This window comes from Aegilops tauschii, chromosome 5 (assembly GCF_002575655.3).
Source record: "Aegilops tauschii subsp. strangulata cultivar AL8/78 chromosome 5, Aet v6.0, whole genome shotgun sequence".
Taxonomy (NCBI): Eukaryota; Viridiplantae; Streptophyta; class Magnoliopsida; order Poales; family Poaceae; genus Aegilops; species Aegilops tauschii.
The window spans coordinates 575759958-575832046 of record NC_053039.3 but is presented as its reverse complement, the minus strand read 5'-3'; the positions used below and the strand labels follow the sequence as shown (position 1 = coordinate 575832046).

The 72089-nt window shown below is 44.8% G+C and overlaps 1 protein-coding gene across 2 annotated transcripts; it reads right to left on the bottom strand.

Moving 5' to 3' along the window:
* Window positions 1-12170: 12170 nt before the first annotated feature.
* On the bottom strand, window positions 12171-22425 carry LOC109782518 (protein EXPORTIN 1A). Of its 2 annotated transcripts, none has more exons than XM_020341140.4 (31): window positions 22131-22425; window positions 21539-21655; window positions 20198-20290; window positions 20019-20090; window positions 19812-19919; window positions 19656-19738; window positions 19365-19503; window positions 19206-19274; window positions 18948-19025; window positions 18747-18851; window positions 18320-18427; window positions 18150-18248; window positions 17509-17709; window positions 17361-17420; window positions 16930-17040; window positions 16742-16839; window positions 16548-16656; window positions 16153-16218; window positions 15863-15961; window positions 15649-15729; window positions 15472-15561; window positions 14854-14939; window positions 14405-14485; window positions 14146-14328; window positions 13904-13970; window positions 13716-13826; window positions 13499-13606; window positions 13283-13420; window positions 13074-13199; window positions 12892-12996; window positions 12171-12755 (listed from the first exon to the last, which is right to left on the bottom strand). In XM_020341140.4, the coding sequence occupies exons 1-31, from the start codon at window positions 22224-22226 to the stop codon at window positions 12633-12635; spliced, it is 3210 nt and encodes a 1069-aa protein (XP_020196729.1). In that variant the 5' UTR covers window positions 22227-22425; the 3' UTR covers window positions 12171-12632. The 2 variants fall into 2 exon arrangements, with proteins under 2 accessions (XP_020196729.1, XP_020196731.1); XM_020341142.4 differs by having other exon boundaries at window positions 18171-18248.
* Window positions 22426-72089: the final 49664 nt, after the last annotated feature.

Below are 72089 nucleotides of genomic sequence, written 5' to 3'. Positions count from 1 at the left end.
GGCCGTATCATCAATGGGCCTTATACGGGCCATATGATCGATTGGCCAAACATGGGCCAAATAGACCGCATTATGGCCGTAAACGGGCTAGAGTTGGAATCGTCCGTTCATGGGCCGACCATAACGGGCCATCGTTAATAGGCCGTATTTGGTGATGCTATGAAAATGGCCCAACAGACTAACGGTCCACAAAAGGGCCGACTGTAACGACGGGCTGAATTTGGCCCACAAGCAGAAAATGACAGTAACGGGCCGTAAGTAACCGAATGCTGCAAATGAGCCCAAGAATAAATGGGCCCTTAGAAGGCCGAAAGTTAACTTGGGCTGGAAACGGCCCAACGGAATAACGGGCCGTTAATGGGTATAAAGTGATACACTGTTCATTACGGGCCAGTTTCACCACGGGCCGTTAATGGGTGTAAAGTAATACACTATTCATTATGGGCCAGTTTCAGCACAGGCCGCTAATGGGCCAAGAGTTACAAAGGGCCTCATATGGGCCGAAAGACGTCATGGGCTATACATGGGCCAGAAGTGAAAACGGGCTGGAATCATATTGGATGGCCCAGATGACGCTACTGGGCCTAATTCGGATAGGGCGTAACGGGCCTTGGGTTAGCGGGCTGTAAATGGGCTATATGCGAACAGGCCGTTAACAGGCTTTCCATGGGCCGGCCTGCCAGCTTTTGACCAAGTCAAACGGCCTGGCCTTTTCACAGGAATGGGCCACTGTTGGGCCGTGCCACGTGTCGACGTATCATAGGCGCCTTCTGTCCAGTGAGTGGATGACATCTGTCCCAACGATGAGCCGACACGTGTTTCCTCTAGCCAATGATGATTTTACACGTGGAAAATCCCCATTGGTCGGGGCTGTTAACGGGTTATCGGATCCAAAACCCGGCCCGATAGCTGAACGGCGTTCCGTTACAGTGGATGCCACGTGTCGGTCACCCTTGAAGAAAGCACTTCTGTGACGCGCGATTTATCTTCATGGAAGTGGACACTTCCGTGATGATAATTTTGGTAATGTCATGGAACACTTCTACGACAGCACAGGTATGACTATCTTGATTCTGTCATAAATTTGTCATGGATGTACATGCATGACAAAAACGCGACCTACTGTGACAAACACGTATCATCACGGAAGTGTATTTTTTTGTAGTGTAAGTAGAAAAAATTATTGGAGATTTACAAACATAGCATTGGTCAATGATGCAATTCATGAAAGAATTAATAAGGGAAGAGAAGATTCACATGCAAATACACTATCTTAGACATCTTTTATGATTGTGAGCCCCCATCAAAATATTATATGCCAAAATTGTTGATGTTGGACTAGGAAGACAACGTAATGATTTATGTTTGTTCATATTCACATAGAAGTTATATTGTCATAGATCCTTTAACATGTGGTGCTTGCCCCCATCTTTGCTAGCCAAAAATTCCGCACTAAGTAGAGAGATACTACTTGTGCATCCAAAACATTTAACCCAAATCTTGTTTTGAGAGTCCACTATACCTACCTATGGATTGAGTAAGATCCTTCAAGTAAGTTGCCATCGGTGCAATAAGGCAATAAAAATTGCTTCTAAAAGTGCTAGATCATTTAGTGTAAGAGAAAATTGAGCGTTGTACGAACTTGTGATGGCAATATAATAAAGGCGACATACTGCATGATAAAGGTTGCTATCATAAGGGGCAATATAACGTGACGTTCTTTTGCACTAAGAGATTGAGCATACAACCAAAAAGCGCATGGCAACCTCTGCTTCCCTCTGTGAAGGGCCTATCTTTTACTTTTATCTATTTACTTTTATGCAAGAGTCAAAGTATCTCTCTATTCCTTTTTATTTTCTCTTTTGGCAAGCACCATGTGGTGAGGAAAGATCTAGGCACATATACCCAGTTAGATATGGGTGGGCATGAGTAATTATTGTTGACATCACCCTTGAGGTGAATACGTTGGGAGGCGAAACATAGGCCCCTATCTTTCTATGTGTCCGGTTGAAACTTTTTGCTCATGTGTATGCGGTGAGTGTTAGCAATCATAGAAGATTATATGATGGTTGAGTTTGTGGACTTGTCAAAAAGGCTCACGTGACCCTTCCTGAAAAGATGATGAATTGTAGTTGCAAAGTTGACTGAGAACATAGTTTGTTGATTTTCAATAGAGTTTATGCTTTATGCTTCGATGTTGTGATGAATTGTTACTTGTTCATGAGAAGTTTATGATAAAAGTTCTATAATAAAGTTCGTTGTTATAATAACATACATGATGCTTCTATGTCTGTATTTTGTTTTTATCAACACCTCTCTCTCTAAGCATGTGGACATGTTTTTCGATGTCGGTTTTTCGCTTGAGGACAAGCGAGGTCTAAGCTTGGGGGAGTTGATACGTCCATTCTGCATCATGATTACTTACTGTTATTTATAATGTTTTTATGCATAATAATGCTTTCTGGGTAATTGTAATGTCTTTTCTCTCATAATATGCAAGGTTCACACAAAGAGGAGAATACCGGCAGCTGAAATTCTGGACCTGAAAAAGCTACGTCAGGCCACCTATTCTGCACAACTCCAAATGAGCTAAAACTTCACGGAGAATTTTTATGGAATATTTAATAATTATTGGAGCAAATAACTACCAAAGGGGGCCCACCAGGTGGGCACAACCCACCTGTGCGCGCCAGGGAGCCCAGGCGCGCCCTGGTGGGTTGTGCCCTCCTTGGCCCACCTCCGGTGCCCCTCTTCTGGTATATAAGTCATTTTGACCTAGAAAAAATAAGGAGAGGGCTTTCGGGACGAAGCGCCACCATCTCGAGGCGGAACTTGGGCAGGAGATCTTTTGCCCTCCGGCAGAGCGATTCTGCCGGGGGAACTTCCCTCCCGGAGGGGGAAATCATCGTCATCATCATCACCAACAACTCTCCCATCCTGGGGAGGGCAATCTCCACCAACATCTTCAACAGCACCATCTCCTCTCAAACCCTAGTTCATCTCTTGTGTTCAATCTTTGTACCAGAACTTTAGATTGGTGCTTGTGGGTGACTAGTAGTGTTGATTACATCTCGTAGTTGATTACTATATGGTTTATTTGGTGGAAGATTATATGTTCAGATCCATTATGCTATTTAATACCCCTCTGATCTTTTGCATGATTATCATTTGTGAGTAGTTACTTTTGTTCTTGAGGTCACGGGAGAAATCTTGCTGCAGTAATCATGTGAACTTGATATGTGTTCGATATTTTGATGGTATGTATGTTGTGATTCCCTTAGTGGTGTCATGTGAACGTCGACTACATGGCACTTCACCTTATTAGGGCCTAAGGGAATGCATTGTGGAGTAGCTATTAGATGATGGGTTGTGAGAGTGACAGAAGCTTAACCCTAGTTTATGCGCTACTTCGTAAGGGACTGATTTGGACCCAAAAGTATAATTCTATGGTTAGATTTTATCTTAATACTTTTCTCATAGTTGCGGATGCTTGCGAGGGGGTTAATCATAAGTAGGAGGTTTGTTCAAGTAAGAACAGCACCTAAGCACCGGTCCACCCACATATCAAATTATCAAAGTAGTGAACACAAATCAAACCAACATGATGAAAGTGACTAGATGAAATTCCCGTGTACGCTCAAGAACGCTTATCATAAGAGACCGTTTTTGCCTGTCCTTTGTCATAAAAGGTTTGGGCTACCTTACTGCATATGATTTGTTGTTACCATTACTTGTTCGTTACAAATTATCTTGCTATCAAACTACTCGTTACTTACAATTTCAGTGCTTGCAGAGAATACCTTGCTGAAAACCGCTTGTCATTTCCTTCTGCTCCTCGTTGGGTTCGACACTCTTACTTATAGAAAGGACTACGATTGATCCCATATACCTGTGGGTCATCACCGTACCGGCTGCTTGGCAGGGACGCGGGCTTCTCCTTGACCCGGCATCTGATCTGGACATCGCGGTGGTGTGGGGGCGAAACCGACTCCTCCTTCACGGGGCGTCCGATCTAGATGTCGCGCTTGTGCCGGGGCGAGGCCGGCTTCTCCTTCACCGGCAGGAGTGTGGACGCCGACTCGGCCTTGATGCGGTGGCGCGGCGGGGACGGCGGCTCCTCCTTCACGCTTGCCGGCGATGGCGGCGACGACACCATGTAATGGAGTGACCGCTCCGTCATTATCTCGATCTGACGGACAAAACCTTCATCCATTAGAGCGGCCTCCTTGAGGAGTCGGGGCAGCTGCTGCGATGGCTCCTGTGGCTGCGGCGGCGGCGCCTGGTCCTTCTCGTCACCGGAGGAGATGACGATCTCCTCCTTAGCGGAGGAGCCGGCCGCCGTAGACACTGGCAGGCCCGGAGAGCGTATGCGGCGGTGCCAAGAACGGCCGGAGGAGGAGCTTCCGCCTACTTCGCCTGCCGGCACGAAGCACCACGACTTCGGCATTGCCGGAGCTTGGGTCGAAGAGGGGAAGGGAGGGGCTCAGACACAGAGACGGGGTAGGGGAGGGGGCCGGTGCTCAGGAGGGGGTGCGGCTCTGTGCATCTTCGGCGGACGGTCTAAATAGCTGTGGCGAGGCCCAGGCGAAGGGGCGGTCCGCTTCAATGCGGCGTAGCTGCCGGAGTTGGTTCATCGGGAACCTGCGTCCGCATTGAAGCGATGGTTGCCGAGAGGTCGCCTCGGTCAGTGTCGCCCTCCCTCCTTTCGGTCACATTGCGGCATCAATGTCGGCCGCTGCATGCTCCGGGCCGGCATGAATGTGGCGCGATAAGCGGCGTGTGCATCGAAAGGAAAGAGCATGAGGGGCGGGTGATGGTTTTGGGTGGGCTAGGACGGTCAGAAACGGGCTTGGGAGCAGTCCGGACTCCGGCAAAGCCCACCCCCCCCCCCCCCTGTTTTTCTCCGGTTTGTGGGAGAAATCGCGTCCGGGCCGCCCTGCATTAGATGTAGCTGACCGCGTTGAATGACTTCTGCGGTTCGGACAGCGCGGTCCGGACTGTTGAGGTTTGCTGGTCCGCCTTGAAGATGCCCTTAAGGCTCTAATTTTAAAGTTTCATGTACGACCAATGGCAGGCCTCTCCTATATATTTTTAAGGGTCTTTTACATCTGTGTCCCTAACTCGAACCCATTATTCACATTTGCCCCTAATTCGAAAGCCTGCTCAAAAATGCCCCTCCACCATTACGTGCCCTTACAGAAATGCCCTTCTGCGCCATTACCGTCCTGAAAAAAAATAGCAAAAAAATCTAAAAAATCTGAAATTTGGTCGGATCAAAGATACTCAGGTTCACAAGATGCGTGCAAATTTTCGTGCTGTTTGGACATTCCAGGAGGTCATGGCAAAGAAAAAACAGTAAATATATATGCTCGTGGACAGTAAATTCAAAAAAATATGAAAATTTTTGGCATCGAAGAGGCTCGGATCTGCAAGGTGTGTGCAAATTGTTGTTGTGTTTGGACACTGTAGGAGCTCGTGGAGAAAAAACAAATTTTGGCTCGAGAAAAAACTTTGGAAAAAATGACTATTTTGTTTTTTTGCTAGAGCTCCTCGCATGTTATTTGATCACAAAAACTTGCAAGCACCTTGTCCACCCAAGCCTCTTCGATGCCAAAAAGTTTCATATTTTTTTTGAATTTTCTTGCTATTTTATTTCAAATTTACTGTTCACATGAGTACAGATTAACTGTTTTTCCTCGCCACGAGCTCCTGGAATGTCTAAATAGCACGAAAATTTGCACGGACCTTGCGCACATGAGTAATTTCGATCTCATAAAATTTAGATTTTTTTTGCTATTTTCTGTAGGACGGTCAAAGCTCTTTGACTGAACAGTAACGGCGCAGAATGGCATTTCTGTAAGGGCACCTAACGGTGGAGGGGCAAATTTGAGCAGGCTTTTGAATTTGGGGTATATCTGATTAGGTGGTTTGAGTTAGTGACATAAATGCAAATGACCGTATTTTTAAAATGAACTCGATACACGGACAGTGAGGATGAAATTAATAAGCTGCTTCCCCGCAAAAAAAAAGGAAATTAATAAGCTGTTGAGGTTCATTAGTGGAAACAGAGATCTTTCCACCCATGAAATTGAATAGGTCGAACCAATCGGCCACAAGATAGACATGCATTGATCGATGGATCGATCCATATACTTTAATCGGATGTAGCTGAAATTTCCTTGCACGCATGGGAACATGAATATACTCCAGATCAGGTATCGGATCGTCGACATGTATCTTTATTAAAAAAAAATCGAGGGTATGCAAATTGCGTACCTTAGCTTTATAGAAGGAGAGAAATAAGACATACAACAATGTCTACCATTCGCTACGGAGAACGAAGGCGACCAACTCCACACCCCATTCATACAAGGATAACCAAACACAACAACACGGCTACGACACAAAAAGCCTACCCAACACCGAGCCCCTTGCCGCGTCTCGGCCGACACCGAAGAACAGCAACTCCAGCTTCCTTGGAGTAGCCAGCGACGACCGTACATGGCGCCGAAGGAAAAAGATCCGGGTAGCGGTGAACACCGGAGGAGCGCATCATGGGACCTCGAGTCTCCCAGCACAATGCTCCCAACAGAGTAACAACCTCAAAGACGTTGCCATCATGCCGATCCTACGAATCAAGGCTTTCGCCCCGGAGACAGCTGCCGATACGAGGTCGCGAGGAAGATGGCGTTGCACTCGGCAAAGCCCCCGGGAAGGTGAATGACACCCGCAGGTGCCATCAATGCCGGTCCGGCCACAACCGAACAGGATTTTCATCCGTAGCTCTGCACATCTCCAAGTCTCCAAGATCCCGGCCAGTCCCGATCAGATGCCTCGCACCACCGTCACCGCAACAACTTGCCATCGAAGCCCCCCTCACTGCCGAGGGAACACGCCTAAAGCCATCGCCTTCAACATCGACTAGGAGAAGCAGCATCCACCGAGCGGTGCAAAGCCAGTTCCGCCACGGTGGCCTTCACCCACGCCAGGGGACTGCCACCAGAATGGATCCGACCCGCACCTCCGACCACCCTCCGACACCCACACCGCCAAGGCATCGCCGCACGCCTCACACGGCAGCAACCGAACGCCCGCTGCCCGCCAAGACCCTTCCTGGCAAGGCCTCGCAGCGCCGCCGCCACCATGGCTGCGCTCGCACCGCCGCCACCGCCAGTGCCAGTGCACCACCTGCATCCTCCATCCTGCTATGCTCCACGCAAAGATCCAGAGACAACCGCCGCACTCCCTGCAGTGAGCACCTCAGGGACGCCGGCCAGCGCCGAAAACGCACCAGATCCGGCCCGAGATCCTCGGATCCGCACGGATCGGCCCACTCGAACTGGCCAGGCACGAACTCCCTCGCGGCGAGGAGCACCAACCCGCAGCCGGCCTGCGCACTCCACCGCGACGCCCTGCACCACCTCCCGCCAGCGCGCATCTCCGCCGCGTCGGCCACTCGACGCCGGGCTGAGGCCACCGAGATCCGCCGCCAGGCCGAAGAAGTGGTCCCCCGCGACCACCGCTCCAGGTGTGGGCAAGATGAATCCCGCCGCCGCCGGCACCACGCGGGCTTTGCCCGGCGGCGCCCGCCGGCGGCGGTGGCGGGGAGGGGGAGAGGGAGGGAGGCTGGGGTCGGTGGCGGGATTAGGGCACCCGAGTCGCCCGCGGGGGCGACGTGGGGCAGGGGAGGGGGGTTGTTTGGGTGTTATGTATCTTTATTATTGAGGTCAAGTTGAGAGAGCACGTAGCTCCCGAAATGGACGTGCAGGACTTGAGATGGCCTTTCTTGAACTAGTCTTATTTAATAACAGCGGTAGTGGCTCATTTTTTTAGGGAGCTAGCGGAGCTTTAGCGTATCTGGTAGTGTTTGCACTCAAATCAACTTGGCAAAATATCATATGGAAATCAACGTTCGGTGGAAACCGATGAAAACCACGTAAAAATAATGTTTTGAAGTTTCAGAAAAAACAAAAAAATATGGGATGTTAATAGACTGATGTTCTATTGCCTTGCAAAATTTAAAGTTCAAACACGTTACGAGATATGAGCTATGAAAAAAACAAAATCAGCATTGAATAGGCCAAACAATAATGTCATTATTCATTACTGAATCTGTGTTTTCATAGCTCGCATCCCGTGTTTTAACTTGAAATTTGACACGACAATAGAACATCATACTCTTAACATCCCACTTTTTCAGAATTTATTAAATCTTTCAAACATGGTTTTCATGAAGTTTTCTTTGAATGTTGCTTTCCGTGTGATATTCTCCCAAGCAACTTAGGCTAGGTAAATCAATGGTCAATGCAGCACGTACATACATACTCAATTAGGGCAGGGAGTCAATGGGCATATTATATACTGCTCAATTAAGGCATCCCAACACAGACCTCCAAACCGCTTGTATCCGTCCGGAAGCAGTTGTTCGACCCTTGCAAGACATTCAATGACGATCTCCATCGATCCGCAGAGTGGTGTGGGCCGCAATTTTCCGCAATCCGAAACCGAACGAGAGGGGCTTTAAGGAAGTTCGGACATGCGCCATGTAGTATTCCGACATCCCCGGGCTACCCAAAACTAACGCGAAGCACGTGATTTGTAGCTGGCCGCACTGTTTCAGCGGTAAATTCTCCCACTCTCTTCCTCCATCCCGCCGCTCTCCACCCAATTCCTGCACTTTTTTGCCATCGCCGACGTGGAGGTGGCGAACGTGGTGGAGGGCGGAGCCTGAGCCGCGGGGCCCCGCTCTCGCCGCAGACCACACAGACACCGGCATGGCTGGAGCATTACAAGGCTCCGTACTACTACGCTTCCAAGCAGCTCGGTAGGCTGTCCCCGACATCCGCCGCCGGGCAAGTGCCCTTCATTGTGGACGTCAACGCGGCGCCACCGCTTTTTCGGATTGTTCGCCCCCGCAGCTAGTCTGGGCACGGACGCCGGGCATGGAACGGTTGGGTGCCTACACATTGTTCACTGGTATGCCTAAAGCACTCGAGTCGGCGTACGACCACGCGGACAGGGGATGTTTGACATCATCCACGACGGAGGCGGAGGACAAGGTTTCTACGAGGATGGGCAGGTGGATGACTCGGAGCCCACCCAGGCTGGTTCGTACACCCAGTCGGGCTCGTAGCAGGGCTACACCTAGTCCGGCACGTACACCCGGTTGGGCACGCAACCGGCTACACCCAGTCTAGCGCGTACACCTAGCCTGGCACGGACACACAGCAACAGGAATGGGCCGCCGGACAGTAGGAGCAGGAGGAGGACAGAGACGACAATGATTCGGATGAATTTGCTGCCGGTTCAAAAAGAGGGGTAGGGGAGAAAGCTTCAACATGCGGGAGGACGAATTGTTGTGTGATGCATGGTTGGCCACTAGCCTTGATCTGATCCATGGCACGGAGCAAAAGGGTGCAACATTTTGGGCCAACATTCACTCTTGGTTCCATGAATACAAGCATTTCCATCCCTACCCCGACGCGCTCATCCGCAACCGTGGTGCAAGTCTCTCAACCATCAATGGTACATCATCTAAGAGGCCGTTTAGAATTATTGCGACCACTTGAGGCAACTCATCGCACGGTTGCCAAGTGGTGCGCAAATCACCAAGCAAGTAAGTTCATCATTTGGCCGGATATGCATTGTGTTGTAGATCACTTGGACGGACATGTATATCACTTGGCCGAATATGCATTATTTTGTAGATCACTTGTCTGGGTATGCATTGTTTAATGGATCAGTTGGCCGGATATGCTTTGTTCTGTAGATCATTTGGCCAGATATGCACTGTTTTGTAGATCATTTGTCCGGATATGCATTGTTTGTAGATTGTTTGGCCGGATATGCATTATTGACTATGTTTTTTTTTGTAGCCTTCCCATGCGTGTAGTGTATTTTTGAAGTTGGGGAAGAAAAACTTCACCGTCATGCATTGTTCGTTGAAGTTGAGTGAAGAACCCAAGTGAAATCTATACATTGCCAAGATGGCACCAAGGAAGAAACCGGTGATCCAACCGACCCAACAAAAGAACCGCCCAAGAAGGTTAGAAGATGGTTTCATGGAAAGAAGTGGGAGGAATATAGGGTGAATCAAGAGGGGCAGCGGCCAAGATGGCGGGGAGGTTTAAGGACATCTTGTCGAAGAAGGGGCATACGTCAAGCGCTCTGACGTCAAGGAGGAAAAAAAGCAGATAGGTTTAACATGTTGATGGTGGCGGCTGACAAGAAGCTCAAATTCGAAGAGAAGAAGGCCATGCTCGAAGAGAGAAAGGTTGAGATTGCGGCCGCTTCGGAGGACACGAAGATGTTGGCCTTGAAGATGGAGGATTTATATGACGACACAATGATGATCGTGCAAGCCGTCCGTTTCAAGATATTGAGCGGCAAAAGGAAGAGCTAAATGGGCCGAAGAAGAAGGCGGCAGACAAGGAGGTGGCCGAGACGGCGGAGAAGGAGACAGTGGGGGCTACGCAGATTGAGCATGGAGGCTCGCATTGCATGTTTGGCAGGGGAGAAAATCCAATTTTCTGCACGGACTGCCGGACTGATATTGTTTTGTGATCAGAGATGTAAAAACTATACATACCTACCCCTTTTGGGTTATGATCGGGGGCTGATGTTATCCTGCACTGGTGCGATCGGGTGTGCGCTATGTGATCGGATGGATTTGCATTCCAAATTAATCTTACTGACGGACTTTTAGGAGAATAGCGTTCGATGGCTGGCTTGTCCTTTGTCCACGGATGGATGCGGTGTCCAATGTAAAGATCGGCGTTGGAGATGCCCGCCCTTAGTACTACCTGTTGATAGACTTTGGTACTCCATATTTATGCGTTCGATTGTCAGGTCCAGGCATGCCTGCCTGAATGCGTCGCCGTCACGTTTATTTGCATCCTCGGTCACATTCAGGTCAACACATGCGTACGTATGTGTATGTTGCGACAGGCTGCTCAGCCAATCGCGGGCCAACACGTTGGTAGGCTCATGGTGACCGTATGTACGTGGTAGCATGTAGAGTCGGTGGTCTGCATCACCGGCCAATACGTACTTGATTCGTCAACGTGAAGTACATACGGTCCTTGTATCCGGATGAGAATCCGTATTGAGTTATGCACAAAGAAAGTAATGAAGACGGAGTGAACTGACATCTTCTTCCTTCACGGCCACATAACAGGAGACCGCAGATCGACAGCAGCGGCAGCAACGACTCGCTGGGAGTGCATGTGCCCGGCTGGCAACTCGGCAAACCTAAGGCCTGTTGGGAGTTCCACCAGCTCCATGAAATTTCAGGAGCTGTGGAGCCAAAAAATAGCTGCTCGGCAGTTTACAACTGCAACTTTACCAACTCCGGGAGTGAAGTTGTGAAGCGAAGGTGCTCCAAACAAGGCCCTAGTTAGCTATCTCGTATCTGATCACTACGCATAGATTCGATCTTAGATATGATTTACTATTTATTGACGTGTTTTTATGTGAACGTGCTAGTACTGAATGTGTGTAACCTATGAATGCAAAATTCAGACGAGTGCTCATTCTGTTTGTATCCTCTTCATGCTTCATTTTGAAGCAGCAAAATCAATCATTATCGAGAAAAAATAACTATCTCAGGCCCAGGTCCAGTCAACACCCACTAGAAAGATGGAGAGAGATGGTATTGCGACGTGGTCTCTTCTGCAGCAACGGGCGTAGCAAAGCCGCTCACTGCAACTGCACCGCTGCTTTATGGTGAATGGGACTTTCCCCACGCTACGCAGATGATAGATACATGTGAAAGTTGACTAGTCCACATAAAGACCAATTACAAACCGAGGAAAGAGACATGTTTGCTTTGCTCGTGAAAGTCGAGTCTAGACTGCACAGCACCCCTTCCGTCCGTCACCACAGCACAGCACAACCTACAAGGATAGAATATGCTGCTGCTACCACGTAGGATGACATCATTTTACTTGCGTCGCTCGCCCGCCAAGCTGTTGTATGTTGATGCAATATATGCGGATCAACACACAAGATACACAAATTTAAGCGCATCCCCTCGTCAAGAGAGGAGCTCCTTCCTAACTCCATAATTTATACACATCAAAAACAAAACTCCATAATTTGTAACAACTCGAACTAACAAACTTGATGATTTAAAGCACAAATGCAAAACAGATAAAAGAAAGCTCACAAAATTCACAAGAAACATATTTCACATAACAAGAGTAACAAGCCCTAGGGAGGATTATAAGGTTTCCTACCAGCTCAGCCCAGACCAAATTCAGTCACTTGATACATCATCATCATCATAATACAGTCATCAAATCTATAGACTAAACTAACAATTAAGGATCAACATCCATACTATATCATGCTCAGCACACGCACAAAATGTTTCACCGAGCACTAAACACATCCATCTAACCAACCAAACAGCCCGCAAGGCTCACCCGAGCACCTCTTGCGGCAAAATTCTCCCCTATCATCAACTAGCACCACAAATCTTGGAATCGCCGAACCGGAAATAAAATTACAGCCTCCTTTCACCACCACCACCACCACCCTGGAAGAAAACTCAGGCTCCGGGACATGGAGGCCTCTGGAGGCCTAATCGACCATCAAACTGGATTAGCAATGCAGTGCACAATCACAGAGCACTATGAGTCTACCATCTCATCTTGCAATTCGCTTGGGGCAATCAGCCCTGGGATGGCAAGCATCCGTTGCCTTTCCTTTTCTCTTTGTACCGCAGCCTCTTCCGCATACAGATCCTTGTTATCCTAAATAAGCCAGCCACAGTTAAACCATCAGAAGAGGAGCTTGCACAAAGTAACTTGTTACCAAAGCATTATACGGTTTCCAGATAGCTCCATTATGGGGTTATCATCAATCTTATGAGGGCATAACGAAATTTACCTGGGCTGAGAACTCCTTTGATTGCACCAGGAAGTCCCTGATATGGTTTTTGAAGCTTGGGAGGTCATGTCTCGAACCAAGGAGCCCATCAACAAACTTGGTCACCTGCGCAAGAAAATTTTGCCAGGTTCATAATGGCACCAAGTCAATGACAGGATAGCTGTATATTAGGATCATCATACCTCAGCTGCCGTCATGTTAGGAAATGATGCTCCAAGAAGTTTGATTGTGTAGTCCCGTACAAACATGGCATTAGATGGATATGATACCGTGGATGCATCCCATAGAGGTTCAGTTAGACCATCAACCTACATATTATCAAACCTAATCAAACAGATGCACACATACAAACACTAGATGTCATGATATTAATCATGCACAGGAAACATACCACACAAAACAAGTGTTGTAGCACCAAAACATGAAGTTTGAAGCCAGGCTTATGAAATGAATCTGTGAGAACTGCAAAAATCTCCTGCTCTATAGTCAAAAAATATGTTTTGTAGAACTGATTCGTGAATTCTGAAGCCTGCAATGCAGCCGTATCAAAGAGTTAGCTTCCAAAGAATTACATACAGCAAAGAAAGGATGGACCAGATGTTCTTGCCTGAAAATTCTTCAGAATTTCCAACAAAAGACTAAGACCAGTCTCGGCAATGTTTCTCTCTGTATGTCTAAATGCCCAGTTAATCGAATCAATCACAAGCTTCAATTGCTGAAACAAACAGTCCGATAATCAAATTAAAGAGAAGGAATTTGGGTTGCTGTATTAATAGATACCATCACAGGGCTAATAGTAGTAATTAAAAAAAGTTGTCACGAACCTGGCTGGAAAGCTGAATTAAAGCTTTGAAGCAATGGGTGCCGATAGCACGAAGTAGAGAGAAAAACTTGAGGCGGTGCTCAGGATAATCTTCGAAGTTTTTAGTAATCATCTGGCCAGACCGAACAATCAGTGAAATCTCGACGTGTAACTGAGTATGAACAGTAAAAACAAGGTTGTAATTCCTACCTCAAGGGTACACTGGAAAACAGCCTCGAATATACGAGGCACATCATCAAGCATTTCAGCTTTGTACCTTCAGTATAAATACAAAGATTAGAAATGATGGACAATAACAGCGCAGTATCAAATAACTGAATATGAAACCTAATGACTGACAGAAGAATCTTCATACAAGCTACAACTCACTAAGTAGAGGACATTTTAGTTGCCAGCTAGAGAAAAAATGGGTATCAAATTCAAGGCAATACTTGTTTATAATTGTTGCAAACAGGGACAGGACTTCAGATTCCCTTGCATCAGGCACATTTCTAGCATAATCACCAAGAATAGGATCCATCATTGGAGGAACAAACTGCTTCCCAAGGTGCGGTAGGTCTTCAGCTTTGTCCACAAATGTCTCAATCAATTTCAATGTTTCCCTCTTGATAGATCTGTTTGAAGTATTATATTATTATTCAGCAAGACAGATAAATGAAAAGAGAAGGATAGATATCAATGATTAATTACCTTAAGAGTTTTACAAATGACGACTTTGAGGCATAAGGCCCCCCTTCAGCAATAGTGCTTGATACAAGCTCGCTGTACATTCTGATACAAATAAGAGTTCCACAAAGGATGCATTAGATTGTGACACATTGCTCGTAACTTTGCACAACCTCAAACTATGACAACAAAATGGGGAGGCACAATGAGGAGCATTTTGGACTAGTATACAAGCAAATTTCGACTAGGGCTGAACCAGCACAATGTTTTGACAAGATTGGCTTGCCCCAGCTTAAAATTATCATGTACTCCATACTAGGCTGCCCAAGTTTACAGGACCAGGTGACACCAGGAAGGACCAGTCCAACGGAAGAGGTTATTTTTACTTCTCCAAGCCTAGCTCAAAACTTCGGAAGATGCTAACCAGCACCCTATAATACTATAAACATCATGTGGGATGCTAAAGAAAATACCTGTAAACTGTCAGCATGTCAAGGAAGATCAGTGAAATTTGTGGGAAAAAGTGTGGTCCAAGCGAAGTCGCAACACTTGTGTTTGTCTGCAATTGCAGATAGCAACATCATGTTAGTACCAAGAGAGCAATCACAAATAACATTACGTCCATACCACCCAGGGGGCAATTGCAAACATCATTCTCACCTTTAGCAACAAACTACTATTAGCAAATTTGTGAGGGTGTCACTAAGAACAGCATATACCATACTAATGCTAATTCATAGTCTCCATACAGGCTGGTTGGTAAAAATGTCAACTAAAAGCACTATAATTTTCTACGATAAAAACACTCTAGCAAGCCTGTGAGTTCAGGTATCAAGTGTGTTTATGGTGCATTTGGCAAGTCCAGATAACTATTCTGTGCACAAACCAAGTGTTCGGGAGACTGATCTTTTGGAGGAATGACATGCAACTGAGTTTGGTCGTCTAACAAATATCATTTCTTGAAGTATACCAACCACAATCTTATAGTGAATTTATAAACTAAGTAAAGAACTTCAAAGCAATAAACAGCCAACATCATTGTAGTTTACACTTGTAAAGCCACAATGATCAAATACAGCCTCGACTATTACCTGCAAGATGTTAAGAACAGATCTGATAACATCTTGGTTCTTCAGGATATCAATGCTTTGGCCTGCCTGTCCAATTATTTCTGCCCATTTCTGTCAAATCAAATCAGAAGATAACATTGTAAATACTATCCTTGAAAGAAAGCATGAAGAATGCAAAAGTTCATGGTAGAACCAAACCTGATTAGGAAGGCTCATCAATCTCTTCAGGTATTCATCCCTCTTAGTATTATCAGATTCAGCTTGAATCATGTGACCAACCTGAACAGTGAGCACAAAGGCACAAATAATATCAGATTCGACTTGAATCATGTGCTAGCCTGAACATTGAGCACAAAAGGGACAAATGGTAGTACAAGTGATAGCCTATCCTGGCTCAATTTGTTCAACATACCGATTCATAAAACGTATGAATCTGATGCGGCTCAAGATCAAGAATTGTCGTAGCAAGGTTGGTGAGCAGTTCAGAAACAAATGGTTCGTTCTCGCCCACCTGGGAAATAGCAGGAAATACAAAACAAATGGGCACGTAACTGGTGAGTATGGTATAGTATAAATGTGATGATGTGTGTCTAAATTGAGTTACCCACATGCGTTTAAGTAATACATAACTAGAAATAAATCAAAAGTCTATCAATTCACATACAGAATTGAAGACAAAAGCAATGTGATTAATAAATCTACCTGTTGTGTCACAAACTTGCGCTTGCATTTCTGAACAATTTTCAGGAATGTATCACACGCCATATCCTGCAACAAGCAGTGTGTTACATACATTACATACAGTAGGATAGGAAATGTAGCAGTTGAAGAGGTACTTAAAACTTTCTGCAAATGCAGAGGGAAGCACAACTATGCACAGCAACAAAAACAGAAGCAGCGGACTGTAGGCGACCACAAATACTAATAATATACTCCCTACAAGCCATATTACTTGTCGCAGCTTTAGTACAGCATTAGTATGGAGTACTAAATTTGTACTAAAGCTGCAACAATATGGATCGAAGGGAGTATGTGATGCACACTACAAGAATTTTCCTGTTCCAACTGAAGAAACTACATGTAAGTGCGTCACTGACCTGAACTCCAGGATGCATCTCATGCATGAACTCAAATAATTTGTTGACTACTGTCTTCAGAAACTTCCAATGAGCCCTGAGAAATCTTGGGTACTGTCCGACCACATACCTATTAATTCAAACATTGGATCAGCAAAGATATTCTTTTGATAATTGATAATTCCAAACATGAGAGAATTGAAGCAAACACGCACATGATGTTACTCGCAATAACAGCTTTGTTGTCTTTCCCCTTCGTGATTTCACAGAGATTTAGCAAATCACGAATAACCATCACCAAGAATCTGTTCTCCTGCAATGTGAAGTGAAGTTAGTAAAGCGCCAAGTCCTCCACAAGCATTTATCCAAACCAAATAAATGAGGATAATGACAGTGAACAAACCTGTTCCTCCACCATAGAACCAGATATTGATCCAATAGCCCAGCATAGAGTATTGAGGTTATTCCAACTCCAGTCTTCTCCATTCAATTGCTTAGTCAATTTCTTCAACATCTGGAATAACAAAAGTGTCAAGAGTTGTGGCTTAAATTCAAAAGGGCAGTAAATAGAAAACATAAGCAGGGCAACAAATGTATAAACAAAATAGATATTTGCTCCCTAGATACACAGACTGAACAGTCTCAAATGAATAATCGTGTTCATTGTCATTAATTGTATTAGTGTTTTAGCTCGATCTGATGTCATTTCAACATAAAGACAAAGGAGTGCAATTGTACCACATATACTGCAGACCAGCTCACAGTAGTGTATACTATGTGTTGCATAATTTCTGAAACTATAATGAAATAATGCGGAAAACTTGAATAGCATACCTGTTGCTCTGTATCCTCATGATCAAGATGGGACAAGTAGATCAGTGTTTCCCTCATGATCTAGTATTAGAATTAAAAAAGAAGTGTCACATCAGTTTTATGATAGACCTCATAAAGCACCACAGCAGCTTCACAATTTGTTACCAACCTTATATTGGACAAGGACATCATTATCCTTCATTGTTTCCCGTACAATATTGCCATTTTCATCTTCCACAATCAATACCTCTTCAGGCTTTGCCATCCGACAAATCATCAACATTCGTAACTTTGATAGTGGACTTGCATAAAGCTGCCTCCTTTGGTGAACAGCTGTACCAGTACCATCAACTCCAGGAATCATCTGGGCCTACAAGTTAAACATTGGTGTGACCAGAAGGATTTATAACTTGATTACGGAAAGAGTTCACAAAGCAAGAAACAGACATAGAACAAAATGCAGCACATGGATGGAAATATATCACAAGAACATAAGAAAATATCACCTCTGTTCCGAATTATAAACATTTTGGATATTTTAATATGGGGTACATATGGACTAAGATGAGCAAATGAACACACTAAAACACGTCTATATATATATATATATATATATATATATATATATATATATATATATATATATATATATACGATTTAGAAAGAAGTTAGAAGATCTTATAATTCAAAACGGAGGAAGTAGCATACATGATAGTTTTTTGACAAAATGCTTAAACTGAAAGCTGGATATATCTAAATCATTAGAAAATCACATGGACAGCTTTCCTAACAGAAACAAATTAAAAGCACCTGAAGCCCAATCATGCTTACAGCTGGTATTGCAGGCTCCATTTGATTGTGTGCTTCAAAAAGCTCCAAGACAAATACATTCCAGTAATCCAAACACACCTGTAAATAACCATCATGAGAATTACACCATGTTAATGTATATGCATGCTAAATCAAGTCTAATTTATTACCTTGAAAACTTCAGTGTCATCAACATATGATATTCCGATGAGGTACTCGAGACCAACAAGTAATGCAGCTCTATTTTCTGCAGATGCCTCCAGTATGCGTATATGATTCTGCATGCACCAGAAAGAAAGAGATTACCACAAAACAATGGATCACACCAAAGAACAGATTTCCTTCTTTTGTATCATTATTACTTATATTACCAACTAGCATATCTCTGTTTGTAGATCATGAAGTTTGAACGTGCAAAACAATGACAAATATTGTTATAAAAATCCATTTTGTGTTACAGCTGGGAACGTGGTGATAACAGAATTAGGATCCTTACATCATCTAAGAATATTTTATGAAAAAAAAAATCTCTCATCTACATGTCAAAGTTCATCTATACCAATTAATAGGGTACATCCATAATGTGATGGATCTGACCTTGAAGAAGGCAGTGAAGAAGAGTGCCAGATTTTGTATGAATGCTTGTTCTTCATTGGAACCATTAGCATACGCATTGGGAATTGTTCCAGGAGGAAGAATAGCCTAAACATTGGAGAGAGAAATCCATTAATAAGTGTTCAAACGAAAAGCTTTAGAAAGAATAAAAACATAGCTTTTTCCCTGAAATACATCATTCACCTGCAGCTGCAACATGAAAAATGTGTACATCTTCACATACTGCACGTTATAAAAATCACCGAACTGAAGAGCAGCAACCTGCAAAGAAGTCAAAACAATGTTGTGTCAATCTCAGGGTCTCTTTTCTGCCACTATTATGTGACGCAACACAGTGCAGCCTAATAATCAAACTAAAAGACAGAATGTCATTGCATTAATCCAACAGAATAGTTGGAAACAACGCGAAACTATAAATAGCTAACAATATGTTTTCTTTACCTCTGTCAGACACTGAAGTGTAAGGTTCCGATAGGCAGCCATAGGAAAGAACTTCAGCAGCGTCTCCAGCTAATAACCATCAAGGGAAAAATTGAGACGGATTTTCAAAGATAATGCTGAGATAAAAAATCTGGAGGAATGTAGAAAAAAGCAAAGTACCAATGGCGACTCAAAGATGAATCCAACAGGAATCCATGATAAGAAAGCATGAAGCGTAGCCAATGTAGCACGGATCAGCTCAGAACTTTGTGTTGCAGATAGGACATACAAACACAGCTCGTGGATGAGTCGAAATTCACTGTTTCACAAGAAGGAAAATTAGGACAGAAGAGCTAAAATAGTAGTCCAACTAAAGAGTAAAGAAGAGATAAAGAAGTAACGGAGTCTACTTCTACTCTATCAAATAAAAGCTGTTAGGCAGACACAAATGACAGATGGCCACAAACGAACCTGTTGAGTGAGGACTTGAGTTCTTTAATCTTCTGTTGTGTCATTTCACCTCTTGAAAAATCAAAAATTTCTTCACTTAAAAGCTGCAAATTATTTCATGGTTAATAATTGTTCTGATACATCAATTAAGCAGATGTGAATAGAAACACAGCTTGCCTTCAGTATAGCCATGCAGTTTTCACATATGGTTTCACTGCTCTTTGCTGCTGCAACAAGGTCAGGAATGAAGGATGTCCACCTGGCTGGCCACTCATGCTTCAGAACCTATTACGTTGGCCACAATTCAGAAAAAGTGGTTGTCAAATGCATTTATTCAGGTAACCGAAAAAAGTGAACGAGTTAAATGGATCAAGAAGTACTTACCTGCACCAATATAATGTTGAGCTTATTAACATAAAGCCTCTCTTGTCGAAAGGAAACCTCATTACTTGAGAGCTGGTAGAGTGCCAAAAGTGAACAGCGAAAAGAGTGCGTGAATCAGATTTATTTCATGAGAGAAATGACAAAGGTTTGCCATATCTAACAAAGAAGTTAATCCTTGCCTGAACAATCACATCAGATATGTAATTCTTTATGCCGTCACGTTGTTCAACCGGCAATGCGTTCCACCTGTACTTGATAACACTTTCAAGTACCTAAAATATATTTGTAAAATAATCAATACATGACAAGAACTAAACACAATAGCGTATGCAGCAAGCAGCTGCATGCACCTACATAATCATATTATATGGATCCAATAACCTCAACTGCACACAGCAAATGAAAGTCAAACAACAAAATATGGTGATCATTATAATATCTTGTGTTCCCTTAAATGTTCAAAATCATCACTACCCTAAAGGCTCAAAATTATCACTGCTCTAATAGCAAACACTACAACCATATATGTCAATTTTAAATATTTACAGTAGACTACCCGCCATGCACGAAAAGGACACCAACCAACATCACTCCATACAAGGTTTAGCACCAATAGCGTACATTTGTCAGTATTAACAACACGACAGATGGTTAATGTTCCTACTCATTTTGTCCATCTTGTGTGCAGATTTTGTACGGAAACAGAACAGTGCAGGGTAATGTGAACTGAAATGCAAGTAACTAAATCTCATACAAAGATGGCACCCAGAACGATTAGATATAATAGTAGTATACTTTGGCATGACAGGAGAAAAATAAACGCTACTAGCTACATAACTTGCTTATGGACCATCAACATTTATCCTTGCCCATTTCACCCTCTCTAAATCTGCTGTCATGGCGTCATCACCCATGTTTTTTTAGTTCAGTTTCAAGTCAAAATTAAAAATGATGGAAGAATTCCGCAAATATTCGAAGGACAACTATCCTGACCAGGTTTGAAATAAGCCCAAAAGAGGCAGAAGGAAAACAAGAGAAGACATAGTGTCTATCCCAGAAAACAACCTAAAGTATGTTTCTACGCTCGCAGACAAACCAGGTATCTTTTGGATCATTCTAACTTTAGTGTCGTCCAAAATTACACATACGGCAACGGCGCTTGAGCTCACACGCCAAAGCAGAATCCTATTAGACATCCATCTTTTCTACGCCATGGGATTTTCATGAAGCATACTGCATGTTCAAATGTGTTGAACCCTGAAAGCCAAGCGACTAGGCATTTTAACCGCTTAAATCCGGTTACGAGTTCGACAAGGAAAATATTAGCAGCGCCATTTCCTAATATAACCGGTGAACCACAATAGCAAGTGTAATTAATGGCCAGTGCTGGCAGTACTGAATGTAAAACATGCATGATGTAATCCAAGACCAGCTGCAGCCACGGCATCGATCAACCTTCATCCAGTTGTGAACTACCTTCTAAACTATTGAAATAAAAACATTCAGGAGCAGAAGCTTACTTGAAGGGCAAAGAACTTGGTGTTGAGGTTCTGGGAGTTCTGCAGGATGTGGACCACTTGCAGCCACATGTCAGGGTTGTTTTGCAGATCCCGCAGAATCAGATCAGCGGCACTCCTCTGAAACAAAGCAGCCCGTTTCAATCAGCAAAGGTAAAAGCAGGAACATAAACCACAGCGGTAGTAGCATAACCCCAGCGCTGCATCTACGCCTAGCATGCAATCGGTTTCCAGGTTGGAGAACTAGAAATAGTAGAAGATACAACAAACATGCAGCAGCAAGCATCGGCCCCCCTGCGGTGTATCCGGCCATTTCGGGCTGATGATCGCTGCTAATCCTACTCCACCCACCAAACCCTATCTCGCTACGAACCTTACCGCTGAAGTCCACCCCCGAACATCGGGCACATAGAGAACCCCCTGCGCTAGCGAGCGGAGTAACAACTACTAGTATCTATCAGATGGCCGGGAAGCCTGGGCGAACCAAACCCTAGGTCTCGGCTGGGACGCGGGCGGCGCTCGGCCGACCGGAACAGACTAGCAAACGCATGGGCTGGGGGGAGGGGGAGCCGGCGGCGGGGCTGGACGCGGTTACCTCCTCCTTAGATCCGGTGCCGTAGAAGGCGGCGACGGTGGCGTCGAGCACGGGGACGTCTATCGGCTGGCTCAGATCCCTCAGCTTCTCCGCCATGGCGGCGGGCGGGGGGAGCGCACCGGTGTGTCGGGGGTCGGGTGGGGGGCGGAGCGGGGGGAGCCGGGGCGGTCGCGGCGGCGGGAGGGGGCGGGGGGACGGAACCCTAGCGCGTCGGCGGTGGCGAGGGAGCGGCGGCGGCGAGGGGGTAGGGGATGGGGGGGAGGAAAGGGGGGGAGGATTTTTATTTTGGATTTTTGGTTTCGGGGGGTTTAAGAGGGAGCAGGGTTGCTGACAAACCACGCGAACCTCTCCCCTGCCGCGCAGACTGCGCGGTTAGGCCCCTGGGTGCTCTTCTATTTGCGATCGGGTCCCTCCCACCGTTCCTGCGCTGGCCCGATTCAAAAATGGAGGGTGGGGATGGGAACCTCCTCTCCCTCGGTCAGTGCACTCTATCCTTTTCCTTTTTTCCTTTTCTTTTTTTTTTGAAAAATGAGCCTATGGTTTTCTCCTGAAGGAAACCTTCTAGACTCGGTCGAGCACCGAGGCTCGTGTGCTTGGATCATCCCGGCATTGGTTTCGGCGTGTTTTTTAAACTTCGAATTGAGCAAGTCGCGATATAATCGTTGCATGTCGTGTGTGTTTTTTTACGCGAAGGTGCTTGGCTTGCCCCTTCAAAATTTTAAGAAGGGGTTACTTTATCTTGGACTTGGCGTCTAAGTTGGTGGCAACCGTAATAAAACCATGCCTCAAGGCCGAAGACGTTTTTCTATCAGATGTGGTGACAAGTCGGTCTTTTTCTTGGAGTGAGAGATGAGTCATTTGTAAACAGACCTCTCGTCTGCCTAGCCCCGTCCACTCACACTTAGCCCCCTACACTCTTTTCTTTTGATCGAGTCCATCCCTCCATCCATGCGCAAACTCAATTCAAAATGGATGTTGGGGATGAAACCTCCTCACTCAATGATATCCCTTTTCTTTTTTCTTTTTTTCTCTTTCTTTTGAACCTTTGTGTTTATCTCATAAACCTTTTAGGCTCAAGTTTTTAATGCTCGGTCATTCATATGCCAAGATTATCTCGGCATTGATTTCGATATGTTTTTGTGAACTTCTCCTTGGTCGTGTTGCACCAGTTGTGCAAAGTGTGTGTATATTTGCGTGAAAGTGCCTGAACCGCTCGCATTATCTAAGAGTTATCCGGCTTTCACCATACGTAAGAGCAACACGTTGGTTTCAATCATGTTGAAAAAAGTCAGAGTAGCCTCCCAAGCCAGTTAGAGCTGCATTTATCACCCTCCTGCCAAGCCCGGTGACCTACCCCCATAAAAGTTTGAAGGAGATGCTTTGTCATGGACTCAGCGTTCAAGTTAGTGGCAACCATGTCTCGAGGTTGACAACTGTCTTCGTATTAGACATGGATGGCGTGACAAATCGATCTTTTTGTGGAGTGTAAGATGATTCGTATTAAACAAAACAAATGGCGCAAATCGGGTATTTATTTATAAAATATTTGATCATATTAGCCCGTGTTAATTCAGACATTGATCACTTGTCTCGTGTTAGTCTGTAACCGATCATTGCCATGGGCATTCCAGTCTTTCAACATAAACTTAAATTTCAGGCATATTGATGGTCAAAGTCTAAGTCCATATGTAATTAAATTAATGTGGAGTTTAATGACAATTATGTTATAATTTGATCAACCGCGTGTTAGTACACCAACGACGTTCCCATGCCCATTGAGCCCCCACCCCCCACCCCACGTTTTCCCATTTTTCTGTTCGGGTCCCTCCCCATCCTCCCAGCGCAAACAAAATGAAGGGTGAAGATGGAACCTCTTTGGTGTGGAGCACCCCATGGACATCACCATGGATCCTACACCAACACCCTAAGTGGCATGGACCGATGACTAGAGGATGCGCACGTGCCATTGAAACTGAGGTTAATTCTCTCCTCTTTGAACCACCCTTACATTCATATGAGACATGGCTATTGCCTCAAACAAAGAATCCCTGCATACTCATGTAGCAAGGAAGCGACCACAAAGAAGCAAGGGAACAAGACTGAGCCATGGTGGAAGATGAGCAAGGAAAAAGAAGAAGAGAAGGTTGTCCATGCGCTACAGCCGGACATCCGGATTGCTAGATGAATGTCTGGCTAAGCCCAAATGAAATGGCTCCCTTGAGAGTCGACCGCTCTTTGTGTCCGAACTCAAGCCGAACATCTGGCTAGGTAACAGAAGCCTTGGCACTCAAGTCGGACGTCCGACTTGTTGTCCGTGAAGGAAATATGCCCTAGAGGCAATAATAAAGTTGTTATTTTATATTTCCTTATTCATGATAAATGTTCATTATTCATATGCTAGAATTGTATTGATCGGAAACCTTAATACATGTGTGAATACATAGACAAACACTATGTCCCTAGTGAGCCTCTACTTACTAGCTCGTTGATCAAAGATGGTTAAGGTTTCCTGACCATGTACATGAGTTGTCATTTGATAACAGGATCACATCATTAGGAGAATGATGTGATGGACAAGACCCATCCGTTAGCTTAGCATAATGATCGTTCAGTTTTATTGTTATTGCTTTCTTCATGTCAAATACATATTCCTTCGACTATGAGATTATGAAACTCCCGGATACCGGAGGAATGCGTTGTGTGCTATCAAACGTCATAACGTAACTAGGTGATTATAAAAATGCTCTACAGGTATCCCCGAAGGTGTTTGTTGAGTTGGCATAGATCAAGATTAGGATTTGTCATTCCGAGTTTTGGAGAGGTATCTCTGGGCCCTCTCGATAATACACATCATAAGCTTGCAAGCAAATGAGGTGATGTATTATGGAACGAGTAAAGAGACTTGCCGGTAATGAGATTAAACTATGTATGCAGATACCGACGATCGAATCTCGGGCAAGTAACATACCGATAGACAAAGGGAATAACGTATGTTGTCATAACGGTTCGACCGATAAAGATCTTCGTAGAATATATAGGAGCCAATATGAGCGTCCAGGTTCCGCTATTGGTTATTGACCGGAGAGGTGTCTCGGTCATGTCTACATAGTTCTCGAACCCGTAGGGTCCGCACGCTTAACGTTTGATGACGATATTGTATTATATGAGTTATGTGATTTGGTGACCAAATGTTGTTCGGAGTTCTGGATGAGATCACAAACATGAAGAGGAGTCTCGAAATGGTCGAGAGGTAAAGATTGATATATAGGACGATAGTATTCGGACACCGGAAGTGTTCCGGAGTGTATCGGGTAATTATCGGAGTACCGGGGGTTACCGAAACCCCCGGGGGGAAGATATGGGCCATAAGAGGGGAGCACACCAGCCCACAAGGGGTGGCGCCCCCCCCCCTTAGGCAGGAGGCCGAATTGGAGAAGGAAAAAAGGGGTTCAGCCCCTCCTTCTTTTCTCTCTTCCCCCTTCCCTTTCTTCTCCGGTGAAAAAAGGAAAGGGGGGGCGCCACTTGGGGAAACCCCAAGTAGGATTCGGATCCTACTTGGGGCGCCCCCTGGCTGCCTCTCCTCCCCTCCCACCTATATATATGTGGGGAAGGGGGCGCCTAGAACACACAGCATCAATTGTTAGCCGTGTGTGGCGCCCCCCTCCACAGTTTACACCCCCGGTCATACTTTCGTCGTGCTTAGGCGAAGCCCTGCGAGGATCACTACACCATCACCGTCACCACGCCGTCGTGCTGACGGAACTCATCTACTACCTCGACACCTTGCTGGATCAAGAAGGCGAGGGACGTCACCGAGCTGAACGTGTGCAGAACTCGGAGGTGCCGCACGTTCGGTGCTCGATCGGTGGAGCACGAAGAAAGTTCGACTACATCAACCGCATTGTGAAACGCTTCCGCTTACGGTCTACGAGGGTACGTAGACATACTCCCCCCCTTGTTTCTATGCATCTCCATGGACAGATCATTGCGTGTCCGTAGAATTTTTTTTGTTTTCCATGCAACGTTTCCCAGCAGTGGCATCAAAGCCAGGTCTATGCGTAGATGATATGCATGAGTAGAACACAAAGAGTTGTGGGTGGTGATAGTCATATTCTTACCACCAACGTCTTATTTTGATTCGATGGTATTGTGGGATGAAGCGGCACGGACCAACCTTACATGTCCACGCACATGAGACCAGTTCCACCGACGGACACGCAACTAGTTTTGCATAAAGGTGGCTGGCGGGTGTCTGTTTCTCCTACTTTAGTTGAATCGAATTTGACTGCGGCCGGTCCTTGAAGAAGGTTAAAACAGCGAACTTGATGAAACAGCAAACCGAGGCTCGTGTGCTTGGATCATCTCCGACATTGGTTTCACTGTGTTTTTTGAACTTCGCATTGAGTAAGTCGCGTTGTAATCGTTGCATGTCGTGTGTGTGTGTGTGTGTATTTTTACGCGAAGGTGCTCGGATTGCTCGCGTTATCTGAGAGTTGCCCTTTAGCTTTGTCCATGCGTAAGAGCGGGTTGTTGGTCTTTGTTGTGTTTTGAAGGCCGCACAAAACGGCCGCCCGAGCCGGTCAAAAGGTGGATTTATCGCCCTCCCGCCAAATCTGGTGGCTTGCCCCTTCAAAATTTCGAGAAGGCGTTACTTTGTCGTGGACTCGACGCCCAAGTTAGTGGCAACCGTAATAAAACCATGCCTCGAGGTCGAACACGGTTTTGTATCATATATGGACAGTGTTGAGAAGTCGGTCTTTTTTTTAGTGTGAGATGAGTCATTTGTAAACGGACATATCGTCTACCTAGCCCACGCCCACTCACACTTAGGCCGTACGCACTTTCCTATTTCTGATCGAGTCCATCCCTTCATCCATGCGCAAACTTAATTCAAAAGGGATGTTGGGAGTGGAACCTCCTCACTCAATGATATCCCTTTTTCTGTTTCCTTTTTTCTTTCTTTTAAACCTCTGTGTTTATCTCAGAAACCTTTTTAGGCTCAAGTTTTTAATGCTCGGCCGTTCATGTGCTAAGATTATCTCAGCAGTGATTGCGATATGCTTTTGTGAACTTCTCCTTGGTCGTGTTGCACCGTTTGTGCAATGTGCATGTATATGCGTGAAAGTGCCCGAACTGCTCACATTATCTGAGAGTTATTTGGATTTCACCATGCGTAAGAGCAACATGTTGGTTTCAATCGTGTTTAAAAAAAGTCAGAGTAGCCTCCCGAGCCAATCAGGGGGTGCATTTATAACCCTCCCGGCAAGCCCCGTGACCTACCCCCATCAAAGTTTGAAGTGTTGGAAATATGCCCTAGAGGCAATAATAAATTGGTTATTATTATATTTCCTTGTTCATGATAATCGTTTATTATCCATGCTAGAATTGTATTGATAGGAAACTCAGATACATGTGTGGATACATAGACAACACCATGTCCCTAGTAAGCCTCTAGTTGACTAGCTCGTTGATCAATAGATGGTTACGGTTTCCTGACCATGGACATTGGATGTCGTTGATAACGGGATCAGATCATTAGGAGAATGATGTGATGGACAAGACCCAATCCTAAGCCTAGCACAAGATCGTGTAGTTTGTTTGCTAAGAGCTTTTCTAATGTCAAGTATCATTTCCTTAGACCATGAGATTGTGCAACTCCCGGATACCGTAGGAATGCTTTGGGTGTACCAAACGTCACAACGTAACTGGGTGGCTATAAAGGTGCACTACAGGTATCTCCGAAAGTGTCTGTTGGGTTGGCACGAATCGAGACTGGGATTTGTCACTCCGTGTAAACGGAGAGGTATCTCTGGGCCCACTCGGTAGGACATCATCATAATGTGCACAATGTGACCAAGGAGTTGATCACGAGATGATGTGTTACGGAACGAGTAAAGAGACTTGCCGGTAACGAGATTGAACAAGGTATCGGGATACCGACGATCGAATCTTGGGCAAGTAACATACCGATTGACAAAGGGAATTGTATACGGGATTGATTGAATCCTCGACATCGTGGTTCATCCGATGAGATCATCGAGGAGCATGTGGGAGCCAACATGGGTATCCAGATCCCGCTGTTGGTTACTGACCGGAGAGTCGTCTCGGTCATGTCTGCGTGTGTCCCGAACCCGTAGGGTCTACACACTTAAGGTTCGGTGACGCTAGGGTTATAGAGATATTAGTATGCGGTAACCTGAAAGTTGTTCGGAGTCCCGGATGAGATCCCGGACGTCACGAGGAGTTCCGAAATGGTCCGGAGGTAAAGATTTATATATGGGAAGTCTTATTTTGAATTTCTGCTACGTTCCCCAACATGAAGGAGTTGCTTTGTCATGGACTTGGCATTCAAGTTAGTGGCAACCATATATCAAGGTTGAAAATGTTTTTTCGTATCAAACATGGATGGTCTTGACATATCGATCTTTTTGTAGAATCTAAGATGATCCATATTAAACTAAATAAATGGCGCAAATCAGGTATTTATTTACAAAAAATTTGATCATATTAGCTCGTTGTTACTTCAGACATTGATCATGTGTCTCGTGTTAGTCTGTAACTGAGCATATGCCATGGGCATTCCGGTCTTTCCATGTAACCTCAAATTTTGGGCATATTGACTATCAAAGTCTAAGTCCATACATAATTAAATTATTGTGGAGTTTAATGACAATTATGTTATGTACATATTAAATTTGATCAACCGCGTGTTAGTAGACCAACGATGTTCCCATGCCCATTGAGCCCCCCATGTTTTCTCATCTTTCTGTTCGGGTCCCTCCCCACCCTCCCAGTGCAAACAAAATGAAGGGTGAAGATGGTACCTCTTTGGTGGGGAGCACCCATGGACATCACCATGGATCCTACACCAACACCCTAAGTGTCATGGACCAATGACTAGAGGACGTGCACGTGCCGACGAAACAGAGGTTATAACTCACTCCTCTTTGAACTACCCTTACATTCATATGGGACATGGCTATTTCCTCAAATGGAGAACCCGTGCATACTCAGGTAGCAAGGAAGCGACCATAGAGAAGCAAGGGAACAAGACTGAGACATGGTGGAAGATGAGCAAGCAAAAGAAGAAGAGAAGGTTGTCCATGCGCTACAACCGAACATCCGGACTGCTGACGAACATCCAGGCTAAGCTTAGACGAAATGGCTCTCTAGATAGTTGGTCGGCCTTTGTATCCGAACTAAGCCCGGACATCCGTCTAGGAAACAGAAGCCTTGGCACTCAAGCTGGGCATCTGCCACGTTGTACGGACATCCGGCACCCGGAGCACATCCCTATGGAACCCGAGCCCTAGAACCTACCCGAACATCCGGACACCAATCCAGACATCGGACCGTTCAATAGTCGGACGTCCGGCTAGCTATTTGGACACCGGCCTACAAGCTAATTTGAATAAGTGGCGTTGTATCCCCTCTCCCACCTTCTCCTCTAGACTATAAATACTCCTTCCTCACTTCCTCCTAGGGTTAGCAAAGCATAATAGAAATACTTGAGAGGGCTTTGCTCATCTTTCACTATAATGGAGATCAAGGCCTCCTTTGGAGAAGATACATCTTGGATTCAAGACCTCCATCTCTTCTTGAGATTTGGAGAAGACTGCCCCTCAAGACCTCATCTTCCTTTGTGGATTTTGGGAAAAGTACACTAACTAGTTATCTTCCTTTAGAGTGCATGTGTGATTGGGTCTATGTTCTTGAGTATTTCTCTCAATCCACCACCAAATTGTGAAAGATTGGGCAACCTAGGGCTTGGTCATACATCATCTTGGTATCACATGCTTTGGTTGTCACAATTTGGAGGGCCCCTCACCTTTATAGCCTCATTTTGTTTGTTCTTGCCTAAATTCAGAAATTCCCCGCAAAATTAGTCATACCAATTTCTTGCATTTTGTTGGATCCTGTGATATTTTGTTGGCCTTGATCCATATATGTGATGAGTTACTTGTGGATCTAGCCTCCCCTTTGAATTTTGTAACCCTTCTCCACGAATCCCACTGAGGGAGACCTGGACTAGGGGGTCCTCGGGTCACCGGCCTATCTCTCATGGGCCGGACAGTTGGGTCGCACTATATCCGGACCGAAGACCTCTTGGCGTGTACCCCAAGTCAAGATGGAAGATTCAGCGTTCTTGTTCCTTCGGTGTAACCGACTATGTGTAAACCCTAGTACCCCTGGTGTCTATATAAACCAGAGGGTTTAGTCCGTGGAGGCTAAGAGAACATCGATTATCCTACTAGCTTAGGGTTTAGTTCATCTGATCTCGTGGTAGACTGACTCTGTAATCCTCATATACACAAGCCATATAATCAAGCAGGACGTAGGGTTTTACCTCCTAGAGAGGGCCCGAACCTGGGTAAATACTGTGTCCCGCGTCCCTTGTTCCCCATCAATCCAAGATCCACAGTTCGGGACCCCCTACCCGAGATCCACCGGTTTTAACACCGACATTGGTGCTTTCATTGAGAGTTCTGTTGTCGAATTGCCAAAGGATCGATGCCTCGCTTGATCATCGGAGACAACATCAACACCGGAGACATCTTCGTCCCAGTCAACTTTTCGCGTTCGGCAGCATTGTTCTGCACGCCAATTCGGCCGGTCATCTCAACCAGGCTGACAACTTCGCCCCTGAGCATCATATCAAGTTCGGTAACCTAGAATACATCGCCGATGCTCAAGGCAATCTGATCTTCACCAGCTTCTCGGCCTTGCCCGAGACGCCCGACAATCCCGGAGCCTCGGCTTCCAGATCCCCCCTTGGTCCGATCATCGGATCAGCCATCGACGCGCACCAGGATTCGAATCCGGATGAGACCACCTTCGAAGACCCAGAGTTAACTCTGGCCGAGTGCACTCTCCCCGCCTCGGGTCAGGCTTCGAGGCTCAACGCCTACTCGGCACCCATGGACCAAGATACAGTCCCGGCCGGACTCTTCCCACTCGACACTAGTCTGGCTTCTGTTGGAGATATGCCCTAGAGGCAATCATGTATGATGATATTTCCTATGTGTTTATGAATAAAGATAGTCCTTGGACATTATCAATGATGTATATCAGCAAGTACGTGACTTGTTTGTGGGACTATGCATTGTATGATTACTGTCCTAAAAGGTCCCTAGTCGAAAGGGTTGTGTGGACGCGTAGCCAACTAGACTAGCATATGACATGGTCGATGGCTTGGTCTCACTAGCCATGAGCATTGGATGCTAATCGGATAATATGGACTCGGAAGGATCTAGTCGGATTCGAGTCGAGATAAGGTATGAGTCGGACAGACCCAACTATGAGACGCAGCGATATGTCATCCATGAGTCTCTAGTACAACATACGTTCTATGTCCTAAGACCCGAGCTGGCACATGTACTCGGGATGGGGATATACCTGCTTTGGGCCGACCAAATGCTACTCCGTGACTGGGTAGTTAGAAAGGTAGGTTTCGGGCTTGTCCAGACCCATGCTGCAAGACATTGTCAAGCAAGATGGGATTTGTAGGAGATATGCCCTAGAGGCAATAATAAATGTTATTGATTATCTCCCTGTTCATAATTATGTTTATGTTCCATGCTATAACTGCTGTGGTTCCCGAGCCCGTATATCCATAAAGGCTCTGGGGAGAACCCATATGCACGTGTGGAATAATAAACGATAAAATGTATTCCTAGTCATGCCTCTAAGACTAGCTCAAGTGTTGCATGATGATTATGTTTTCCCAATCATGGGCATGTCTATGCCAAGCAACTTTGAGGGCACAATGTCAGGAAGGACATTTGTGTTGAATCGACCCGAATTGATGTTATGCTATGAGATACATTCTTCACAAGTTTATTGGTACATAACATAGAGATGGTTAACGTTTGCATGATTCCTTAGACCATGAGAGTATCGAGTTTCTTCATGCTTGCTTCATGAACTTTGGGGTTTGTTAAACGTCATCCGTAAATGGGTGGCTATTACGGCGGCTTACGGGTTCATGGAAAAGTGTGTCAAGTAACTTGATAGCTCAAGATTGGGATTTGCTCCTCCAACGATGGAGAGATATCTCTGGGCCCTCTCGGTGTTACGGTATCCATCATCGTCTGGCCAGACACTTTGTGATTTGATCACGGGGATGCCGGAACACGATAACGAGAAAAGAGAACAATACCGGTAATGAGGTAACTAGCATAGTGGACAAGTTGTTGATCCACGGGAATGCCAACATGTCTCACCTCGGGTATTTGTAACATATCGCGAAGCAACAGGAATAGCACACGGCAACTGGAGGTTCACTCGAATATTTATTCGTGTGGGTATAGGGGTCAATATGGGTGTCCACGGCTCCGATGTTGATCACTGATCGGAAGGGGTTCCGGGTCATGTCTATACTTCACCGAACCTATAGGGTCACACGCTTAAGGGTCATCTATCTGCTGAATACTAGACAGGGAGTCTGAGAGAAAATCACCGAAAAAGTTTCGGACACCGAAAAGTTTCGGACAGCGGAATCGTACCGCTGAGAGAGGTCATCGGATAAGTTTCGATGATACCGAAAAGTTGTTTCGGGATACACCATTAAGTCAAATTGGTTTCGGCACATGCCTGATAATTCTTGGAGGATGCCAGAATCATTCTGGAAGCTTTTTGGAATTTTCTGAGATAAAAACCGGAAATGTTCCGGAGCTGCCGGAGCCACTTCAGATGCGTTTCGCAGATGAAAATCACTAAAACCGGAATTGTTTCGGAACGCGTTGAAAATCATTTTAGTGGGTATTGGAAATGTTCTTAGCCCACATAAATATTTTCAGTTCGATCAGACGCTGAAAAATGTCGTCGTGAATAGTGAAAATCAGCTTTATGGTTACTTTATGGAAAGCCACCTTTTGGGGCTTTGCTCCAAAAGATCTTGGGGATGACATGGATGGATAGGAGCCATTTTTTGGGCCCCTCATGGGGGTGTGGCCGGCCACATGGGGTATCCCCCCTTGGGGACCCTCTTGTTCCTTGGTTTCACTCCTAGGTCCTTGTGGAAGGACTTCATTCATGTGCATTTTGGGTTTTTTGTGAAACTACCCTACCCCCTTGGGATTTCCTATAAATAGAGGTGGAGGGGCAGCCCTCCACACTCATCCCTTGCTCTCATACACATGCCATGCATTATCTGGCTTCTTCTCTCCCTCCCACGAAAAGAGTTTCGTAGAGCCGTAAGGCTGTCTGGGTTCCGGCAGGAACTAGTTCTGGACGGCGAAGCCCTGCTGGATAGATGACACCGTATGTGTGCAACTCTGTAGAGAGATCGTAGTTTCGGTCTTAGTTCATGAGTGCCTCCCGAAGGGCTGTCCGTGTGACCGTCCGAGTTTCGAAGGTCCTCCCGGAGGGCTGTCCGAGTGACCGTTCGAGTTTCGAAGGTCCTCCCGAAGGGCTGTCTGCGACACCGTCCGGGGGGCTGTTCGACCGCCTCCCGGAGGGCTGTCTGAGGAGCAGATGAGGGTATACATCCTCGCGGTTGGGAGGTTGTAAATCCTAGCTGCGGGGATCTGCACCGCCGATCGTCATCGACTCTACTTCCCGCTGCGCTACGAATCGGTAACGAAAAAGATCAAACCATGTATGCAGTCTCCATAGTGGTCCTGGGCTGGTGCGTAGGTCGGAAATTTTTTGTTTTCTGTCGCGTTCCCCTACAGTGGCATCAAGAGCCGTGCTATGCGTAGATGCAGGTTTCGATCTAGAATACATGGAGATGTATGGGTATTGCATAATATAATTAGGTAGTAGATGAGATCTATTGCTGAAAATTATTTATGCGGGTGACAGATGAAATATGTTACCCGACGTTCTTGTTGCTTCCCTAGAATTTGCGTTTTCTCAATCTCGAGACAGCATGGTGGAATTTGACAAAGTTCTGGCAATCCGTGATCCTGATTGATCATGGAAGTGCTATCAGTTCTTTGGGTTCTGCCGTAGTCAAAAGAAAGATGAAATTCGCAGATGAAAGGGCATTGCAGATATTATCTGCACGGGGGTCATGCGTATGACGAAGTTTAGTATGGGGCTCGATATTTAATTATCTCGTGTTTCATACACCCCGAGATGTTAATCTAGCAACTTGAATAATCATACTTGATGATAAAACGTTGGTAGCTGCGGTTTAAGTCAAAACCTTAGAAGCCACGTAAAATAAAATTTTGCATAAACCGATTAGAGGTGTCTAACTTGGTTTTGCAGGATGTGCATGTGATGTGGTATAGCAGTGCTCATACTAATTCGATTATGTATGATATGACTATATGATGTAATTTGATTAACATGACCTGCGTGTCATGGTTCGGCATGATGGCTGGAGCCATATGATTGCACTTTAATGACCTGCGTGTCAACCTTAAGTAATGCATTAACTTTATACGCTATGGAGATAGCAATATTATCTGGTGCATCGACAAGGTGGTGGCAATCTTCGCGAAGGTGAACACCAACACGAATGCCGAAGACGAAGAAATGAAATACTTCTCCGTCAGAAAGGGCTATACCATATCATGCTATTATGAATTGCCTGAGATGTTTATCCCTTATGTTGCACCCTTCTTGATTGCGCGGTAGTCGCTTTTTATTAGGGTGATCTCTCACAAAAATACCAAGTAGTTAGTGTTCTCCCAAGTGTAGCACCGTCACGGCACCTATCTTTTCGGGGTGCGCCGTGTCACACGGGTACGAACGATTAGAGAAGTGTGAGGCGGGTGAGTTGAGACCTCGCAGCAAGATCACTTGGTTGTCTTGACGTTCAGGCATGACCGTCATGAGCTCGGAACACACGCATCGAAAGATGAACAAGAGTCACATAGAGATGTGATTGGCAAGTTGGCCTACCGGTTGAGATTTTTCATCATCAGTGGTGTTACACCAATGGCGAACAATTGAAATGTGGGTCTTGTATCACTCACAATCAATTTTGAGAGATATTGATTTGAGTGGGAGCGCACTGTTGAATTAACATGTTTAATTCTCGGTGCAATTAATTATGAACACTGTCTAAGTGTTTCTTGCAAAATAGTTGTAGAATAATGGCTCGCGTTTCCACCTTCCCTATTAAAATTGAATAGCTGTTAAATATCTGGTTAAAACTTTACAATTGGTAACGTAATATGAGGATTGTCCTCAAAAGTGCCGAGAAGGACTTTGTCCTATCGCATGCTTTCCGTATCCTCCCGCTAATGCTATGGATCATGTGACTCTCGTCCTTCGATCCAAAAGCTATAATTCCGTTTCTGTCAAGTGCAATATGTTTGTTTCCATGAAATCCAAACTTCGAAAGTTGGGATAGTTATATGATATTCATGGAACTGGAAATTATTTTCAGATACAAACAAAGCAATGTTTGTTTGCAAGTATTAGTAAAAGTGTTTACTATGCATTTGACTGTTGGGAAAGGGATCCAGAAGAACGCCTGTCATATAATGAAAGGTGAATAAAACAACAACTTAAAGAGAAAGGAAGTGTCCAAAGGGTGTTAGTATGACTTACACGCCTAGGAAGTCCGGGGCTAACGCCACTCTTAAGTTGGGTGCTTCTTTTGCGAGTAGGAGAAATACTAAAAGTTAAACTGTTAGAAGTATAAAGGCAGAAAGAAAGATGACTGGAATATCCAGCTCATGTATGAATGTCATACAAGTTTTTGATGTATAGTAGGCTGGTCAAAGATATAGTTCTTGGGAATTATGGTTAAACATGTTAATCACTAATTCTTGGGTATTGTGAGTTAATCACAAAGATACCCGCTCGATTGCATTCAATTGCGAATCACTGTAAAGCTACTATGGCCTAAAAAGACTAGCCAGAAATGAGGTTAAGGTATACACAGGGAACATAGTAAATGTTACTATACCTTCCATTGGTGTATTACCGTCTGTATTTATTTTCATAATTCATTTAGAGTTTTACAAACTCTCGCCCATTGCATAAGGTATCTTGCAAGAAGGTTGTTCATAAGAGAACCTTTTATGTTCGATGTTATGAATAACACAAGGGCCATACTTTCATTATGAATGAGATGTATGTTATGAATATTGATAATAATACAATACCTCTGGGTTTAATTTCATAATTCATTTTAGAGTTTCATACACTCTAGCCCATTGCACAATGTTTGTTGCAAAAGAGTTGTTCATAAAAACAACAATTGTTGTTAAGTATTATGAATAACATGAAGGGCCATGCTTCCATCCAAGATGGGACGTATGTTATGAATATTGAGGGTAATATGATACATCCATAACACTGACGCTAAATGTCGCAAGACTAAAAGAATACCACACAAGTGTGGCACTACATTTGGTCACATTGGAGAAACCCGCATGGAAAATTCCATTATGATGGATTTTGAAGTCTTTTTGATTTTGAATCATCTGACACTTGCAACTTTCCTCCGAAAAGTGAAGTGACTAAAATACCGTTCACAGGCCATAAGGAACGAACAACAAACTTATTAGTGATCATACATTTGATGTGTGTAGTCCGATAAGTGTTGTTAGTGGTGGATTTATTTATCTTCAGAAATGACTCAAGTAGATATATGGATATTTACTTGATGAGACGTAAGTCTGGATCTTTTGAAATCATTCGAAAGGTTTTCAAAAATGAAGTAGAAGTTATTGTAACAAGAAAATTATCTTTCTGCAATTTGATTGCACAAAGGAATATTTGAGTTACATGTTTAGCGAATGTCTGATGAGTTGTGAAAGGGGTTTCATAACTTGCACCTCCCGGAACACCACTGCAAGTGAAAAGTCCGTGGAGATGTAATCTAACCATTTATGACATGGTAAGGTCAAAGATGACATAAATAAATTTGCCATTATCCTTTTTAAAGTGATGCTTTAGAGACTGCGACTTTTACACTGAAAAGAGCTACATCGGGTCTGTTGAAATGAAGCCATGGTATGGTACGCCCAACCATGTTGTATCTTTTCTTAACATTTGGAATATGGGGCTTGTGTAAAAGGTTACAAACCTAGTCCAAATCAGACAAGTGCTACTTTGTAGGTTATCCCAAGTCATTGGGTATTCCTCCCTCACTATACCGAGGCAAATAGGTTTGCCACAAAGAACGGTATGCTTTTAAAGAGAATGGTTCTTTCTAAAAGGTGAGTGGGAGAATAGTGCAACTCGACGAGATAAACAGTATCTTCATCATATCAAAGGAAAGAGACCTTGGAAGTAATTCCAGAGTTTCCTACTGCGACTGATACGGAAGTCTCTACAATAAAATGTATGAACTTCGGTCGAACTTGCAGCTGAACCACGTAGGCAAGGCTCGTGCAAACCTCTCAGGTGCGCAAACGAGATATTGTTGTTAGACAACATTATACCTACGATACACAAGGAAGCGTTGATGGGCCCTGACTCCAGAATTGGCTAAATGCCAATACAACCCGAGTTAGTTTCCATATAAGTGATTCAAGATTAAAACCTTGATACACCTTTCGGAAGACTTAGAGTCTAATGAATATTTATGGAACTTAAAACTGATACGGATAAAAATGTTTTATCCATAAAGCTCGACTTGTTGAAATAACAAGTTCAAGAGTTGACTACGATGAGGTTGTTTTCATCGTAGCGATGCTTAAAGTCGGTTCGGGTTGAACTAGCAATTAATACATATTTCAATCATGAGATATGAAACATGGATGATAAAAGGATTTCCATCTGATGGAAATGAAAGCTAGGACTTGTATATGATACAGTCCAAAGTAATTTGTCGATCCAGAGGATGCTAGTAGGTATGCAAACTTCAGAGTTCCAGCAATGGACAGAAGAGAGCAAAATGGAGTTGGAATCTTCGTGTTTTGATGAAATGGTCAAAGGGGTTTTGACTTCATCAATGAGTAAACGAAGATGCTTGTAATTCAAGAAAGTAAGTGGGAGCGTAATAATATTTCTAAAAACCTTATGTGCTTGGCACATTGGTAATTGGAAATAAATTTCTTGACACAAATTAGGACTTCGTTTGAAAATAGTTTTTCGATGAAGTGCTTAGGCTAAATAGCCTCAATATTAGGCATGATGATCTATGGAGATAGATTTACCTAATGGGGCTAAGCAATGAATACATATTGACAAGATGCTAAAACCTTTTAGCATTTAAAACGCCAAGGAGTGATTCTTGCCAAAGTCACATGGAAAGAGTTTTTGCAAGACTCGGTGTCCCAAAACACTGATGAGTAAAATACATGATGCAGATTCCACACACTTTTGTGTTTGGATTAATCATGTATTCCATGGTATGTAAAACAACCAGATATGTCCGATACTCCCAAGGTGTTGTGAGTATGGATACCAAAGTGATCAAATTACTGATCATGGGACAACAGTGAAAGATGTCACACAGTACTAGAGTAAGTACTGATGACATGGTTTTCTCGCAAGCAGAGATCATGAAGAGTTCGTTGTAAAATGTTACGTCGATACAATCTTCATCTTTTCTCCATGCGATTTTCGATTTAAATTAAGGGTTTTGTGTAACACACAATGTGGTGGCACAGTTAGTTGGAATTTGTTCAAACTAGTTACTGTGGCGAATTCTATAACAAGGGCTAAGTATGTTGATGCTTTAGAAGCGACAAAGAAGATGTTGAATCATATAGTTCATTCATGAACTTAGTATAGTTCCAAGATGGCTTTTGACAATGGGACACTACTGCAGGTAGTTGCTCCATAACTCAGTCTGAGGAATCCAGGTTTGACCTGTCATTCACATACATACAAAGCCAAGTCCACACAAAATATGAATTTTGTGAAAACGCGAGGACATGCAAAGATACACACGGAACTGAAGTCGTCAGATCCATTGGACATCAGGCTATACCACAAGCGAAGCATATTTACACCGGTGTGCCACAGGTGTGAAGTGCATTAGCATAAGCTAGATTATTGTCTCTAGTGCAAGTGGGAGTCTGTAGGAGATATGCCCTAGAGGCAATAATAAATGTTATTGATTATCTCCCTGTTCATAATTATGTTTATGTTCCATGCTATAACTGCTGTGGTTCCTGAGCCCGTATATCCATAAAGGCTCTGGGGAGAACCCATATGCACGTGTGGAATAATAAACGATAAAATGTATTCCTAGTCATGCCTCTAAGACTAGCTCAAGTGTTGCATGATGATTATGTTTTCCCAATCATGGGCATGTCTATGCCAAGCAACTTTGAGGGCACAATGTCAGGAAGGACATTTGTGTTGAATCGACCCGAATTGATGTTATGCTATGAGATACATTCGTCACAAGTTTATTGGTACATAACACAGAGATGGTTAACGTTTGCATGATTCCTTAGACCATGAGAGTATCGAGTTTCTTCATGCTTGCTTCATGAACTTTGGGGTTTGTTAAACGTCATCCGTAAATGGGTGGCTATTACGGCGGCTTACGGGTTCATGGAAAAGTGTGTCAAGTAACTTGATAGCTCAAGATTGGGATTTGCTCCTCCAACGATGGAGAGATATCTCTAGGCCCTCTCGGTGTTACGGTATCCATCATCGTCTGGCCAGACACTTTGTGATTTGATCACGGGGATGTCGGAACACGATAACGAGAAAAGAGAACAATACCGGTAACGAGGTAACTAGCATAGTGGACAAGTTGTTGATCCACGGGAATGCCAACATGTCTCACCTCGGGTATTTGTAACATATCGCGAAGCAACAGGAATAGCACACGGCAACTGGAGGTTCACTCGAATATTTATTCGTGTGGATATAGGGGTCAATATGGGTGTCCACGGCTCCGATGTTGATCACTGATCGGAAGGGGTTCCGGGTCATGTCTATACTTCACCGAACCTATAGGGTCACACGCTTAAGGGTCATCTATCTGCTGAATACTAGACAGGGAGTCTGAGAGAAAATCACCGAAAAAGTTTCGGACACCGAAAAGTTTCGGACACCGAAAAGTTTCGGACAGCGGAATCGTACCGCTGAGAGAGGTCATCGGATAAGTTTTGATGATACCGAAAAGTTGTTTCGGGATACACCATTAAGTCAAATTGGTTTTGGCACATGCCTGATAATTCTTGGAGGATGCCAGAATCATTCTGGAAGCTTTTTGGAATTTTCTGAGATAAAAACCGGAAATGTTCCGGAGCTGCCGGAGCCACTTCAGATGCGTTTCGCAGATGAAAATCACTAAAACCGGAATTGTTTCGGAACGCGTTGAAAATCATTTTAGTGGGTATTGGAAATGTTCTTAGCCCACATAAATATTTTCAGTTCGACCAGACGCTGAAAAATGTCGTCGTGAATAGTGAAAATCAGCTTTATGGTTACTTTATGGAAAGCCACCTTTTGGGGCTTTGCTCCAAAAGATCTTGGGGATGACATGGATGGATAGGAGCCATTTTTTGGGCCCCTCATGGGGGTGTGGCCGGCCACATGGGGTATCCCCCCTTGGGGACCCTCTTGTTCCTTGGTTTCACTCCTAGGTCCTTGTGGAAGGACTTCATTCATGTGCATTTTGGGTTTTTTGTGAAACTACCCTACCCCCTTGGGATTTCCTATAAATAGAGGTGGAGGGGCAGCCCTCCACACTCATCCCTTGCTCTCATACACATGCCATGCATTATCTGGCTTCTTCTCTCCCTCCCACGAAAAGAGTTTCGTAGAGCCGTAAGGCTGTCTGGGTTCCGGCAGGAACTAGTTCTGGACGGCGAAGCCCTGCTGGATAGATGACACCGTATGTGTGCAACTCTGTAGAGAGATCGTAGTTTCGGTCTTAGTTCATGAGTGCCTCCCGAAGGGCTGTCCGTGTGACCGTCCGAGTTTCGAAGGTCCTCCCGGAGGGCTGTCCGAGTGACCGTTCGAGTTTCGAAGGTCCTCCCGAAGGGCTGTCTGCGACACCGTCCGGGGGGCTGTTCGACCGCCTCCCGGAGGGCTGTCTGAGGAGCAGATGAGGGTATACATCCTCGCGGTTGAGAGGTTGTAAATCCTAGCTGCGGGGATCTGCACCGCCGATCGTCATCGACTCTACTTCCCGCTGCGCTACGAGTCGGTAACGAAAAAGATCAAACCATGTATGCAGTCTCCATAGTGGTCCTGGGCTGGTGCGTAGGTCGGAAATTTTTTGTTTTCTGTCGCGTTCCCCTACAGGATTTGCCCCTCCGATCAGGAGAGATATACTCTGGGCCCCTCGTGTGATCTGACCAGGATAAGCATGGCCATGCGACAAGGATTATGAGATAATCCGGTTTCTGGTCGGCATCACTGGAACGAGAAAGAGGTCGGGCTAGCACAAGGATGACAGGCTCGCCTTGAGCCCGACAACATATATTGTGTGGCAAAAGGAATGGAAGTGTGATGTACAGGTTCGCCTAACCAGCTTCATTGTCTACTTGGTGGTTGGCACGCCTTGCTAGAGGCCGCTACCAGCCGAGCAGGTCGGAGGTGATCCGACCTGCGACCAAGCCGACTTGAACCTAAGGGGTCGCGCGCTTAAGGGAAGGAACCTGTGAGGCCGGATCGGACTCCACGAGTCAGATGTGATCCTACTCGGACTCGGATCCCGGCCGAACAAATTTTGGGCTTTAGGGTCCGTGCGAGGCCCAAGTGTTGAGCCCGCGACAGACGCATATATAAAGTGGAGGTGCGGCACACTCATTTGGTTGATCGCTTCGGCGTTGTCACTAGGGTTTGCATGTGTTGCGAATAGCCACCTCCACTCGCCGACGATTGTGTGATCAGACCTAGCAGTCTGCCGCATGGTGTTCCTCCTGCACGCGCGGATACCGTTAGAGGCGGTGCACTTGTGCCGCTCCGGTGAACCTGTACGTGGGAACCGACGATCGGCTGTTCGAGGGAGACCGGACGAGGAGGAGACGATCCACGCGGACGCGCTGCCCCAACTCTTCTTCCGCTGCACGGCACTACGCGTCTAGTGGTAAAGATCTGTGATCCATCTCCCGTAGCATGTTCGTGGTTGTTCTGCGCGTAGGAAAATTTTAGTTTGCAGTCGACGCACCCTACCGTAGAACCTAACAGTGGTATCAGAGCCTTTGCTATAGGATTGGGATTTAGATCGTATGCATATTAGATATGTGGAGGCGGAGATGAGATATGTTGTCGTTTATGAGATTGGCTATGTGCACGGTTGATGAGATCAACTGCACATGGGGATCAATGAGGCTATGTTTTCTGTCAATCGGGATCGATGAGGTCGTGACACAACCTACCCCTACCGGTCGGTATCCGCCATCGGGGTTAACAGTGAAACGTAAATCCAAATCGGATTCGCGATGATCGCTAAGATCGGCCAGATCAGAAAATTCAGCGTGAACGGAGTTCAGATGCGATGTGTGATTTCCGAAAACGTCGAGCGCTGCCCCTTCGAACCCCGCCCGCTAACCGGTTAGCGGGACCGCCGTGTGCATAGCGCCGTGTATTTCGTACACGATCACTCAAACCGGTAGAATGCGATTCTATGCGTAACTTTGTTTTGTAGGTTTGATGTGTGTAATTTATACATGGCCTGCGCGTCATGTTTGTCAGCCGCCAGGAGCCAAAGTGCTATCATTATATTGTATAACGACCTGCGTGTCGACTTATGACTCTATGTAAAATTCATTACTAGTTGTACTAGTTGGATGATAGAGATCAGGTTGGTGGCTTGGCGTCCTGGCATGACAAACAAGATGGAGTTTCTAGATGGTCATCAGAGTCGGAGCCGACCTGGAAGAACGTCCATGAAGGAGCCATACTATTTCACAATATGTGTTTATTTGTGATTGTTATGCATGTTAGAATGATAGAAAGATCCCTCATGAATATCAAGCGAATTGCCATCCCCGATGTTGCACCTTCACACGTCAAGTACGTCTAGTAGTGGGCTCATAAAATTGAGGTGCTGCTAGGTGTCCTTGAACTGGAGAATTCGTGTCGGACGCGGACATGCACTGCATCAGGTTAACTTGACAAGGCTATCAAAACGGTTTTGGGCCTTGTGGCAAAGAAGGTTGGGGTCGGGGTATGAGATACCTTCCCGACCGACAGGAGTCGTATAGAGATACGATTAGCAAGGAGTTGCTTACCGGATAGGCATGTTGTCTAGCAGTGATGCTAAATCTCACTAGTCGCATGTGCTAGTCGGATCCTGAACCACTGAGAGTTTGCGAAGGGATGCTGACTTCAGTGGGAGTATTTCTGTTTAAGGCTAGAATTACTCTACATAAACACATTGCTTAGTGATTGCATATTTTTCTGTTGTAGATCAATGGCACCACCTGCTCAACCCAACTTTGCATTGAAATCAATTCTGGAAAAGGATAAACTGAATGGAACGAACTTTACCACCTGGTATAGAAATTTGAGAATTGTTCTCAAGCATGATAAAAAGGAACATGTTTTAGAGGATCCACTTCCAGAGGAACCTGCCAATGATACTAATACCACAACCAGGAATGCCTACCAGAAACTCGTTGATGAATCTAACGAGATCAGCTGCCTCATGCTGGCTTGTATGGAGCCCGATTTGCAGCAGCATTTCGAAGATGTTGGGGCTTTCGATATGATCGAGAGTCTCAAGAGCATGTTTCAGGTGCAGGCTAGGACCGAATGGTTCAACGTCTGGCGATCCTTGATGGATTGTAAGCTGAAGGAAGGTGATCCACTGAGCCCGCATGTGATCAAGATGATCGGATACGTGCAAGATTTGGATCGGTTGGGCTTCCCGCTCTTGGATGAGCTGGCTACAGATGCAGTTCTGGGTTCTCTTCCGCCTAGCTATGGGACGTTCATATCGAACTATCATATGCACGACATGGATAAGAAGCTCACTGAATTGCATGGGATGCTGAAGGTGGCAGAGCAAGATATTAAGAAAGGCACGCATCAAGTGTTGATGGTGAAGAGCTCGACTAAGTTCAAGAAGAGTTGGTCTAAGAAGAAGGCTAAAGCAAAGGGCACGGAGATAGCAACCTCTGCCGCTGCGTCGAAGTCAGGACCGGACTCAAAGACCATTTGCTATCACTGCAAGGAAACTGGTCACTGGAAGAGGAACTGTAGCAAGTGGCTTGCAGAGCATGGCAAGAAGGCCGGGGATGCTGCTTCAGGCAAAGGTACACTTGTTGCATACATTATAGACATTTACCTTGCTGACATACCTAGTAGCTCTTGGGTATTTGTTACCGGATCGATTGTTCATATTTGCAACTCGATGCAGGGGCTGGTAAGAACTAGGCGTGTGGCACAAGGGGAGATTGACATCAGGGTCGGCAACAAAGCAAGAGTTGCTGCGTTGGAGGTCGGCACGATGCAGCTCCAGCTTCCTTCTGGATTTATTTTGGAATTGAATAATTGTTATTACATTCCTGCACTTAGTCGGAACATTATTTCTGCCTCATGTTTGATGAGTCAGGGTTATGAATTCAATTTAAAGGACAATGGTTGTTTGTTTTATTTGAATGGTATGTTCCACGACTATGCACCCATTGTTGATGGGTTATTGAATCTAGAACAAGAACCGGTCTATAACGTGAATGTCAAGAGACATAAGCCTAATGAGATAAATCCAACATACTTCTGCCATTGCCGGCTTGGACACATTAGTCTGAAACGCATGAAGAAGCTCCATGATGATGGGCTCCTAACTTCGTCCGACTTTGAGTCGTTTGAGACATGCGAATCATGCTTGCTAGGCAAGATGACTAAGTCTCCTTTTGCAAAGAGTTGCGAGAGGGCGTCCGAGCTATTGGAGCTTATACACAGTGATGTGTGTGGTCCAATGAGCACAACTGCCAGAGGTGGCTATCAGTACTTCGTGACTTTTACCGACGACTTGAGTAGATATGGATATATCTATTTCATGAGGCATAAGTCGGAAACTTTTGAAAAGTTCAAAGAGTTTCAGAACGAGGTTGAGAATCAGCTCGGCAAGACTATAAAGCTTCTATGATCTGATCATGGAGGTGAGTACATGAGCCAGGAGTTTGATGATCATCTGAAAAGCCGAGGTATAGTACCTCAGCTCACACCTCCGGGTACGCCACAGAGAAACGACGTGTCAGAACGAAGGAATAGGACCTTGTTGGACATGGTCCGGTCTATGATGAGCAAATCGGATTTACCCTTGTCATTCTGGGGATACGCTCTAGAAACTGCAGCTTTCACACTTAACAGGGTACCATCAAAATCCGTAGATAAGACACCACATGGGATGTTTGTCTTTTCTAAAGATTTGGGGTTGTGAAGCATTTATCAAGCGACTTATGTCAGACAAGCTTACACCCAAGTCAGACAAATGCATATTCATGGGATATTCAAGGGAAACCTTGGGATATAGCTTCTACAACCGGGAAGAGAACAAAGTGTTTGTTGCTCTGAACGGGGTTTTCCTTGAGAAAGAGTTTCTCAGTCGGGAGGCTAGTGGGAGGACAGTCCGACTCAAAGAAATTCGAGGACCACTCGGGGACGGCTCAGCTGGTGATAGGATCATACCAGAGTCAGTCAGGGAACCCGTAGTGGAAGCGGCACCGGAACCAAGGAGGTCGGAAAGATTGCGCAGAGTGCGTGATGTATTGTTGCTAGAAAGCGACGAGCCGACCATGTATGCAGAAGCGATGGTGAGCCCAGATTCCGAGGCATGGCTGGAGGCCATGAGATCCGAGTTAAAGTCCATGGATGAGAATCAAGTCTGGGACTTGGTTGATCCGCCGCCTGGTGTAATAGCCATTGGTTGCAAATGGGTCTTTAAAAGGAAAACCGATGTGGATGGACATGTTCAGATCCACAAAGCTCGGCTTGTCGCTAAAGGTTATGGACAAGGTCAAGGAATTGACTACGACAAGACTTACTCGCCAGTAGCGATGCTGAAGTCGGTGAGGATCGTACTAGCTATAGCTGCATATTTCGATTACAACATATGGCAGATGGATGTCAAAATGGCTTTCCTTCACGGAAATTTAACCGAGGACGTGTATATGATACAACTCGAGGGTTTTGTTGATCCGACTAGCGCTAGTAAGGTATGCAAGCTCAAGAGATCCATTTATGGGTTGAGGCAAGCATCTCGGAGTTGGAACATTCATTTTGATGAGGTCGTCACTGGTCTCGGTTTCATCAAAAGCGAAGAGGACGCTTGTTTATACAAGTTAAGTGTGAGCTCGATAGTGTTTTTGATCTTGTATGTGGATGACATATTGTTGATCGGAAATGATGTTTCGATGCTGAACTCGGTCAAGGAGTCATTGAATGGCAAGTTTTCGATGAAAGAAGCTTGGTGAGGTAGTGTATATTTTAGGCATTAAGATCTATAGAGATAGATCGAGGAGGCTGCTCAGTTTAAGCGAGAGCACGCACATAGATAAAGTGTTGAAGTGGTTCAACGTGAGTGAGGCAAAGAAAGGGTTCTTGCCACTCTCACATGGTGTAAGGCTAAGCGAGACACAGATCCTTCGACATCTGATGAGCGAAGCAGGATGAGTAGGATCCCGTATGCCTCGGCAATCGGATCCATCATGTATGCCATGATATGTACAAGGCCTGGTGTTGCTTTTGCAATAAGCCTAACAAGCATATACCAGGCCAACCCAGGTGAGAGTCACTGGGCAGCCGTAAAGACTATTTTGAAGTGCCTAAAAAGGACTAAAGAGATGTTCCGAGTTTATGGAGGTGAGGAAGAGCTCGTCGTAAGGGGTTACGCCGACGCTAGTTTCCAAACCGAAAGAAATGATTGTCGATCACAGTCCGGATTCGTGTACGTCATGAACGGAGGAGCAGTGAGTTGGATGAGTTCCAAGCAAGATACGGTGGCCGATTCTACCACAGAAGCCGAATACATTGCGGCTTGTGAAGCGGCGAAGGAAGGTGTTTGGATCCGGAACTTTCTGGATGATCTTGGTATTTTCCCAGCCTCGGTAAAACCGTTGGACCTTTATTGTGATAATTCCGGTGCCATCGCACAAGCCAAGGAGCCGAGGAATCACCACAAGGTCAGACACATAGATCAGAAATATCACCTGATACGAAAGATCGTAAAGAATGGTGACGTAGAGTTATGCAAAATTCACACAGATGCAAATGTTGCAAATCCGTTGACTAAGCCGCTTCCACAACCCAAGCATGAGGGGCACATTAGAGCTATGGGCATTCGATGTCTATTTGATTGACTCTAGTGCAAGTGGGAGACTGTTGGAGATATGCCCTAGAGGCAATCATGTATGATGATATTTCCTATGTGTTTATGAATAAAGATAGTCCTTGGACATTATCAATGATGTATATCAGCAAGTACGTGACTTGTTTGTGGGACTATGCATTGTATGATTACTGTCCAAAAAGGTCGCTAGTCGAAAGGGCTGTGTGGACGCGCAGCCAACTAGACTAGCATATGACACGGTCGATGGCTTGGTCTCACTAGCCATGGAGCATTGGATGCTAACGGGATAATATGGACTCGGAAGGATCTGGTCGGATTTGACATAGTCGGATCCGAGTCGAGATAAGGTCTGAGTCGGACAGACCCAACTATGAGACACCGCGATATGTCATCTGTGAGTCTCTAGTACAACATACGTTCTATGTCCTAAGACCTGAGCTGACGCATGTACTCGGGATGGTGATAGACGTGCTTTGGACCAACCAAACGCTACTCCGTGACTGGGTAGTTAGAAAGGTAGGTTTCGGGCTTGTCCAGACCCATGCTGCGAGACATGGTCAAGCAAGATGGGATTTGCCCCTCCGATCAGGAGAGATATACTCTGGGCCCCTTGTGTGATCCGACCAGGATAAGCATGGCCATGCGACAAGGATTATGAGATAATCCGGTTTTTGGTCGGCATCACTGGAACGAGAAAGAGGTTGGGCTAGCACAATGATGACAGACTCGCCATGAGCCCGACAACATATATCGTGTGGCAAAAGGAATGGAAGTGTGATGTACAGGTTCGCCTAACCAGCTTCATTGTCTACTTGGTGGTTGGCACGCCTTGTTAGAGGCCGCTACCAGCCGAGCAGGTCGGATCACCCAAGCCGACTTGAACCTAAGGGGTCGCGCGCTTAAGGGAAGGAACCTATGAGGCCAGATCGGACTCCACGAGTCAGATGTGATCCTACTCGGACTCGGATCCCGGCCGAACAGATTTTGGGCTTTAGGGTCCGTGCGAGGCCCAAGTGTTGAGCCCGCGACGAACGCCTATATAAAGTGGAGGTGCGGCACACTCATTTGGTTGATCGCTTTGGCGCTTTCACTAGGGTTTGCATGTGTTGCGAATAGCCACCTCCACTCATCGACGACTGTGTGATCGGACCTAGCAATCCGCCACACGGTGTTCCTCCTGCACGCACGGATACCGTTAGAGGCGGTGCACTTGTGCCGCTCCGTTGAACCTGTACGTGGGAACCGACGATCGGCTGTTCGAGGGAGACTGGACGAGGAGGAGACGATCCATGCGGAGGCGCTGCCCCAACTCTTCTTCCGCTGCACGGCACTGCATGATACGTCTCCATCGTATCTATAATTTTTGATTGTTCCATGCCAATATTTTTGGGACTAACATATTGATCCAGTGCCCAGTGCCAGTTCCTGTTTGTTGCATGTTTTATGTTTCGCAGAAAACCCATATCAAACGGAGTCCAAACGGGATAAAAACGGACGGAGAATATATTTGGAATATTAGGAGAATATGGGAAGAAGAATCAACATGAGACGGTGCCCGAGGTGGCCACGAGGCAGGGGGGCGCGCCCCTGACCCTCGTGGGCCCCTCGTAAGGCGGTTGCTGCTATTCTTTTGCTGCAAGAAAGCTAATTTTCGGAAAAAAATCTCGGCGAAGGTTTCAGTCCAATCGGACTTACGGATCTCCATATATATATATGAAACGGTGAAAGGGCAGAATACCAGAACGCAGAAACAGAGAGAGACAGAGAGACAGATCCAATCTCGGAGGGGCTCTTGCCCCTCCCATGCCATGGAGGCCAAGGACCAGAGGGGAAACCCTTCTCCCATCTAGGGAGGAGGTCAAGGAAGAAGAAGAAGGGGCCCCCTCTCCCCTTCTCTTCCGGTGGCGCCGGAACGCTGCCGTGGCCACCATCATCATCACCGCGATCTTCACCAACATCTCTCACCTTCTCCCCTCTATCTATAGCGGTCCACTCTCCCGCAACCTGCTGTACCCTCTACTTGAACACGGTGCTTTATGCTTCATATTATTATCCAATGATGTGTTGCGATCCTATGATGTCTGAGTAGATTTTCGTTGTCCTATCGGTGGTTGATGAATTGCTATGATTGATTTAATTTGCTTGTGGTTATGTTGCTGTCCTTTGGTGCCCATCATGTGAGCGCGCGCGTGGATCACACCATAGGGTTAGTTGTATGTTGATAGGACTATGTATTGGAGGGCAAGAGTGACAGAAGCTTCTACCTAGCATAGAAATTGATGCATACGGGATTGAAGGGGGATCAATATAACTTAATGCTATGGTTGGGTTTTACCTTAATGAACGTTAATAGTTGCGGATGCTTGCTAATAGTTCCAATCATAAGTGCATAGAATTCCAAGTCAGGGATGACATGCTAGCGGTGGCCTCTCCCACATAAAACGTGCTATCGGTCTAGTAAAGTAGTCAATTGCTTAGGGACAATTTCGCAACTCCTACCACCACTTTTCCACACTCGCTATAATAAATTTATTGTGTCTTTGTCTAAACAGCCCCTACTTTTTATTTACACGCTCTTTATTATCTTGCAAACCTATCCAAAAACACCTACAAAGTACTTCTAGTTTCATACTTATTCTAGGTAAAGCGAACGTCAAGCGTGCGTAGAGTTGTATCGGTGGTCGATAGAACTTCAGGGAATATTTGTTCTACCTTTAGCTCCTCGTTGGGTTCGACACTCTTACTTATCGAAAGAGGCTACAATTGATCCCCTATACTTGTGGGTTATCAAGACCTTTTTCTGGCGCCGTTGCCGGGGAGCAATAGCGTGGGGTGAATATTCTCGTGTGTGCTTGTTTGCTTTATCACTAAGTAATTTTTATTTGCTGTTCTTAGTTGTTCTTTATCTTTAGTTATGGATATGGAACACGAAATACCAAAAAAATAAGGTGTACTTGCTACTCATGGAGATGGGGAACCTCCTAAAACCCTCGATGATCATTATGTGAAAAATATTATGTACTACTTTGATAATCCTGAGAAAACGTCATTCAATTATGTCATGGGAGAAACGTTGGATCAACGTGAATACTTTAGGGATTATCGCTTGACTCAAAAGGGGAAACTATTATGGGATCAAATTTATATGTTGAAGTTGTATGTGTTGGAAATATGCCCTAGAGGCAATAATAAAATGGTTATTATTGTATTTCCTTGTTCATGATAATTGTCTATTGTTCATGCTATAATTGTATTAACTGGAAACCGTAATACATGTGTGAATACATAGACCACAACATGTCCCTAGTAAGCCTCTAGTTGACTAGCTCGTTGATCAATAGATGGTTATGGTTTCCTGACCATGGACATTGGATGTGATTGATAATGGGATCACATCATTAGGAGAATGATGTGATGGACAAGACCCAATCGTAAGCATAGCACAAGATCGTGTAGTTCGTTTGCTAAGAGCTTTTCTAATGTCAAGTATCGTTTCCTTAGACCATGAGATTGTGCAACTCCCGTATACCGTAGGAATGCTTTGGGTGTACCAAACGTCACAACGTAACTGGGTGGCTATAAAGGTGCACTACAGGTATCTCCGAAAGTGTCTGTTGGGTTGGCACGAATCGAGACTGGGATTTCTCACTCCGTATGACGGAGAGGTATCTCTGGGCCCACTCGGTAATGCATCATCATAATGAGCTCAATGTGACTAATGAGTTAGCCACGGGATCATGCGTTACGGAACGAGTAAAGAGACTTGACGGTAACAAGATTGAACGAGGTATGGGGATACCGACGATTGAATCTCGGGCAAGTAACATACCGATAGACAAAGGGAATTGAATACGGGATTGATTGAATCCCCGACATCGTGGTTCAGCCGATGAGATCATCGTGGAACATGTGGGAGCCAATATGGGTATCCAGATCCCGCTATTGGTTATTGGCCGGAGAGGTGTCTCGGTCATGTCTGCATGGTTCCCGAACCCGTAGGGTCTACACACTTAAGGTTCGGTGAGGCTAGAGTTGTTATGGGAAATAGTATGTGGTTACCGAAGGTTGTTCGGAGTCCCGGATGAGATCCCGGACATGACGAGGAGCTCCGGAATGGTCCGGAGGTGAAGATCGGTATATTGGACGAAGGGTATTGGAGTCCGGAATTGTTCCGGGGGTACCAGGCTATGGCCAGCATGTCCGAAAGGGGTTTCGGAGGCCCCGGCAAGCGTTGGGAGGCCTTATGGGCCAAGGGGAAGGGGAAAACCAGCCCACTAAGGGGTCGTGCGCCCCTCCCAACCCCTCTCACGTAACCAGGAGAGGTGGGGGCGCCACCCCTAGGGCAGCCGCCCCTCCCGGCTTGGGGGGCAAGTTTCCTAGGGGGTGGGGGCGCCCAAACCCATCTAGGGTTTCCCCTGGCCGCCGCCTCCTCCTCTAGATCCATCTAGAGGGGCCGGCTCCCTCTCCCCTCCCCCCTATATATAGTAGGGGGTGGGAGGGCAGCCACACCCTTCCCTTGGCGCAGCCGTCTCCTCCTCCTCCTCCGTAGTGCTTAGCGAAGCTCTGCCGGAGAACCACGAGCTCCATTGCCACCACGCCGTCGTGCTGCTGGAGTTCTCCCTCAACTTCTCCTCTCCCATTGGTGGATCAAGAAGGAGGAGACGTCCCCGGGCTGTACGTGTGTTGAACGCGGAGGCGCCGTCCGTTCGGCGCTAGATCGGATCCTCCGCGATTTGAATCGCCGCGAGTACGACTCCATCAACCGCGTTCTTGTAACGCTTCCGCTTAGCGATCTTCAAGGGTATGAAGATGCACTCCCTCTCTCTCGTTGCTAGCATCTCCTAGATTGATCTTGGTGACACGTAGGAAAATTTTGAATTATTGCTGCGTTCCCCAACAGTGGCATCATGAGCTAGGTCTATGCATAGATTCTATGCACGAGTAGAACACAAAGTAGTTGTGGGTGATGATTTGTTCAAATTGCTTGCCGTTACTAGTCCTATCTTGATTCAGCGGCATTGTGGGATGAAGCGGCCCGGACCGACCTTACACATACACTTACGTGAGACAGGTTCCACCGACTGACATGCACTTGATGCATAAGGTGGCTAGCGGGTGTCTGTCTCTCCCACTTTAGTCGGATCGGATTCAATGAAGAGGGTCCTTATGAAGGGTAAATAGAAATTGGCATATCACCGTTGTGGCTTTTGCGTAGGTAAGAAACGTTCTTGCTAGAAACCCATAGCAGCCACGTAAAACATGCAACAACAATTAGAGGACGTCTAACTTGTTTTTGTAGGGTATGCTATGTGATGTGATATGGCCAAAAGAATGTGATGAATTATATATATGTGATGTATGAGATTGATCATGTTCTTGTAATAGGAATCACGACTTGCATGTCGATGAGTATGACAACCGGCAGGAGCCATAGGAGTTGTCTTAATTTATTGCATGACCTGCGTGTCAATGAAAAACGCCATGTAATTACTTTACTTTATTGCTAACCGTTAGCCATAGTAGTAGAAGTAATAGTTGGCGAGACAACTTTATGAAGACACGATGATGGAGATCATGGTGTCATGCCGGTGACGAAGGTGATCATGCCGCGCCTCGAAGATGGAGATCAAAAGGCGCAAGATGATATTGGCCATATCATGTCACTTTATGATTTGCATGTGATGTTTGTCATGTTTACATCTTATTTGCTTAGAACGACGGTAGCATAAATAAGATGATCCCTCACTAAAATTTCAAGAGACGTGTTCCCCCTAACCGTGCACCGTTGCGAAGGTTCGTTGTTTCGAAGCACCACGTGATGATCGGGTGTGATAGATTCTAACGTTTGCATACAACGGGTGTAAGCCAGATTTACACATGCGAAACACTTAGGTTGACTTGACGAGCCTAGCATGTACAGACATGGCCTCGGAACACAACAGACCGAAAGGTCGAACATGAGTCGTATAGTAGATACGATCAACATGGAGATGTTCACCATTGATGACTAGTCCGTCTCACGTGATGATCGGACACGGTCTAGTCGATTCGGATCATGTATCACTTAGATGACTAGAGGGATGTCTATCTTAGTGGGAGTTCATTAAATAATCAGATGAACTTAATTATCATGAACATAGTCAAAAGGTCTTTGCAAATTATGTCGTAGCTTACGCTTTGGTTCTACTGTTTAAGATATGTTCCTAGAGAAAATTTAGTTGAAAGTTGATAGTAGAAATTATGCGGACTGGGTCCGTAAACTGAGGATTATCCTCATTGCTGCGCAGAAGGCTTATGTCCTTAATGCACTGCTCGGTGTGTGAACCTTGAGCGTCGTCTGTGGATGTTGCGAACATCTGACATACACGTTTTAATGACTACGTGATAGTTCAGTGCGTAATGCTAACGGTTTAGAATTGAGGCGCCAAAGACGTTTTTGAAACGTCGCAGAATATGAGATGTTCCAAAGACTGAAATTGGGATTTCAGACTAGTGCCCACGTCAAGAGGTATGAGACCTCTAACAAGTTTCTTAAGCCTGCAAACTAAGGGAGAAAAGCTCAATCATTGAGCATGTGCTCAAATTGTCTGAGTACTACAATCGCTTGAATGGAGTGGGAGTTAATCTTCCAGATGAGGTAGTGATGGTTCTCCATAGTCACTGCCACCAAGCTATTAGAGCTTCGTGATGAACTATAACATATCAGGGATAGACATGATGATCCTTGAGCAACTCGTGATGTTTGACACCGCGAAAGTAGAAATCAAGTAGGAGCATCAATTGTTGATGGTTAGTAAAACCACTAGTTTCAAGAAGGGCAAGGGAAAGAAGGGATACTTCATGAAACGGCAAATCAGTTGCTGCTCTAGTGAAGAAACCCAAGGTTGAACCCAAACCCGAGACTAAGTGCTTCTGTAATGAGGGGAACGGTCACTGAAGCAGAACTACCCTAGATACTTGGTAGATGAGAAGGCAGGCAAGGTCGACAGAAGTATATTGGATATACATTATATTAATGTGTACTTTACTAGTACTCCTAGTAGCACCAGGGTATTAGATACCGGTTCGGTTGCTAAGTGTTGGTAACTCGAAATAAAAAGCTACGGAATAAATGGAGACTAACTAAAGGTGAGATGACGATATGTGTTGGAAGTGTTTCCAAGGTTGATGTGATCAAGCATCGCATGCTCCCTCTACCATCGAGATTGGTGTTAAATCTAAATAATTGTTATGTGGTGTTTGCATTGAGCATAGACATGATTGGATTATGTTTATCGCAATATGGTTATTCATTTAAGGAGAATAATGGTTACTCTGTTTATTTGAATAATACCTTCAATGGTCTTGCACCTAAAATGAATCTCGATCGTAGTGATACACATGATCATGCCAAAAGATATAAGATAGTAATGATAGTACCACATACTTGTGGCACTGCCATTTGAGTCATATTGGTATAAAACGCATGAAGAAGCTCCATGTAGATGGATCTTTGGACTCACTCGTTTTTGAAAAGGTTGAGACATGCGAACCATGTCTATTGGTATATATGCATGAAGAAACTCCATGCAGATGGATCGTTTGGACTCACTTGAGACATGCAAATCATACCACATGGGCAAGATGACTGAAAGGCCTTGTTTTCAGTGAGATGGAACAAAAGAGCAACTTGTTGGAAGTAATACATTTGATGTGTGCAATCCAATGAGTGCTGAGGCACGCAGTGAATATCATTATGCTCTTACTTCATAGATGATTTGAGTAGATTCTAAGTATATTTACTTGATGAAATACAAGTCTGAAGTAATTTCAGAGTGAAGTAGAAGATCGTCGTGACAAGAGGATAAGATGTCTATGATATGATCATAGAGATGAATATCTGAGTTACGAGTTTGGTACACAATTAAGACATTGTGGAAATTGTTTCACAACTAATATCGCCTGGAACACCATAGTGTGATGGTGTGTCCGAACATCATAAATGCACCCTATTGGATATGGTGCATACCATGATGTCTCTTATCGAATTACCACTATCGTTTATGGGTTAGGCATTAGAGACAACCGCATTCACTTTAATAGGGCACCACGTAATTCCGTTGAGATGACACCGTATGAAATATGGTTTAGAGAAACCTAAGCTGTCGTTTATTAAAAGTTTGGGGCTGCGACGCTTATGTGAAAAAGTTTCAGGCTGATAAGCTCGAACCCAAAGCGGATAAATGCATCTTCATAGAATACCCAAAACAGTTGGGTATACCTCCTATTTCAGATCTGGAAGCAAAAGTGATTGTTTCTAGAAACGGGTCCTTTCTCGAGGAAAAGTTTCTCTCGAAAGAATTGAGTGGGAGGATGGTGGAGACTTGATGAGGTTACTGAACCGTCACTTCAACTAGTGTGTAGCAGGGCACAAGAAGTTGTTCCTATGGCACCTACACCAATTGAAGTGGAAGCTTATGATAGTGATCATGAAACTTCGGATCAAGTCACTACCAAACCTCGTAGGACGACAAGGATGCGTACTACTTCAGAGTGGTACGTAATCCTGTCTTGGAAGTCATGTTGCTAGACAACAATGAACCTACGAGCTATGGAGAAGCGATGGTGGGCCCAGATTCCGACGAATGGCTCGAGGCCATAAAATCCGAGAGAGGATCCATGTATAAAAACAAAGTATAGACTTTGGAAGAACTACTTGATGGTCGTAAGGCTGTTGGGTGCAGATGGATTTTAAAAGGAAGACGGACAATGATGGTAAGTGTCACCATTAAGAAAGCTCGACTTGTCGTTAAGATGTTTTCCGACAAGTTCAAGGAGTTGACTACGATGAGATTTTCTCACTCGTAGCGATGCTAAGAGTCTGTTGGAATTATATTAGCAGTTACTGCATTATTTTTGAAATTTTGCAGATAGGATGTCAAAAAACATTGTTTCCTCGACGATTTTTTCTTGAGGAAAGGTTGTATGTGATACAACCAGAAGGTTTTGTCAATCCTGAAAGATGCTAACAAGTATGCAAAGCTCCAGCAATCCTTCTAAGGACTGGAGTAAGCATCTCGGAGTTGGAATGTACGCTTTGATGAGATGATCAAAGATTTTGGGTTTTTACAAAGTTTATGAGAAACTTGTATTTCCAAAGAAGTGAGTGGGAGCACTATAGAATTTTTGATGAGTATATGTTGTTAACATATTGTTGATCAGAAATGATGTAGAATTTCTGGAAAGCATACAGGGTTATTTGAAAAGTGTTTTTCAATGGAAAACCTGGATTAAGCTACTTGAACACTGAGCATCAAGATCTATAAGGATAGATCAAAAAAATGCTTAATAGTACTTTCAAATGAATACATACTGTGACAAGATTTTGAAGGAGTTCAAAATAGATCAGCAAAGAAGGAGTTCTTGGCTGTGTTACAAGGTGTGAGTATTGAGTAAGACTCAAGACCTGACCACGGCCGAAGAGAGAGAAAGGACCAAGGTCGTCCCCTATGCTTTAGACGTAGGCTCTACAGTATGCTATGCTGTGTACCGCACCTGAAGTGTGCCTTGCCATGAGTTAGTCAAGGGGTACAATAGTGATCCAGGAATGGATCACATGACAACGGTCGAACTTATCCTTAGTAACTAGTGGACTAAGGAATTTTCTCGATTATGGAGGTGGTAAAAGAGTTCGTCGTAAAGGGTTACGTCGATGCAAACTTTGACACTAATCCGGATGACTCTGAGTAGTAAACCGGATTCATATAGTAGAGAAGTTATTTGGAATAGCTCCAAGTAGCGCGTGGTAGCTGCATCTACAAGATGACATAGAGATTTGTAAAGCACACACGGATCTGAAAGGTTCAGACCCTTTGACTAATAACCTCTCCCACAAGCGAGATATGAACAAACCCCATGGGTGTTGGATTCATTACAATCACATAGTGATGTGAACTAGATTATTGACTCTAGTGCAAGTGGGAGACTGTTGGAAATATGCCCTAGAGGCAATAATAAAATGGTTATTATTGTATTTCCTTGTTCATGATAATTGTCTATTGTTCATGCTATAATTGTATTAACTGGAAACCGTAATACATGTGTGAATACATAGACCACAACATGTCCCTAGTAAGCCTCTAGTTGACTAGCTCGTTGATCAATAGATGGTTATGGTTTCCTGACCATGGACATTGGATGTCATTGATAACGGGATCACATCATTAGGAGAATGATGTGATGGACAAGACTCAATCCTAAGCATAGCACAAGATCGTGTAGTTCGTTTGCTAAGAGCTTTTCTAATGTCAAGTATCGTTTCCTTAGACCATGAGATTGTGCAACTCCCGCATACCGTAGGAATGCTTTGGGTGTACCAAACGTCACAACATAACTGGGTGGCTATAAAGGTGCACTACAGGTATCTCCGAAAGTGTCTGTTGGGTTGGCACGAATCGAGACTGGGATTTCTCACTCCGTATGACGGAGAGGTATCTCTGGGCCCACTCGGTAATGCATCATCATAATGAGCTCAATGTGACTAATGAGTTAGCCACGGGATCATGCGTTACAGAACGAGTAAAGAGACTTGCCGGTAACAAGATTGAACGAGGTATGGGGATACCGACGATCGAATCTCGGGCAAGTAACATACCGATAGACAAAGGGAATTGAATACGGGATTGATTGAACCCCCGACATCGTGGTTCAGCCGATGAAATCATCATGGAACATGTGGGAGCCAATATGGGTATCCAGATCCCGCTATTGGTTATTGGCCGGAGAGGTGTCTCGGTCATGTCTGCATGGTTCCCGAACCCGTAGGGTCTACACACTTAAGGTTCGGTGACGCTAGAGTTGTTATGGGAAATAGTATGTGGTTACCGAAGGTTGTTCGGAGTCCCGGATGAGATCCCGGACATGACGAGGAGCTCCGGAATGGTCCGGAGGTGAAGATCGGTATATTGGACGAAGGGTATTGGAGTGCGGAATTGTTCCGGGGGTACCAGGCTATGGCTAGTATGTCCGAAAGGGGTTTCGGAGGCCCCGACAAGCGTTGGGAGGCCTTATGGGCCAAGGGGAAGGGGCAAACCAGCCCACTAAGGGGTTGTGCACCCCTCCCAACCCCTGTCACGTAACCAGGAGAGGTGGGGGCGCCACCCCTAGGGCAGCCGCCCCTCCCGGCTTGGGGGGCAAGTTTCCTAGAGGGTGGGGGCGCCCAAACCCATCTAGGGTTTCCCCTGGCCGCCACCTCCTCCTCTAGATCCATCTAGAGGGGCCGGCCCCCTCTCCCCTTCCCCCTATATATATAGTAGGGGGTGGGAGGGCAGCCACACCCTTCCCTTGGCGCAGCCCTCTCCTCCTCCAACTCCTCCTCCTCCTCCGTAGTGCTTAGCGAAGCTCTGCCGGAGAACCACGAGCTCCGTTGCCACCACGCCGTCGTGCTGCTGGAGTTCTCCCTCAACTTCTCCTCTCCCATTGGTGGATCAAGAAGGAGGAGACGTCCCCGGGCTGTACGTGTGTTGAACGCGGAGGCGCCGTCCGTTCGGCGCTAGATCGGATCCTCCGCGATTTGAATCGCCGCGAGTACGACTCCATCAACCGCGTTCTTGTAACGCTTCCGCTTAGCGATCTTCAAGGGTATGAAGATGCACTCCCTCACTCTCGTTGCTAGCATCTCCTAGATTGATCTTGGTGACACGTAGGAAAATTTTGAATTATTGCTACGTTCCCCAACAGTATGCTCGGTAAGTATGCTTGAGATATTATTATACTTGTTGCTCTAGGATGAAGGCTCCACACCTTCCCTTTTTATGCAAATTTAATGATAATAAAACCTTAGCTTCTTATGCTAATGGTATATATGATTACTATGATGTGGAACAAATAGAAGAATTTGTTGCTTTTATGGGTGCTTATGAAATTGAATCTATGTTCAAAGAGTTTGAAAATCTTTATGATGCTGTTTAATAGACCTGAAAATTTAGCCATCCTTAAATATTGCTATGAGAATTATGAATTCAATTCCGATATTGATGCATTTATTGAGAAAGTCTCCGTTGTCCAAGAAGAGACTAATATTTTGCAGGAATCTATGGAAGAAGAAATTGATGAAACTGTGAGCTCATTGGATGAAAAAGATGAGGAGGAGAGCGAAGAACAAAAGGAGGAAGAGCATATTGATCACCCGTGCCCACCTTCTAATGAGAGTAACTCTTCAACTCATACATTATTTAAATTCCCTTCGTGCTTACCGAAGGATGATTGCTATGATGACTGTTATGATCCCGTTGATTCTCTTGAAATATCTCTTTTTGATGATGCTTGCTATGCTTGTGGCCAAGATGCCAATATGAATTATGCTTATGGAGATGAACTTGCTATAGTTCCTTATGTTAAGCATGAAATTGTTGCTATTGCACCCACGCATGATAGTCCTATTATCTTTTTGAATTCTCCAAACTACACTATATCGGAGAAGTTTGCACTTATTAAGGATTATATTGATGGGTTGCCTTTTACCGTTGCACATGATGATTTTGATGAATATAATATGCATGTGCTTGCTGCTCCTACTTGCAATTATTATGAGAGAGGAACTATATCTCCACCTCTCTATGTTTCCAACATGATAAAATTGCAAGAAACTGTTTATACTATGCATTGGCCTTTACTATGTGTGCATGAATTGTTCTTTTATGACATGCCGATGCATAGGAAGAGAGTTAGACTTCGTTATTGCTTGATATATGTTGCTTTGTGCTCACTACTAAATTCTAAATCATTGTTGATTCAAATTGGCTTTGATATACCTTGGGATCCGGGTGGATTCATTACTTGAGCACTATATGCCTAGCTTAATGGCTTTAAAGAAAGCGCTGCCAGGGAGACAACCCGGAAGTTTTAGAGAGTCATTTATTTCTGTTGAGTGCTTTCATATAGTTTAAAAACAAAAAAATAAAGAGGGGAACCCAAAACTTTTCAAAAAGAAAAGTGAAAGTGAGATAGACGAGCATTGTGAAAGTGGGGGACGTCCTTGAACTTTGTTCATGACCATGGAAACTTTGTGAATCTTAATTATAGAAACTTTTCAACAAAAATAATTATCCCCTTGTACAACTCCATTGTATTATAAAAATAATGTGCCAAGATTTGCCTTTAGGATGTTTACAATGCTTGTTGGTTGTGTGGTGCAGGATAGAAACTTTGGCTGTAGTGCGCGATTTTACATTTTTTACTGGAACATCAAATGGTTCTGAAACTTTTCGCACTGTATTTCTATACAAATTATTTATTTGTCCTAATTTTGGCAGAATTTTTCAAGTATCAGAAGTATGGTGAATGTTCAGATTATTACAGACTGTTCTGTTTTAGACAGATTCTGTTTTTCATGCATAGTTTGCTTGTTTTGATGAAACTATCGATTTATATCAGTGGATTAAGCCATGAAAAAATTGTATTACAGTAGCTACAATGCAAAAACAAAATATGAATTGGTTTGCAACAGTACTTAGAGTAGTGATTTGCTTTATTATACTAACGGATCTTACTGAGTTTTCTGTTGAAGTTTTGTGTGGATGAAGTGTTCAATGATCGAGAAGGTCTCGATGTGAGGAGAAGAAGGAGAGGCAAGAGCTAAAGCTTGGGGATGCCCAAGGCACCCCAATAAAATATTCAAGGAGACTCAAGCGTCTAAGCTTGGGGATGCCTCGGAAGGCATCCCATGTTTCTTCAACAAGTATCAGTATGTTTTCGGATTCGTTTCGTTCATGCGATATGTGCAAATCTTCGAGCGTCTTTTGCATTTAGTTTTCACTTTTCTTTTATGCACCATGCTGGTATGAGATAGTCCTTGGTTGATTTATAGAATGCTCATTGCACTTCACTTAAATCTTTTGAGTATGGCTTTATAGAATGCTTCATGTGCTTCACTTACATCATTTGAAGTTTGGATTGCCTGTTTCTCTTTACATAGAAAACCGCCATTTGTAGAATGCTCTTCTGCTTCACTTATATTTGTTAGAGCGTGGGCATATCTTTTGTAGAAAGAATTAAACTCTCTTGCTTCACTTATATCTATTTAGAGAGATGACAGGAACTGGTCATTCACATGGTTAGTCATAAAATCCTACATAAAACTTGTAGATCACTGAATATGATATGTTTGATTCCTTGCAATAGTTTTGCGATATAAAGATGGTGATATTAGAGTCATGCTAGTGGGTAGTTGTGGATTAGTAGAAATACTTGTGTTGAGGTTTGTGATTCCCGTAGCATGCACGTATGGTGAACCGTTATGTAACGAACACTACAAAAAAATACACTTCCGTGATGATACGTGTTTGTCACAGTAGGTCGCGTTTTTTGTCATGCATGTACATCCATGACAAATTTATGACAGAATCAAGATAGTCATACCTGTGCTGTCGTAGAAGTGTTCCATGACATTACCAAAATTATCATCACGGAAGTGTCCACTTCCATGACGATAAATCGCGCGTCACAGAAGTGCTTTCATCAAGGGTGACCGACATGTGGCATCCACCGTAACGGAACGCCGTTAAGCTATCGGGTCAGGTTTTGGATCCGATAACCCGTTAACAGCCGCGACCAATGGGGATTTTCCACGTGTAAAATCATCATTGGCTGGAGAAAACACGTGTCGGCTCATCGTTGGGACAGATGTCATCCACTCATTGGACAGAAGGCGCCTATGATACATCGACATGTGGCACGACCCATCAAGTTTAAATGGGCCGGCCCAACTAAAGGCCCACAAGATTTTGCGGACCATAATGGGCCGGCCCAGCTAAAGGCCCACGAGATTTTGCAGACCATAATGGGCTGGCCCAGCTAAAGGCACAAGATTTCGCGGGCCATAATGGGCCGGCCCAGGTAAAGGCCCACAAGATTTTTGTGTGCCATAATGGGCCGACCCAGGTAAAGGCCCACAAAATTCTTGCGGATCATAATGGGCCGGCCCAGCTAAAGGCCCACAAGATTTCGCCGACACTAATGGGCCGGCCTAGCTGTAGGCCCACAAGATTTTGAGGACCCTAGTAGGCCGGCCCATTAACTGGCTGCCATGTTTTGGGCCAAATGTCGGCCCATATTTGATCCTCCATTAATGGCCTGCCACGTTCCGGGCCTAATAATGGCCCATATGAGATCCGGCCCGTTAAAAGCCTCCCACGTTCTGGGCCAAATCACGGCCCAGATCAGGTCCGACCCTTTAAGAGGCTTTGGCCTCAATTATGGCCCATATCAGATTGGGCCCGTTAACTGGATGCTATGCTTTTGGGTCCACTTGCTAAAGGCCCATTTAGTAATTCGGCCTGATATTAGTTTCGGCCTGTTAAGGGCACGTTTAACATTTCGGCCCTATATTAATTTCGGCCTGTTAAAAGCCCGTCATATAGTTGGGCCTAACTACGGCCCGGTTTGCATCCGGCCTGCTCGCAGCCGATATCTGATTGGGCCAAACAAGGACCGAGACAATTTTGGCCTGTTAAAAGCCCATGATTTGATTCGCACAATCATGGGCCGGGGTCCATTTCGGGCTGCTGCCGGCCCGTGAGCTGTTCGGCACGTTTCAGGCCCAACCTACTTCTCAGCCTCCTAAAAGCCCATTGAGTTTTCTTGCGAAAAGAGGGCCGGGGGTTACTCGGCCTATTAAAGGCCCGAATCTACTAGTGGGCCAGTTTGACGAGGCCCATGATGCGGATCATACATCGTGATTGCATGACGGCCCGATTATGTACCATAATTTTACGGTTTGGCCGGTTTACTGCGAAGACAGGATATATATACAGTAAAATAACTGCAGCATCGTGAATAAGAAAAAACCTAGACTATACAATAAAGAAATTACGGCATATTACATCCACTGGGCATCAAAGTTCGCCACTATGATAATAAAGCACAAGCAGACAGCAGATTACATACACTGGGCATCAAAGATCGCCACCAGTGCAAATAAACACGCCGACAAAATAATATACAAAACCGACAGCACTTCAATAGAGTTCAAGAAAGGTTAGCCCTGCTGGCGAGCTGCAGCGCAACCACCTGAGCAAGATGATGAGACTGCGCTTGTTCAACACTTATATCTTCCTCACTCTGAAAGATAAACAAGCAGACAGATGACAGGTTTTGCACATAAAAGTATCAGTTCTGACAATTCATCACATTTCTTACTGACGAATAAAGTGACACAGTTTAAAATTGCATTAACACAATATGGTATTGTTCATGTCAAGACATGGCAGGAAATGACATTGTGAAGGAGTTGGCAGCTTCACGACACCACTGGATTACAGATCAAGAACTCATAAGTATCAATGGTTAGTGTGCTATCAATTTATCTCATTTCAGATTGGCAAATAAAGAGACGGTTTAAATAATAGTAGAATGATATGACATTGTTCATAGTTAAGACATTGCAGAATATGACATTGTGTTGTAGTGGGTAGGTTCACCACACCACTGGATTACGGATGAAGAACAGAAGCATACATGCAGTGCAAAAGAAGATCACTTGCTCTGTATAGTTTAATTTACATGGTATGAAGAAGGAACTTGGTTGTACAACTGAAAACTTAAATTGAGAAGGACAAACTTTTGTTTATGAACTACATAATAAACTTTAAACATGCAATTTGATGCAAACACCAAAAATAAACAGCTGTTGCAGTCATGCCTAACCAAATATACACAACAAAGTTTGAAGGCTTGAGAAGGATAAACTTACATTACTGGTGAAGACAGGCTCTATAAAGCCCTTGTCCATGCTGATGGGGGGGCAATTCAAGAAGTTTACCACAGAATCTTCTTCATAAGCATTGCCTTTATTCTACATTTTGTTAAGAGTAAATATAGATGTGATAATATACGAAAAATGGAGAATATTTAAGATAAGATGAAGAGTGATGCTACATAACCAAGTAGCTATAAATGTATGTGCAGCGATATAGGCAAAAGGCACAGCCAAGAGCAATGTACAGCTAAACTTCTTCAGTACCAACCTTATGGTAAGAGTAAATATAGATCTGATGTGTAGAAAATGGAGGGCAAAGGAAAATAAGCTGCAGAGTGATGGTACATGAACAACTACCTGTCAATATAAGTACACTGATAAAGGACAACATGTACTTACAAGAACAATGCAGAGCTAAAAAAATCATTGGCATTGGATATATTCTACACTAATGTAACCATTCATACAGATCAGAAGCGAACAATTGATAAGCAAGCTATCATGCATACTGCTGTCACATAATGAACAAGGTATGTATGCAAGTACAGTGATACAGGACAACAGGTACTAACAAGAGCAAAGCAGCGGGCATCATATTTGCGATATCCTGTCGTTCTTTTCAAACCGGAATTCTTCTTCGAGCAGATTTCCTGCAAAAAAGATCCGTAAGGCACATGCGGAAAAGTAGAAGTTCAAATTGTCATTTGATTTCATAGACAGTACCTCATCCTGGGAACGAGACCAGTGCATAACAAGGTTTTTCCATTCAATGTCTTCTAAATTTAGCACAGGAGACTTCACCGGAAATTCGTTTATAGACTTGCCATCAAAGTGTGATTTCCTCAGGTAATACCGATACTACTGCAATGCTTCCTTGAAAAGCACAAGCAAGCTTTTCTCGTCATGACTATCTAGATTGACCCTCGCCTAGTTACAACAATGTAATGTAAATCATTGATGTGTTCGATCAGCAGAAAACAGGAAAATAATAACCATGAATAATAGCACTTACACGTAAGTTGGACAGGAAGATGTGAAAATGATGTTTGTCTTCACTATAATCTTCCCATGATGGGAACAACATTGAAAGCATTGTCTTTTAAACTGGGAATAAATGGAATGGGGTTCCAATCTGCAGGAATTGGCTGTCTCTGCAGTTGGGATAGGTCTTCGGCTGGTGGACTTGCTGTACTTTTTGCTGGAGTGGGATTTTTCTGTGGTACAGCTGGTGCTATGGCAAATGAAATCAGTATACCTTTTGCTGGAGTGCAGGTCCTGTGTGGTGGGGCTAGTGGTGTGGCCAGTGAAGTATGGGTACAGTCTGCTGGAGTCGGTCCTACGTTTAGTGTCACTGGTTGTACAACCAATATAAGTGGGACGCTGTCTGATTTCTCCGGCACCACCACGTTTTTCAAGGACTTTGCTGGTGCTCCTTCAGGTTCGGCAATCACCCTCTTCCTTTTTGATGTCTGATGCACAAGAACAACATTTGAGTGGAAAAACATGGTATGATGACAGATGGAATATGTATTGATAATGGATGGGCATGGCATCTCGAGTTATATGATGAGTAAACTAAGCAGATGGCGGTGCAACAAAGTAGAAGAAATGCAAGACAACATATGCAAGATACGCGCAATCAATAAAACCTTGCCAAATTAGAACAGGCACCTTGATGGGTGAACAGGACAGGCCATCTGCCTTTGACTCCTCGAGGTTAGAATAGTCATTAGGATGATATTCTGAACAAGAATCAACAGGTGGGGAGCGTATGAGTTTCATTGCTTCCAGAATGGCACTCAATGCCTTGGTGCTAATTTTGTAAGTCATTGCAGGGTTCCACAATATTCTTCTGATGCGCGGATTCTGATATTCACTGTAATTGCGTATAATATCTGAGAACCATGAAAACATAAATAGTTGTGAGATTATCTTTGTAATGTAGATGATATTCTAATATAGGGGCGCCCCTGTAAACACTTGTGTGCTATCACTGGATTCTGATGAGAGAGCTCATGTGTGCTGTAATATGGTGCGTGCATTTATATAATCTGGCACAAGTACACAAAAATAGGCTCCAGAAGTAAGGATAGCTGGCAGATGATAGGTTCATAATATACTATATAGAGAGTTTATTGCCAAACCATGATAACAAGAGCACACAACAACTAGGCAGATCATAGTGTAGATAACAAGGGTACACCATAACCACGATATATAAATCGGGAAAGTGGAACTGGCTTGAAAATACGGTGTTGTATTGCCGCTAGTAATTGAAAGCCTATCGATCACGTACAGGCCAGCTCTATCAGCTGTTGACTGCAGATGTCCCTGCGCCCCTTCCTGACAAGGAACATACTGTACGTACTAAATACAGAATAAACAAAGAGGAACATGTTAAAGAACAGAAGAGGAAGCATATTCTTGAGGTTCCGCTTCATTGCATACAATGTTGGTTGCCCACTCATGATGAATCACAGCGCCCAAAGTAATGCAATTCCATGCTGTCTCTCTATATGTGGCAATTTTGAACAAGAGTCATTAGGATCATATTCTGAACAAGAATCAACAGATGGGGAGCGTATGAGTTTCATTGCATCCAGAATGGCACTCAATGCCTTGGTGCCAATTTTGTAAGTCATTGCAGTGTTTAGCTTCAAGAGTGGACTGCTGCTAGTGCGACACAAAGCAGCTACATAGATCATAGTGTAGATATAACGGGGAAAACCGTAAGCATCAGAGTAAAATCAGCAAAGTGGAACTTGCTGGAATATATGTGCTAGTATTGTCGGTACGGCTAGAAAGGCTTCAGATACCAGCTCTCTTCAAGTGAAGGTGCGGTACTGTTAATATCAGTGTTACTCTCAAAGGCGACACAGCTCCCTGCATTTCCTTGCTATTCTTATAGGATTCAAGTGGGCAGGTGACTACAAATCCTATTCCTATGTTTACAAGATCCTACGAATCAAAGAGGCTCAAAGTTTCCATCACAACCGACCGTATAGACCTCTACACTGCAAAAGTCCCTGCTCATCTTTAGTACAAGGAACATACTGTACCACTATCATACTCCCTCCGTTCCAAAATATAAGTCTTGGTAGAGATTTCCACTATGGATCACATACAGATGTATCCAGATACATTTTAGAGTGTTGATTCACTCATTTTGCTCCATATGTAGTCCATGGTGGAATCTATACAAAGACTTGTATTTAGGAACGGAGAGAGTACATATTAAAGAAGAACAGAAGAGGAACATGGTAAAGAAGAGCAAGCAGATTTTGGATAATAAAATGTTGGTTGCGCAGTGCCCACACATGATGAACCAGAGTGCATTAAGAATGCAACTCCCAGCTGTCTCTCGACCATTTCAGGCGGTTGGTTGAAGATCCTACGTCTCCTAACCCATCTTCTTCCTCGTCTCTGATTCTTCCCATACAGAACACCGCACGGGCTGCCGGCCGGACCACCGGCCCCCGCCGCCTGTGTTCCTCCGCCACCCCCACCCCCACCCCCGCCCCAACCCCCACCCACGTCGAGTTTTCTTCGTTCGGCGAGGCCCCACAACCACTCAAGCCCCTTCGTTCGCACCGGCGAACTCCGACAAGCTCTGAAAAATCGACTGACCCAATTTTGAAATTTAGTCTACTGTGATTTAACTAGTGTGGAATATAAAAGGGGAAAACCATAAGCATTGGGAGTATAGTGTTGAGCGTGCCATGGCGGATCTGAAGGTGCAAACCGAACAAAGGTAACTTCGCAACAAAGACAAGAAATCAGAGTAAAGCAGTGGCAATCTATTTTCTTGCTGCGATAAATAAGTTGAGCAGATACGAAAGAGTACCACCTCTGGTGCGGCGCCGTGTACGCATCTGCTGAGAATTTGACGGTGCTGCGGTAGCGATGGCTATCGGCGGCATGGAAGCAGATCTAGGAGGGTAGACGGTGGCGGCGGGGCGCGGTGGACGAGACGGTCGTAGGAGCGGCGCCGGCAAGGTGGACGACGGCGGGGATGAAGCGAGAGGACGGGATGTAAGGATCCCGGTCCGAAGCCATGGATGAGAGAGGTCGATCTCTTGTAATGGACGGCGGCGTCGGGGTATCAGCTCCGGCATGGTGGAGGAGGACGGCGGTGGATGGGGTGGCGGACGGCGGCGGACGGAGGAGGGTGGGTGGAGAGGGTGTTTTGGCGCCCACGGAGTACGAATGGGGAAAAGGGAGGTAGAGAGGAAGGGGGGAACCATGTATTCAGGGCGCGCTTGTCTCAAATGCGAGGAAATTTACAAACTTAGCCCCCATTTCAAATTTCTACTACATCACAGCAACATTAGTCGGTTGGGGATAGGACGGTAATCTCGCATACACCGAATATTTGCCGACGAGAGTTTGTTTTTGGCGCCCACCGTGTATGAATATGAATCGGGGAGGGAGTCGATTTCGGCCGAGGACACACTGGCACCCACCGTGTATGAATCCGGGTGAGAGGCGGTTACGTCACGTTTGGGTGAAATTACAAACCTACCCCTATCGAAACCTATAGAAATCCAGCAGATAGGCTTTGCGTGGCAGGGATAGGCAGTAGTGATTTCCATCTCGCAGATTTTGGTTTCGGGCGGTTACTGCGACTTTCCCCGCTTCGTTCAAATTTTGCAGAGTGCACGTTTACCGTGCCAACTCAATTCGAATCCTGTTTGTATTCTATTTTTTTCCAGGCGGGATCCATTTTCAATTGGAATTACATTCTATATACATCATTTTTTATATATACTTTCAAAAGCACAACACCATTTATACATAAATATGGTTTACAAATGGCATGATCTCAGATTCATAAGGTTGTATCAATCAATTTGGATTTTCAAATATTTGAAACCACTTTATGTTGAAATCCAATGTATGCATTCCTCGCTAACTGTCTCCAATTAATGTGTGTTTCATGCGTTTTTTTACTTCTCAAACATGTATAATGTGTTTCACACACGCAACATATGGTGTAATCCCGTTTAGACATTAATTGCATATAAACCATGCATTGTTTGTAATTGAAGAATCTATGGATCACCAATATTGATAAACTATATAACATTACACGTGTGCCCAAATTCAAATGAATATGCATGTTTGATACACCAATTTGCGTTATGATATTATCGATGTCGTGATCTCCAGTTTAAATATTTGAATCCCCTTTAATCCAGATATTCGTCTCATATAGCTATCACTCATGCTTATATAGGACTATCTCTCTGGACCTATACGCGTTCATCGTCTCTCAGGTATCTCTCATGCTACCTGTATGTCGACAATGATCTTTTATCTTCGTAACACACTGACGGTACTCTCTCCCTCGAACTTCATCACTCTATCTCTCTCTAAGTATATCTCGCTCCCTGCTATGTGTCTCTAACTATGATTCCCCATGTGGAATCTCTTTCTCTCACACAAACACAAAACTTTGTCTCCCGGGGTCTCATTTCTGTCTACTATTCCCATGTGTGCCACTCGCACACCCCTCATACAGAGATGTCTTTCGCTCCTTAGATATGAGAACCTACGACTCTTCCTCTTCAATGTCTCTTTCTCACACACAAGCACAAACTCTGTCTCCCAGGGTCTCATATTTCTCCATTGTTCTCTTGTATGTCGCTCACACACACCCTCTCTCCCTAGAGATATCTTGCGTTCCCTCGTATGTCTCTCTATCTATCACTCTCGTTGTGAAATATCTTTCTCTCTCGCAGACACAAAACTCCGTCTCTCTGGATCTCATTTCTCTCTGATATCTGTTTGTATGTGACTCACATGCACCCTCTCTCTATCTCTCTCACACCCACACACATAACCCAGCCTTCTGATCCACTCGACTCCTATCTCTAACGCACACTAGCTAGCATATTTATCTTTCTATTTATCTGTTTCTCCATCAACCTTCTTTCTCGCCCTCACTCTTGATTCCTATCACGCACACTACATATGTTTCTCTCTACATGCAGTCAAGTGCCCTCTCACACACATATATAACTTCACCCTTTGAACCACCCGACGGTCATCTCCAACACCCAAACTAGCGGATGTCCCTCTAGCTAGCATCTCCATCTCTGTATCTATCTGTAGTTTCTCCGTCAACATTTCTTTCTCGCATGGAGTCTTGCTTCCTATCACCCACACTATATATGTCTCTCCATACATATGCATTTATAGGTTGGTCTCTTTTGCACAATCGTTGCGCCTCACTCCCTCTGCTCGCCATAGATGCATGCTCCAGCCCACGCCACTATCTCTTAAAGACAAAAACACATGCTCAATTGTCGGGCCTTCTTCCCTGCATTCTCATATGCATGCATATTGTCATACCGATCCGTCTCTCCCATGTCGTTGATCTTATGACTTATGTCTTCTTTCTTTTATCTCAATCATGCGCGCGCGCACACACACACATCCCACGTATACATGTATACCTCTCACACATGCACGTTCAAGGTCTCTATGTCTCCATACGTAGTTAATTACCCTCAATCCTAACGCCACATCGAATCGTTCTCCTCTTTTGTGCACATAACTTCCGCCTGGATGGGTAAAACACACACTCACACTTAACAATCTCCTTCTAGCTACCCCCCGCCTCTCACTCTTCCCCTATATCCCCGAAACCAATAAGACCATCCCTTTGTTTAATTCCCGCCTACATGCACCATCGATATATAGTAGTCTTCCTCGGTGTCTCTCGAACAAACACGTTCTCTCGATGTCGACTCCTCTCACGCGCACACACCTTCTCTTCCCTCTCTACGAGCATTTTCTCTCTCGCACCCCATCGTTGGTGGCCTCTGCCATACACATCACCTCTCTATGATGAAGCCATGCACACTTAAATTACATCCGCCACAGAGGACCCCGCGACACACACACACACACGCACGCACGCACCCCCCACACACTAAGACTCCATCTCTCTCTCTCTCTCTCTCTCACACACACACACACAAACACACACACACACATGCACGCACACCCCCCCACACACACTAAGACTCCATCTCTCTCTCTCTCTCACACACACACACACAAACTAAGACTCCATCTCTCTCTCTCTCTCTCACACACACACACACCCCACACACACACACAGTAAGACTCCATCTCACACACACATGCTCTAGGCGGAGCATTTGTTCCTACCACCCTTCATCCAACCTTACCCGTATGATAAACAATCACCTTTATTTACTTGCATAACATGGACAAATTCCACTTTACTTTAGTAGTCAGCAAACTTATCATCTGTACCCTTATAAAAAATGAGTTGGCGGTGATGGTGTGCCTGCCATCTTGTAATACAGACCGTATGATCTATATCCGAGGATAGAAAGCAAACTATGATAATTTTACAAAAGATACCCGCACCTCTCTCCACATCATTATCTCCCGCAACCTCATTGCTCAGCAATTAAAAAAGGAATAAGTCTCTGGAACAATCTAGCATGCATGGTGGCCGCTGCCGCCTGCCGGCGCCGTCCATCCCCATGCCTCCGCCCATTCCGACCACCAGTCACGACCATGCTCCACTCCTCCTCGCCTTATCTCTCATCTTTCATTTTTTCGATGACATTCTCGAGATACCAGTTTTCCGATAAAATTCTTGAGATATCATTAGTTTTTACACATGGGATTACTCCTGCATGGGTCAATCACAACAGGTGTTCTGTAAAAAAAATGCATCTTGATGTTCCGTGCAATGCACAAGAATCTTGCTTGTAATTATATAACGCAAATCATGAGCAGGAAGTGACTTTTTTTGACACAACCATGTTAACATGGCCACGTAAATCACTAGCTAAAGTAAATACCATTATACTTATATCCCGATACAAAAGGTTGAGTACATGTCCGAAGAGTAGAGTCACACACACGCACTCTGTCTCTCAGAATCTCTCTCACACACACACCAGTTACGTGACGCCCACATAAGCAGACACGTATGTTACAATTTGTGCACCCGCGGGTACACGTGATGCTGCGCATTTATTTAAGCTGGAAGGTGAACCCAAACAGTAGCTGCATTCATTCCCCTCCCGCCGCCTCTTCTCTGGTCGCCGTC

Excerpts from the sequence above, each read along its gene's own strand:
- LOC109782518 (XM_020341140.4), bottom strand. The coding sequence starts at position 22,226 with ATGGCGGAGAAGCTGAGGGATCTGAGCCAGCCGATAGACGTCCCCGTG. Across the intron at positions 16,219-16,547 it reads AGATGCATCCTGGAGTTCAG|GATATGGCGTGTGATACATT; the intron begins GTCAGTGACGCA and ends TGCTTGTTGCAG. Across the intron at positions 13,200-13,282 it reads TACAACACTTGTTTTGTGTG|GTTGATGGTCTAACTGAACC; the intron begins GTATGTTTCCTG and ends GATAATATGTAG.